General features: G+C 46.7%; 3 protein-coding genes across 5 annotated transcripts in view; all 3 read right to left on the reverse strand.

The window, feature by feature from the left end:
* The window catches only part of pex6 (peroxisomal biogenesis factor 6), a 21,530-nt gene extending 11,930 nt beyond the window's left edge, over positions 1-9,600 (reverse strand). Inside the window, exons 1-11 of the mRNA XM_085356674.1 lie at positions 9,071-9,600; positions 7,924-8,529; positions 6,670-6,839; positions 6,498-6,581; positions 4,416-4,521; positions 2,575-2,696; positions 2,315-2,420; positions 1,970-2,172; positions 1,504-1,690; positions 1,148-1,224; positions 337-454 (exon numbers count right to left, since the gene is read on the reverse strand). Of these exons, the coding sequence (XP_085212800.1) occupies positions 337-454; positions 1,148-1,224; positions 1,504-1,690; positions 1,970-2,172; positions 2,315-2,420; positions 2,575-2,696; positions 4,416-4,521; positions 6,498-6,581; positions 6,670-6,839; positions 7,924-8,529; positions 9,071-9,592 (2,301 nt within the window). The 5' untranslated portion in view covers positions 9,593-9,600. The remainder of the gene's footprint in view (positions 1-336; positions 455-1,147; positions 1,225-1,503; positions 1,691-1,969; positions 2,173-2,314; positions 2,421-2,574; positions 2,697-4,415; positions 4,522-6,497; positions 6,582-6,669; positions 6,840-7,923; positions 8,530-9,070) is intronic.
* Positions 9,601-12,067: 2,467 nt separating this feature from the next.
* galnt7 (UDP-N-acetyl-alpha-D-galactosamine: polypeptide N-acetylgalactosaminyltransferase 7) lies at positions 12,068-28,486 on the reverse strand. 2 transcript variants are annotated; one of them, XM_085356676.1, is made up of 15 exons: positions 28,045-28,486; positions 24,240-24,351; positions 23,449-23,767; positions 22,180-22,346; positions 20,771-20,901; positions 19,607-19,686; positions 18,035-18,217; positions 17,300-17,417; positions 17,093-17,215; positions 16,708-16,823; positions 16,168-16,270; positions 15,561-15,659; positions 15,191-15,319; positions 14,987-15,017; positions 12,068-13,255 (listed from the first exon to the last, which is right to left on the reverse strand). In XM_085356676.1, exons 1-15 carry the CDS (start codon positions 28,165-28,167, stop codon positions 13,149-13,151), a joined length of 1,941 nt encoding a protein of 646 aa, XP_085212802.1. In that variant the 5' UTR covers positions 28,168-28,486; the 3' UTR covers positions 12,068-13,148. The 2 variants fall into 2 exon arrangements, with proteins under 2 accessions (XP_085212802.1, XP_085212801.1); XM_085356675.1 differs by lacking the exon at positions 18,035-18,217 and adding an exon at positions 18,394-18,576.
* A 481-nt stretch (positions 28,487-28,967) lies between these two features.
* On the reverse strand, positions 28,968-39,925 carry LOC146629841 (ankyrin repeat and SOCS box protein 5-like). Of its 2 annotated transcripts, XM_085356678.1 has the most exons (8): positions 39,682-39,745; positions 34,283-34,377; positions 32,229-32,308; positions 32,032-32,139; positions 31,801-31,954; positions 31,594-31,728; positions 29,987-30,178; positions 28,968-29,886 (listed from the first exon to the last, which is right to left on the reverse strand). In XM_085356678.1, exons 2-8 carry the CDS (start codon positions 34,332-34,334, stop codon positions 29,747-29,749), a joined length of 861 nt encoding a protein of 286 aa, XP_085212804.1. In that variant the 5' UTR covers positions 34,335-34,377; positions 39,682-39,745; the 3' UTR covers positions 28,968-29,746. The 2 variants fall into 2 exon arrangements, with proteins under 2 accessions (XP_085212804.1, XP_085212803.1); XM_085356677.1 differs by lacking the exon at positions 34,283-34,377 and having other exon boundaries at positions 39,682-39,925.
* Between the last annotated feature and the right edge of the window lie 30,714 nt (positions 39,926-70,639).

The raw sequence follows: 70,639 nt of genomic DNA on the forward strand, positions 1-70,639 counted from the left end.
GGAGTGACTTAAACACAACTCTCCACTCTCACTGTAAACAAACAACCCGATGACACACAGAAGTCTTTACTGTTATATTCACTTTTTTGTAAATAATGAATATTATGTTTACACAAACAAAGATCACTGCCTGTTGTGTCAGTTCATTTTTCCAAACATGGACTTGAATTTCTAAAAACGGAGTAAAGGTTATTCCGCCGCTTTGGTCGGCTCCACCACAGTCTGCCACAGACAACCATTCATGCACAACAACTTGTGTGTGTGTGGCCTTATTAGGGGCACTAACAACAACGACAGCAAAAATGGAAATATAACGGTCTTTTAGTCTTTGGTCACCTTCGGGGCCCCGATGGCCTTGGACAGGATGTCCTGCAGGATCTCCAGAGCAGAGGTGAAGTCCTGGTTCAGGATGGTCACTCCGCTGGAGCACAGATCCTCCTGCTGCCGAGCACCACTGCACAAACAACAATAAAGACGGAACTACAGGCTGTTCAGTGAGACGATCAAGTATTCACACAACAACAGTGGGCGGTAACCTACAGCATAGAACAGCCGTATTTAAGACACAGACAACAGGATACGTAAGAGGCAAAAATTTACAAAGCAGCACTGTACCAACTGTTGTCTCCACAGTTCTTTAAGCACGAGGTATGCAGGGGTGAGGGAGATATGGTGCTGTGGAGAAGAAGCTCTCTGAGGGTTCTACACCAGGGGTGGGGAACTCCAGGCCTCGAGAGCCGGTGTCCTCAGCATGTCCTCAAGTTCTCCAGAGGCCTGGCAATGAACTAATCATGTGATTCAGGTGTGTTGACCCAGGGTGAGATCTAAAACCTGCGGCCCTCGACGCCTGGAGTCCCCCACCCCGGTCTACACCTTTTTCCAGGAGGCAGAAGGATGTTCAGTCGAGACCTGAGAGGGGAGCATTCAAGCTTTCCATACTGAATTAGAGCTTCAGACACAAAAACCAAGAAGCTGAGAGCACCGAGCTTCAGCGTTTAAAAACCCCACCACCTCGCTGTTTCCAGGACCACAACCTTCAAAACCAACATGTTTCAGAGACTCGGTTATAGACTACAGGTGATGAAGTATGACACATTTGATCTGGACTAGAAGGTAATCTTGTCCTGTAAGACATAGTTATTCTCACCAGCTGTGGATCAACCTCCTGTAGGCAGCTCTACCAGCCTCAACCAGCAAAGCACTGAGGTCCCCCAACACGAAACCCTGTGGAGCAGAGGAAGAACATGTGGACTGAAACAGGAACCACACTCGGGAAGGGCAACCAGCATCCAAATCCAGCCAGCTGTGGCAACTCCTGAACACGGGAGCAGCTAGAAGAAGCTTTTTGGCTTCATGGTTAGAAACAACCTGAAGCCTCCCCCAGAGTAGCTTTACAGATTTGGACCAACACAGCTGCCTAACATGTTGTCACCTGAACGCCTGAGCTTTAACAGTTCATTCTGCCCCAGTGGTGGTGTGAGTAGAGTCGATGTCATTACTCACTGTGGTGAGTCTGGAGAGGTTCTCCAAGTTGACGTCCTTCCCTAAGTGCAGGTCTCTGCTCAGGCTGGACAGCATGGCACGCCGCTGCTCTTCAGTTGGACTCTCTATTGCTACCTGATGGACAAACGCTGCCATGATGCCTGCAGGCAAATCTCGAACTTTGCAGACAGTTGCCACCATCACCACACTGAAAGATAACCAGAGACATTTGATTATATTCTGAGCCGTGGCTCACACAGGAGACTTCCAGTTTGACTAAAAACACTTCAAGTCTCTGCTGCTCGGAAGCAGAGCCGAGTGAAAGTGCAGCTGTTGGTGTGGCGCCGAGTCATACTCTGCGCTCCTGTAGTGGTGCGTGGTTTACAGGTAGGGGAGGTAATAAAAGGAAAGCTCATTTCATCAACATGATCACCTACTCGATGAGCTAGACCAGTGTATTGAATGAGGGTTAGAGGCAGTCACTGACCTGGTGGGGGCGCAGCTGAGCAGCTGGCAGAGCTTTGCCTGGACCCTGCAGTCGCTCTCGACAGCCCCTCGTGATCTGAGGACGAGCTGCAGGTTCCTGAGCAGCAGAACGCAGGGCTGCAGGGCCTCGGCCCTCTGAAACACTGACGCCAGCTTTACCTCAGAGGCTGCAGGACTGTCAGCGCACAGGCTCACACAGTCTACCTGCAAACGAGGAACAACAGCAGCCAAACAATACGTTGCCTTTTATTTAAAGACAAAATATTCTCCTGCAGAGAGGAATCATGAAGAATGTGCTGGTGTCTAATTATCTTATCACTCTAAACCTTGAGCACAGCTGTTGTACCTTCAGCAGGTGGAGGTTTAGTCTGCCACTTGCTGCCCTCACTGCTGCCATCTTTCCACTTCCTGCAGCACCGTGAAGGAGGACCGTGCAACCAGACAGAGAGCTGCTGCGAGCAGACATGCAGCCAACATCAGCAGTGTGCCATCATGCATCCCTCTGTTACTGAACTAGGTTTGTTTATGTGAACTTCAAGCTCAGGTCCTATTGAGTTGTATTTTTCACTGCCTGATGTTGTAAATCGGAGCAGACAGGTCGGTTACCTGTGCTGCAGGTGAGGCAGGATGGTGTCGATGAGGAGCTCCACAGTCTTGTTAAGGCCTGGAGGAGACAGAGCTGCTCCCTCCACGAGAGAACATGGGACGGGGCTGTTTATAGATGTTCCCTGAGGAGATGGGGGAAGCTGTCAGAGCAACAACGCTGACTAACAACAGCTTAGATTTAGAAAAGACTGCACTGTGAGCAGGATCCCTGCAAACAAACAGTCTCATTTACTCGCTGTGATAAATCAACAGTGCCTGCAACCCTGTTACCCCCGAGATAAGGCAGTGCAGGCACAGAGGACGTGAAAGACACACACACGAACGAGGGGCAAAAATAATAACAAAATGAGAAGGAAAGAAAAACTACAAAGACAGGAAACATGCCAACAAAACACTGAAGATGGAAATGAGATCAAATAAAGAAAAAGTGCATCTATTGTGAGTCAGGGCTCCCCTGAGCTAGCGCCCTCAGACACAGCTAAGCTGCTGTCTGACACTTTGGGAAAAGCCTTCATTGGACAGACAGGAAGGCAGGGACACAGGGAGGGAAGCGGGTCGGACTCCAACCCAGTGAGCTAAAAATGGGTTTATTCAACGGTTTAAGTAAAGCATTGAGATCAGCTGGCTGACATGGTCACTAAACCATATCAGAAGAAAGCTTTTACAGGATGTGTTACACTGAGGTATTCACCAGCTTCACAGCATTCAGCTGCATCTGAGCAGACAGTCCAACCCTGTGCACTTCAAAATGAATGGTACACAGACGGATTCTTATAGAGCGCTTTTCTACTCTCCCGGAGTCCTCAAATACAACACGCCGCATTCACACAATCACACCCATTCACTCTAAACTGAGTGCTTTCTAACTACATCCACACACATCCACACTCCAATCATCGGGGAGCAACTTGGGGTTAGTATCTTGCCCGAGGATACTTTGTGGAGCCAGGGATTGAACCACCAACTTTCCGATCAGTAGGCGACCTGCCCTACACCTCCTGAGCTACAGCCACCCATGAATGCTACTTGAACCAGTAGTCACACAATCATTCATGAACACCAGTAACCCAGTTTCACTGGCAGCGTATCCAAAATAAGTGTTGAACACATCACCAACTAAACGGATGTGTAGAAGTGCTGCTGCATGAAATTTTCAACAAATGTCGACAACTACTAATTAAATCCACACATGTAAAGAAATCAAACCATAGATGTCCATAAATGCCACAGGGACACAGTACTGAACACATGAAGAAAGGGAGCTGCAAACAGGCGCCAGCTGAACCCGATCAGTAATCAGAAAGCAACACTCAGTGCACATATCAGCGGGTTCAGTCCCAACTGATAGCCTATAAAAAGGTGTGTCATTACCAAAGTGTCACACAAGAAACGATCGTACTTCACAGCCTTATTGTTGCAAACATACTGATGGCATCGCTTACAGAAGAATTTCTAAACTGCTGGAGACCAGAACATCAGCTCCCCGTGAACTGGCCTCGACCAGCTGCTGCCCTCAGGATTTCAGACAGAGTGAAAAGAATTACTGAGAGTTGTCCGAGGGGCCGACATGTGCAGAGCTACAGAAAGGCTTAGGACCAGCAGGTGCATCAGTGCACTCAACCACCCTGACCTGCATGTGCGCTTACCACACAGGACTCCATAGCTGCAGACAAAGCGTGTTTTAAGTTTGCTGAAGAACATTTAGAAGAGCCTGTGAAACACTGGTCTGGTCAGATGAGGCCAAAATCAAAGTCTCTGGATCCAACAACATACCGCATGTTTGGAGCGCACAGAGGAAATGAAATAAAGAAGAATGACTGAGGTTAGCGGTCACTGTTCACCATATAGAGCGAGGTACGCTGTCTGCTGGCCAAGTAAGCTCCTCCTCCTTCTTCTCTTCCTGCAGATGAGCATACCTTCTGCACCCTGAAGAACAGCACCGGACACCTGAAGACGTTCAGAGGACACATTTTTCACTGAACAGTCAGACAGTGATGCAGTGCATTAGCTACGGCAGTAAACAGTTTCTAACTGCAGCGTCTCTGGAGCCCTCCAAAGAACACACAGCATCCTCCACTGCACCAAAGAATAAAACAGTTAAATGTGGATTTTTAAACATTAGTTTTCTCTCTTCTGAGCTTTGTTGATTTACTCTTACAGCAATCTGATGATTATGATGGCCTAAACGAATCCACACATTAACAGTCTGGGTCTTTGGTTGCTTAATAAGCTGTAGTAGGAGATTGCAGCCACTCCTGCTCCTCAGCCTGTGTGTCGACGAGAATTCAGAATTCAATTGAATTTATCTGATTTCTCAGGATTTTTCGGCCTATTGTTTAGAGCTCAGCTCAGACAAAATGATTATTGTGGATGATTCCAACATTAATTTAGAAACTTACAGCCTGAGAGTGGTTTTTGAGTGTAGAGTACGCTTGGGGAGTGTGATTGTGTGTACAGCGTCTCTTTATGTCTGTCTCCACGTTGGTTGAGTGTGGAGTGAGTGCACATGAGAGCATGAGGGTGGGAATGGATGTTTGTATCTGTGTGTGCCTGTATGTCTGTGTCTATATGTCAGGTTGGGTATCAGACGCCACCTCTCTGGGGACACCTCAGGCCCTCCAAGGTTTGGAGGCCTATCTCCACCCACCACCACTTCCCCTGCCGGTGGCGGACTCCCTCAGGTGTCGGTGCGTTGGTGGTTCTTTGTGTCTGGGGGTGGGCGTCCAGGTACACACCGGCTCACTCCTTGGCGGCCGCTTATCGGGGCCTGGAACCTGGGGCTCGCTCGGACCACTTCGGAGGTGGGGTGCCCCCGGCCTCTCGGCCTGGGGCTCGGTCACTCAGGCACAGCTGGCTGCCGGCGGAGCTCACGGGCGCGTCACTGCAACCCCCCCTGGCTTCTGCTCTGCGGCTGCTGAGTGAGCCCTCATCTGGGACTCTCCTCAGCTCTTACTGGGACAGTGGCGCGGCTGCCCCTCTGTTGGTCTTCCTTGGTCTCTTGTGTTCTGGGGGCCTCTGGATGTCTGGAGTTTTGATCTCCTCCATACCTGCTTCATACCCTGGAGGACGGGGCTGTGGCCCCCCCCCCCCACACTCCCTAGCAGATCGTTACATGGAGAAACCTTTGGAATACAAGCACGCTGATCCACACAGGTATGCACACAGGTGTACACACGGGTGTTCACTGCTCGTAGACTTAAATTACACCCTTCTTGGCTACTACTTCGAAGCACATCTGTCCTGCGTGCTGCACAACAACATTGAATATTTAGTATTTACTGCTGTTTACACTTAGCTAGATTAATGCGATGGTGTTGTGTTTAGTATGTTGCTCTGTTTTTTTTGCTTGTCTTCTATTCCTCTCTCAACAGGTGATCCAGGAGATTTTTATTTTTTTCTCCCCCCCTTTCTCACTGTCCCTCTCCCCTTCTGTTTTTCCTTTCCTTCCTCTTTCTTTCTCCCTTTCCTATCTCTCACTCATGTCTGTCCCGTCTGTAACATCTGAAAATAAAATATAATAAATAATAAAAACAAAGATCGACCAAATGGACCAATACGGCAATGCCACGAAGATCCATTTGGCAAAGTAAATCCATTGGGCATCCTTGTTGGTCTTCAGACAACAATTCTGATGGCTAAAGAACCAAATGGGACAGGCGAGAAAAAAAAGAAAAAAAGAGAGTGGTTTTTGATCTATTAGGCTCAATTTGCTTCTCTATAAATGTAAATGAACCCAACCACCAATGTTCTGACATTTAACAGTATTCTCTGAGAAACTTCGTCTGATATTTCATTTATTAAAATGTTTGAATTATTTTTTCAAAAGTTTTTATCTTGAACAAAACAAGTGCTCCTAAGAAACACTGATCTGATTTAGGTAATGAGCATAAAGACTTGTCTTATTAACCAGTAATAAGCGGCACCTGTGGATCCCTTCAGGGGGGGTCTCGAGCAGGTCTGGATGGTTTCCAGCTGGAACGGTCAGAACGTCTCCTGGTGACACCAGCCTGAAACGAGCCCAGACAAACTGCTGGAGTAAAACAGTGCTGCTTTCTTTCTACATGTTAAGGACACTGTTTGGATGCATCAGTCAACCTGGGCGTGCAGAAATGTTGAGCCAGCAGGTTGTCATAGCAGCCCAGGTTGTTGTAGGATGGAGAGGTGACCAGCTGGATGTGGAGCTCGCTGGCATACGGTGGAGAAGCCGAGCGGCAGAACGTGTCAGAGCGACAACCGCTGGGTTGTGGAGGAGGGGGGTCCCACCTCTGAGACCAGACGAGAGACAGAAACAAAAAAACCAAACACTGAAGGTTTGCTGATGGGATGAAACCTTTTTTTTTTGCTTCACAGCGAGAAGGTCCTGGGTTCAAATTCAGGATATTTATGGTGTGAAGTGCACAACACTGGATAACTTTAAGAAGAAGGATCAAAATCGTTTAACTGATCAAATATGAGTCTTCAACAAATATACAATGCCTGCTGGCGACAGTTTTTTCCTGTTGCACTGACACTTTATTTGAATGAATTTGGAATCCTGGAATAGAAGAAACTCTTCCAGATTAATGGATCATCAATCAGACCTGTACAAAAAGAGCAACTGGTGAACATTGGCACCAATGCAGTCCGTCAGACAGCTGATTCCTCTGTGAGCACCTGCTGAGCGTTAAAAATGTAAAGTCATTTAAAAACCTGATATTCGAATGTATGTGAAGAAACAGACTTGCTCACAGCTGTGCAGTAGTTTATTTATCCGACTCTGCTGGATCCAGCTGGTGGCTGTGCTTATAGTTTTCCAAACACGTTTCCAAGTCGAACATACTGTTTGTGGCCCATGTCTGGTAAGGGTGAGCAAAAGGTTAATGACAGGAAGCAAACCCTGATTGGTTCATACTCTTACCTACTTTTTTCTAAAGTGCGGACCAATTCGAGAACAACGGGCCCGTGGGCACAGACATGTGACGACGGGGCAACCAAGAATAAAACTGATTTACTGGGAGTTACCGTGCACTTACTCTGAAAGTCAGCCTGGCTCTCTCAGTCTTGGATTAGTGTATGGGCTTACTGTTTAGGTGTTGTGTTCCTGACATGATTTAACTACCTCCTCACAGCAATGCACTCCTTGGCTGCAGCTGGTGACATTTCTTCTGCTCTGAAGACTCGCTGTGAGCTGGTGAGCTTCTCTACATTCAACTAGTTTGCTCATCGAGGCTACAGAGCAGAGCAAGGACGACTGCCACCAGGTGCAGTCCACCCACAGCACAAAACGCCCACTGTGCAGATGGCTAGCTAATCTGTTATCTGGTTACAGTTGCTCGTTTACTGAAATGTTTGCAGAGTGTGTTGAAGCACCTTCATCCTGAGCATAAAGCTGTTTACAGGGATCACTTCTCCTCCAGTCATGTTGAACCACAGAGGAGGTGATATGAGGCCCAGGTCGTCATGGCTCTGTAGTTCTGGACTTGGTGGCAGATCCATCACCACCACAGAGACCAGCCTCTCTCTGCAGATGCCCCCCGTGACATCGCCCTCTCCTGTGGGTCCTCTGGATTCGCCGAGCTTCGACAGCCGTACCCACTCCTGGTTGAAAAGCCCCAGTCTGAGAAGCAGCTGTTTGGTCACAAACACACAGCTGTGCAGGTCCACGGCTACCCCATATTGTTCTTTGAGCTCGAGCCATCGCTGGGTGTCCATTACCCGAACTTCCACTCTGCATAGCAGTGGACACGGGACACCTGGGAACCCAGAATCCAGCACGCTCCTGTTATCAAGCAGACATGGGCCAGCACAAAGGCCGTCAGCGTAATGAGCAAAGTCTGACACACAGAGTCTGAGTGGCCTGCAGGGTGGGGGGGTGACTGAATCCCAGCAATCTGTCAGAACCAGAGAGGTATCAGCTGTGATCCTGCCCTGTTTTACAGGACTGCACTCCAGCACCAGCAGCTCCAACAGCTGATGCTGCACCATGAACAGAAAACAGAAGCAAATCAGTCTGTATTCTCATACCTCCATCATATATTTATTTCAGAGCTGTAACAAGAAGCTGCTCAGTGGAAAATGATTCACTGCGATTATTAGAATCAGTGAATCGCTGAATTTAGAGCTTTGAACAAAACAAATAACATGCGTCTTTGTCTTCAGCTGCCACATAAACATCAGACTATCAAAGATCCAGATGAGCGCATTGTGTTTAAAATATTAAAGGGCGGGCGAGAGGGCCTCAAAACGATTTCACCATAATTCTAACATTTACAAGTGTAAGTAAATAAAGGGCCTTTTCCATCCTCTTCTTACTAACATGACGTGTGAATCTAAAGCAACAAGCATCACAACACGAGTCAAACATAAAGCACGTTAGGCTAACATGCACTGTGGAAGTAACATAAACACGGGCACGTTTGTTGCTAGCTAAAACAAACATTATCAGTTGAAAACAGAAATGATGTTTACAGCTTTTCTTCACGGTGGGATTCTAAATCGATCTGACTCTGAACATCACCTGTCCTGGGTCTTCTCCCAGGATTGTATGTCGGGGGAGCAGCAGCGGGTCTCCTTGCCGAGCCAGCAGCCAATGTCCCGGGCGGCAGAGTTCCAGCAACCTGTTGGTGAACTGCTCCGATCCAGCCAGGCGGAGGCTCTGCCTGCTGCGGGCTCCAACTACGACTCTGTCCAGGCTGACGGGCTCCACAGCTCGGACGGTTCCGGTACCTCTGAACTGCTGGAGCCCGTGGTGCCGCAGGAAGAGCCGGCTGGCAAAGAGCCGAACCCGTGGCGCTGACTCCGTGTTGGCTGTAGGACAGGTCACTCCGTCGGCCGTCTCTTCTTCGGTAGTTTGCTGAACACGCAGTAAAATGCCCGTCCTGCCGGAGCTCTGAGGCCCCTGAGGAGTGAAGAGGACGGTCGGCGGATCCGTGTCATTTAGGAAGACACGGTCCAAGTGTGGTTTTAACATCAAAACATCCAGAGGACTGAGGTGAGACGGGAAAGTCTCCAAATAACTCAGCTCAACCTGAACCGCCATAACTAATCTTCTTCGGTCCCTCTGCTTCTTCTTCGTTCCTTCTTAATACTGCGACCCAGCGGACGAGTAGAGGAACTACAAGAGAACCTGAGGACGAGCTCGATGCTCGGGTTTTCGTTTCTTTTCATTACATCTAACGATGTACTGCCCAGTGTTGGGCAAGTTACTTTGAAAAAGTAATTAATTATAGTTACTAGTTACTTCTTCAAAAAAGTAACTGAGTTAGTAACTGAATTTACAGTTATGTTTTCATTTTGACATACTGTATTAACACAATTGATCTAAAATCAGACAAAAAACAAAAAAAATGAGTAGAAAAAGTTATATTTGTTACTGTAACAACCACAAACATGTTTTTCATAACTTTAAATGCAAATATAAATTGTCAGTTTTAAAATCATATGCACAAGTTTTGCAAACAACAAAGTGATTTGCAGCCATTTACCTTTTTTAACCATGTCAAACTATTTACAGAACCATCAGCTGTTCTGCATTAAATAAGACGCCACACAAATTATTTGTGCCACTCCAAATATTTCTGCCTGTGTCACTGCTGTTTCTACCTGGAGACAGCAGTCGCCTCATTGTTCTGACACACAACACAAAACTATCCACAACACCACACACTAACTACACAAGACAACACATTGACTACACACTCCAAACACGCTAAATGTCACAAATCTCTCACATCTCAAAACTCGCTCTCTCTCTCTCTCTCTCGCCGTCACTCCTAAATCTTCCTAAACAACCAAATGTCATGTTGCCATATCAACATGGTGCATTTTTGCACCAACATGAACGGGCTGATTTTGGTTTGATTTTTCTTTTTTGCTCATTAGCAGAGAGGTCTCGCTGCGCTGTCCTCAGACAGTAAACACACGTATATATTGTTTATCATGACTCTGGTTTTACGTGGCCTATCAGCACAATTTAAAAACTGGCACCTTGTTGCTTTGTCATCTTGAAGTGGTCATGTGATCGGCTTACCACGACTACTTTATTCTTCCTCAGTCAAACAGCAGCACTCATGCCATTGTTTTGCCCCCTGAGCTCCAGGTGTTGTGCCAAAAAGTGATCGTCGGGCAGAAAGTGATCGCTGTCCGCGGGAGCGCAGCTGCTTAAAGCTGCAGCGCCCAGATTACTTACAGCTACTTCTGTGCAGCTGATATAAGATGCTGTAAACTACAGACAGCTTCAACCGTCTGTTTGCTGTAAAATAGTAACGCGACCGCGCCGCAGTTTCTTGTTAGTAACGGAAACGGCGTTGTAACGATAGGAATAGTAATTAGATTACTCGTTACTAGACTTGTAGTCAAGACCGCCTAAACCGAGACCAAGACATCACCAAGACCGGAGGGTATCGAGACCAAGACAAAAAAGTCTTTAAACTGCAGCCAGATGCTGCTTTGTTTACGGGTGTCAGGCATATTTGTGTTTTTGCTTTCGCACAGCTGTCTACTGTCTCTCACTGAGAGGACAGACGCACGCTCCACTTGACTGTCGCGTCTCTCACTCTCTGTTTTTCACATAATGATATTATCCTATATCCTCGCATGTGATTGGCCAAAATATGGAGGGACTCGTTACTGAAAAAAGTAACGCCGTTACTTGTAACGCTGTTATTGCCATCACTGATATTGCCTACCACGAATTTACATTACACTGAAAAAATAATTGATTTCCTTTTTATGATTTTGATGATTATTTGTAAATTATGTGAAAATGTAAATACGTGTCAAACTGTAAGAAATTCTTGTGGGTAAATGTATATGAATGTTATCAGCACGATGTTCATGGAGGGGTACTGCAGAACACACCGTGACTGACTCACAATACAGCGCTGTGTGTGCGTCTCAAGGTTTTAAATACTTCATATAAAGATCGTTTCTCTCAGTGGTGTCACCAGACAAATCTGGCAAAATGGAGAAAACTCCAGCAGCCAACAATGGGAAGGACAAACTCCCTTTTATCAGGAAGAAACTGTGCAGCTAACTCAGCCAACTTAATATTGTTCAAAGTTTATCATCACGGTTTAATCTTAATGACCTTACACAGGAGCATCTACAATTGTCTGTTAGTGTATTTTGTTTGGAATTTTAGGTTTCTTTCTCTCAATCCTTTTTCTGTTTATAACTTTTTCACAAAAAGAAACGATTCTCATTCTTTAAACAGAAAGAAGAGCACAGAACAAAGTGAAGCCCACTGTGCAGCCTGTAACACCGGACACATCCACCTGCAGCTCCACCCCTCCGTCCTGACACCTCTCGCCTTTTCTGCTCGACCTGCTTTAGACTGCAGGCTGTCTCGCCGCTCGCGTCCATAACTCTGCACATCTTCGGCCTGTGGGAGGGGTCGTATCCATAGCAACTTTGTTGCTGTGAGGCGAGATTCTCGCACAGGCTGATGAAGTAGTTCCACTTCAGTCACACAGTTATAGTTGTAAAAATCAGGTCATTTATTTCCTCAGCCCACATTATGAAATCTCTGCTATAAGTTAGCTATTTACAAGATCATTCAAGCCCTCCACAAAATCCATCACGATCATCTTTAGAAATGATTATTTACACAGTACAAAACATCCAAACACCAAAGCCCCTCCCTGCTGCACACAAAACAAAAACATCTTCTTTTTTTAACCACAATAATTGTGCATTTTTTACATGTTAATAATCCTGCCTCCAACCCCACCCCGATTACTAATGAGTCACAGTACTGGTCAGCTACTAAACTCTATATTTCTCATCCAGACTGTCGGTAAGACGGCGACCCACACATCCTTTAGAGTATCCCAGTGTATGTCAGAGAGTAAATGAAGCCTGTGAGGAGCAAAGCGCTAAAGTTCAGGAGTTCATGCTGGTTTGAAAGCTCAGCACAGAGGAAGGAAACGCCGCCACAGCTTAGGGACGCGAATGGAAGGAAATCCTTTTTTTTTTTTTGCCTTTTCAACATTTTGGTAAATGAAAATAAAATCACCAATGAGCCAAACTGAGCCTGTGCAATCAAAATCACACTTAGGCCAGACGAGGGGTTTGTTTGTGAAGATCCAATAAAACCAAATCAAAGCAAACAGCAGCAGCGAGTCACCACGTCCAAATATTCTTCAAAATGTGCTGCTTGTCGCTCTTTTCCTCCGTTAAACTGAGGACCTTCTTCATCCTGGTCTTTTTCCAGCAGCAGACTAAAAACCACACCCATGATGATGATGATGATGATGTGACTGAAGTCTAAACTCTTTGGTAAGTCAGCTCATCAGTTTGGCCGAGGACTAAACAGACCTAATAATCTTAAGACTTGATGGGATTCATTTCACAAATGCAATGAGAAAATTAGAAAAGACCTGAGAGCCTGAAAGGACAGAGACAGTGTAAACAACCACCAGGGACAGTTCGTGTTCATCCAGCAGCTCTGGATCAAACTCTTCTGGAGTGTCAGAGCAACCTTCACATTTGGGCCGATGTCAACAGTTAAACCATTTGGGCTTCATTTTGTTGGAGGTACACCAACACCTAGGTGTCAGGTATTCTTCCTCTAAACAGATCTCTCCCAGATGTCTTCACACAGCCACGATGTTATTCATCTCCCATTTCTGAGTGGTTTTACTGGTGTCACAGTCTGATACGAACACTTTGTGAAGCAGATCGGAGCGGTCCAGACATTTTCCTATAAGGAGAATACAGCAGCGGGATTACTGACGGACGCTCACAGGCCACCTACAAAACACACACCAGGGTGGGGACCTCCAGGCCTCAAGGTCCTGCAGGTTTTAGACATGTGAACTAATCATGTGATTCATGGTGAGATCTGACACACACAGGCCCTCAAGGCCTGGAGGTCCCCACCCCTGGTCTACACACTAGTGCTGTCCACATGCACTGAGGGACAACTGTGGGAAGGCTGCCCTTTAACAATGATTGGTGTGGACACGATTATTACTGCTGTGAGCGTGCAGGGTGTCACACTGCAGGGTAATGAAAAACAAACCAGAACCTTCTGTGCTGGTCTGGTCTACATTCTGCCCAACACTCACTGCAGGATGTAGACCAGACCAGAGCACGGGCAAACCATGAATGGTGTGTGTGTTCCTGTCTAGCTATCTTTGTGAGGACCCAAAGCTGCATTCACTATACTTGTGAGAACCAACAGTCACTTGTGAGGACACACTCACCGGTCCTCACAAGTTTGAAGGCCTTTTTGAGGCTGTGGTTTTAGTGTCAGGGTTACAATTAGGTTATGGTCAGGTTTAGGATGAGCGTTTGGGCCCCTCCTCCAATTGGAGGCGGGCGGTGCACGGGCCATCCCTCGGTAGGGTGTCTGGGTCCTGGATTGTCCACGGCGTCTGCCATGGTGCACCAGGGTCCAGTCAGAAGTCCATCCAACCATGATGAGTTTTTTAATTGTTGTTTTTGTTTCACCAAATGAAAAGAAATTTTTAACTTTTTAAAAAGTTTTTAAAGAAAGAAAAGAAAGAAAATGAATTGGTTTTGAAAAGAACCTTTTAGTATTTTACAGAAAAAAGAAATCAAATTATAACAAATGAATGTGTGTGCCTATGTGGCGGCGATTCCACCCGTGAAGGTCTTCAGGTCTAGTTACGCACAGTGGAAAGAGGAAACCAGGCTTGCTCTCAGCGACCTGCTCTGTCCGATGGAGAGGAGTGAGCAGAGAGTGCTTCTATTTACACCCTCCCACTTGTACACGTCTGTTTTTCAGTTCGAATTTCGTTTTAGAAAGTTCTTAGTTTTTTGGGTAGAATTTCTCCAAATGTATTTTTTGATCACTCCTCACTATCAACAACATGTTTTTAGAAAGATTGTCATTTTTTAACCATGTAAATCATTTTTAATCATGTCTACAGTATTTTTTTAACCGTGTACTTAGTATGTTTAACCACAACTGTATATTTAATTTATGTTTTATTATTCTTAAATGTAATTAATCAATTGAGTTTGTAACTGTAATACTGTACCAATTAGGATTAAAGCCAAATGGAAATTGTAATTAATTGTTATGCAATGATTGGGTTTAGGGCCAAATTATTGGTCCAATTAATTAGGTTTAAGACCAGAATGGTTATGGTTTATCATGTGGGTTGGGGCTTAGTTAAAGAATAGTGTTAGGGCCAGATTAGGGTTAGGGTAAGGGGCTAGGGAAACCATTATGTCAATGACGGTCCTCACTAAGATAGCTGAACGGGCTTTTGTGTGTGTGTGTGTGTGTGTGTGTGTGTGTGTGTGTGTGTGTGTGTGTGTGTGTCTGTCTCTGTCTGGCACCAAAAGCACTTCTGAGGCTGAAGTAAATGATGCGAACAGCAGCTGACTCCATGTGTGATAAAGCCAAAAGTGCCTTTGATGATGAGAAAAGATGAGTTAAAATGCCAGTGCAGTCCTTTACCTGTTGGCACATGAGTGAATCGATGCAGATCCTGCAGACACAGACGGGAAAGGAGAGAAAAAAAGGCAGTAAATTCAGCTTGTGTCAGAGATTTTCTGCCTCCTACATGTTGGTGTGATCTCAGTGCTTCCAGCCTCCACACGCTGCTGAGCAAACATCTAAAGACCAACACTACATCCATCTTATGATCTGTGTGTGTCTCACCTTGAAGTACTTCCACTCCATGTGCTGGTTGGTTTCACAGTGTGTGATGATGATAGCAGACTTGTCGCCTCCTATGGTCAGGCACTGATCATACTGCATCAGCTGGTTGGCTTCATTGATGCGGAACAGCTACACAGAGTTCAGGGTGAAAAACCAGAGTCAGGATCTGGACACCTAACGTAAAGCCTGCCTCCATCCTTTCTGTGACACGAGGCAGGAGAGCACACTCATGGAGCGATAAGGAGCCCAAGCTTTCATCTACAGAAGCAGCCAGCTGTCCCTTTAACCCACTGATCACAGTAACACTGGCTCATGTCGTCACACCAGAGGAAAACAAAGAGCCACGTCACGTGTGACAGTGTTTAATTACCTGGTTTCCACCCATCCTGTGGCACGGGCCCAGCTCTACATTCCCTCCGTTAGTGTGTCCCATGCTGTCGATGCAGTAACTGGTGTCGAAGCCCCGGATCTGCAATCACAGGGACAGTGAAGCATGCTGTGTGTGAAACATGTTTATGCATCTTTGTGAGGACCAAATACTGGCAGGCTTGTGGGGACCAACAGCCCTTATGGCAGTGGTGTCCAAACTCCAGGCCTCAGGCCGGTGTCCTGCAGGTTTTAGATGTGTCCTTAATCCAACACAGCTGATTTAAAGGCTAAATGACGTCCTCAACGTGTCCTGAAGTTCTCCAGAGGCTGGTAATGGACTAATCCTGTGATTCAGGCGTGTTGACTGAGGGTGAGATCTAAAACCAGCAGGACACCGGCCCCCTCGGCCTGGAGTTGGCCAAGCCTGCCTTATGGGGACTAAACGCCCGTCCACACGAGTGGGAAGACAGTTTTGAAACTCAAAATGTGGTTTTAGGGCCACAGACAGGGTTATGCATTCATCTTTAATGGTTAGGGTGTGCGGCTAGGGAAAGCATTATGTCCTCACTATGATATCAAAACGAGAGTGTGTGTGTGAGCACGCCTACCTCCCCCCACTCTACATTTTTAGGAGGAAGTGGGTAGTGCTGTGGAATGTCGTATGCTATTTCCTCCATGAACCACTTGAAACTTTTGCATCGATGCTCCTCCCTGCAACAAGCAAACATGAGATCAGCTGTGTGCTTAGCAGCTAAAGATGAATTCAGACAGAAAAACGCTTCATCCTCAGGTCACATAGTCCTGCATGTTATTTACTGCACACCTGTAACACACCACTTTAAAACATTTACGCTACAGCATGATAGAGGGTGCATGCGTAGCCACATCTTTCTGAGCACAGTTGGAGGTCAGTGTTTAACGTTTCCACAGCGATGGAGTGAATTTGTGTCAAAAGCACAACAAACCTTTATATAATCGTACCCACATTAAACAGTTTTCCCTAAATGAAGACCAACTCGTCGACTGCAAATCATACAATCACACTGCACAGCTGAAGGAATACATCCTGGGGAAAGTCAGTCAGTGCTACACTATGTTCTGAGTGGGCGTTCACTCAGTAAAAAGGTAGAAGAGTGGTTTTTGTGCACCTGAATCGTTTAAGGTCACTGATGTCTCCGTAGGCCAGAGTCAGAGTTTCAGGGCGGCTGGCGTAGAAGTAGTCCTTATAGTCGTCCCACCAAACCTCCACCACACGAACATAGTTCTGCAAACACAAATACAACACATGTAGATGAAGTACCATCCCTTTCATGACAGAGTGATTGCATAGGTGTAGCGGTGACTGTGGGCAGAAGGGCAAAAGCATGCATCTGCTATTGGACCTGGCTCCATGCATGCAGGTGGAGGGCCAGATGGCAGCAACACCTCCTTTGTGTAGACAGAAACTTGGAAATGCAGGACTCTGTGGAAACTTGAAACAGAAGATGTGCACTATACAAGTTTCCATCCATTCACACGTTTGTCTGCTTTCACCTTGAGAGTAGGCGAGGATCCAACATGTGCTGGCGGAGGGTTGCCTTGCCATCCCTGAAGTCTGTAGATGTGGCCGACGCGAGAACAGGGCACAAAGAGCAGCTGGCCACCACACTGCCAGATCTGGACCAGCATACAGAGTCACAGTAACCATGATGTCTTTACAATGTGCAGGGATGAACATAAACTGGACAATTCAAAGTCTACCTTGTAAGATATTTCAAAATTCTCCCCTCCCCATATCTGCAGTCCAGGGTCGTACAGTCCCAGCTCAAAGAAAAAGTCTCTTTCTATAGCAAAGAGACCTCCTGCCATGGCTGGAGACCTGCAGGTATAAAGAAACAGTCCTCAGCCCGAAACAAGCTTCCATCTCTTTGTAATCATGTGACTCTACGCGGTCAGTCCCTCTGCTGACGTGATAATGAACAAGTGACACTGACAGAGACATGAGTGAAAGACAGCAGGAGGACGAATGAAAATGTGAAGACAGAAAGGAGTGATGGTGCCCCAGTCCGAGCCCAGTTCACACCAGAAGCTCACCCACAGACCCCACAAATATCCCAAAGTCCCACGGCCTTCAGCTCGGGACTCAATCCACCTTAGGCAACGCAGCCGCCAAGACCACTTAAAGGAAAGAAGGAGGCCTTTCAGACAGACTCAGGGTAAGAGACACCTGAGAGGAAGCTGTGCTACACTGAACAAAGAAGAGTCAACAACAAGCTCCTCCCCTCCAGTGGGTGGAAGATAGATGTGTGCAGCGATTCCCCAAAAGCAGACACCTAAACAATGACTCATACTCATGACGTTACCTCTACACAGGCACGGCTGACATGACCTTAAGATTAGCATTTTCTGTTAAGGTGAGGCTGCTCTACTCCTACTGTGAGCCCTGTGAGAAATGACCGGGACACGTCCACACGAGTTAGGAATGACTGTGTGTACCTATAAGGCTCAGTCTGAGTTTTTCTCAGCTTATGCTCCCTGGCTCCCAGAGGGATTCTCTTCCACAGCATGCTCCAATCCCAGGCGCCTCTAGCAAAACCGTTGCTGTCTCCTCCACCCTGGGGCTCAAAGGTGAACGTCTCGCCGTGGACGGAGTCGATCAGAGGCACCGTACACACCGTTCTGACACAGAGGGCCACGCATGCAGCATACGTGGAGAGGAGGGGTGTACATGAAGGGGATGACAGCAGTGCCAGGAAAAACACACAGACAGACACAGGGAAAGGTGCCACGCGGGGTGGGGGTGGAGACACAAACAGAACAGAGGTCAGTTTAACAAGCTGGTGCGTTGTGTGTACCGGTAAGGCTGGGTGGTGTGCGCTCTCTTGGCCTTCTCTCTCTGGCTAAGCGGCACTCTCTTCCAGAGCAGGCTCCAGTCCCACGCTCCTCTAGCCAGGCCGTCCTCGTCTCCGCCTTGCTGGGGCTCCATACTGTACTCATTACCATCTATATAGTCTATCAGCGGCACTGTGCATACTGTCCTACATACACATAAACACACACAAGCCTTTGGATGTGCCGCTTTTCAACAACAGCGCTGTAAAACCAGAGTAAAGGAGTGTGTGGCTCAGAGCGTAGAAGTGATGCAGCACAGCAGACGATCTAGAGGCGCGCAGACTGAGCAGCCACGGTGGGACGACGACGCGTCCTCGGAGCGCCGTCAGACCTTTCTGATACAGAAAACTGATTAAAAAGCATAAAATGTCAAAGGACTGGTGGAGGGGAGGCCCTAACTCACCGAGGCTCCATCAATACAGCTCCAGGCACTCAGCCACTGATCAGCCATAAGATTAAAACCATCTGTGCCACATTGTTGAGCCATTTTTAACATTCAACAGTTGGATCCATATTATTCTGGTGATGTGTTGGTTTTCAATCAGAGCCATCTCATATCCAGATTATATTATGTGTAGATGATATCGCAGAACTGAAAAAGCAACAGGACACCGACTCAGACGGCTTCGCGGTTAGCGAGGCCGGTTCGCTCATCTGTCCAAGACACACTACAGAGCTGCAGGTCATCACATTTCATATCTTTTTCTTAATTTAAAAATAAAATCTTAAATTTGACTTTATGATAGTTCAGTCCGTGACTTTTGAGCCTCTAAAATGCGTCTGTTTTGCGTCTTTGTGCGAATCTGCTGCTGCGATAACAAACTCACACAAACACAATTTGTGCAATTTCCCTTTGGGGGTCAATAAAGACAGCCGACTAAATTATTCAGCAGGTTGACTCAAAGCCCTCGAATTACAGCTGAAAGTCTGCACGTCGTGATTTGATTTCACATCGATCACACGGGAGCAACATTACAAATAATGTCGTAATAATAACGTCTGTATGTCTGAGTTCACGTCATTGAACAGGACGTGCAAACAGAAAAACTGAAACTGTCACAGCAGTGCTGAAAAACAACAAGCTGCAGGTTAACAGACAGCACAGCTTCACAACCACGACAGCTGTGATAACATGAGGCTACACTGTGTGTGTGTGTGTGTGTGTGTGCGCACTACCTGTCCTTTGAAATGGGAGCGATCAGTGGAGCGTACCAGTTGATCCCGACCTCACAGTGAGCATCCAGGTAGACCAGCACCTTTAAAAAGGAAACCCTTTGAAATGTGATGCTGCAAAGCTGAGCCTCTGTCTAAATGTTGCTCCACGCGTCCACTGACATCCTGAAATATGACAGCAGCTCCGACTCCTGGGTCACGAAATCTGCCGACTCGTGAGAATTCTTCCTTCTCTTGCTCAGAAACATAAGGACCAGTTCATTGTGGCTTGATGTCAGCAGCAAAAACACACAACGCCTTCAGAGCAGGTTTGCATCTGCAAATCTGGCGTCACATGACACAAACGAGGGTTTAACTGCAGGCATGTTTAAGGACAGATGAAGCGCCGTGTCTGTTGGTAAAATTGTCACAAACACGGTGTCCACTCTTGCTGGCTGTGACCTCCAGTCACACTGTGACAAACCTCAAAGTGTTTTTTCTCCAGCATGTTTAAACTTCACGTTACAAAGACGAGGCCTGCCTCCTGTTCTCTGCAGTTTGAAAATGAGAAACTAAAAGTTCTCACTCTGCTGATAGATTAGTCGTGTGTGGTTTCATCCCTGTTAGAGCCAGAACGACTGGCCCTCTGCAGCTGTTTGTGGACGCTCCTCTGCACTGTGTTCGTGTCCTCTCTACATGCTTTTCTCCCGCCTGTCAGCTGATCTCCCATCAGTTGTCTGAGTTCTTTTATTCGGCTTGTCGGACTGTCGGTGATGCAGAGGATCACTGACAGGACTGCTGGTGCCATTCGGCACTTTTACAAATCAGTTATTGACACTTATTTAAAGATGGGAGCCCAGTTTACTTTCTTACTATATGAAATTGTTTCTGCAGTAATAAAGTGTACATACAAAACAAAACAGTTACATCACATGGAACCAAAATCTCTGCGGAAAACTGCAGCAGTGCCAGAACGTAAGAACTGAGCTGGAACGGTTTCCTGTCTGCAGCGGCCGCACGTTGGGATCTCTTCAGAGGCGATGTTGTACATTTAACACAGAGTACTCTTACACACTACACACAGTACGTCACTGTGTTTATTTTAAATTCTGATCAGTTCGCTAATTAAAAGTCTAAGAGACATCGTCAGCATTAGAGAGGAAAAGCAACAGTGGCGTCACATGGTACCTGTCCTTTGGTGGCCTTCTTGGCTCCAATGCTCCTGGCCTGTATTAATCCTTCCCTCTTCTCATTCCTGAAGAGTTTGACGAGGCCGTTCCACTGCTTGATGTACTCCTCCAGGCGCTCCTTCAGATGGACTGCAAGTGCATTGGTTAGCCAGCATTAGTACACGCGTTTGGACCAATGAGCATTTGAGAAAACAGTTTTGGTTTGCTGACAGACGAATGCTGGAGTAAAGACACGAGCTGGTGATTGTTAGATTTGTATTGTTGATTGTCATTTATGCTTAGAAATATCTACTCATATATGCTTAGAGTTGTATAATCAATGTCATGTTGGTAGATTCTTAGGAGTCTGCAAAGGCATCGTGTGCACTGCAGAGTCCTCTGGCATCCACACCCTGGCAGCTGGGGAGAGGTCTACCTCGTTTTATTGTTTCATGGCAGGATAAACGTAGCTGTGTCAGTTTTAGTCTGAGTGCCTTTAGTTTAGATGGACCGCTGGACTTCCAGACCAGCAGGTTTAGGGAAGTCTTTATGGGGTCACACTCTGACCACACACACACACACACACACACACACACACACACACACACACACACAACTCTTTGTGTGTATGAATACTTCGTATGTTAATGAACCTATGTATATTCATGTGACCTCGATAAAAGAGCAGTGTTACGGGGGAGCGGACGAGAGCGACTGAGGTCAAGCGAAGGAACGGCGCTTGTCGTGGTTCTCTCCGTCATGCATGAGTAACACGAAGAACTTTGCCTACTTGTGTGTTGCTTTTGCTGTGTAGTTGAATTGTCTTGGACGTTCCAGCGAATGGGTTTAAGCTACACACCTATCAGTGATGTGTTCCCACATGCGTGCTGCACACAGCACCAGCTGATTGATATGTTCATGGCTGTTAGCAGCTGATCACACAGACGTTTCTATCATAGGTAGGTTTCCTTACATTCCACTAAGTTAGAGTTTAGCACTCCAGCCTAGTCAGACAGCATTAGCTAACTTAGCTAGCATGAGTCAGCTGTGCAGCTTGTCTGGTCCTCCTCTCACTTTCATGTCCCTCTCTGATGCTCCACAGCTGAGTGCAGCGTGCTGTAGCGAATACACTGACATGTGTCCGTGCTTTGTTTCTCTACAGTCAGGTTGTTAGCCTCTGTCTTCTCTGTGCTGCGTTCTGGCTCCACTGGGGGATTACAGCCGCCCACGTGGACGTCTGAGGAGCGTGCACAGACATGATGGTAACACCATGTGACACCTTGCCTCTGACCACAGACTGCAGCAGACAGCACCACGTGAACCAACAGGACGGCCTTTGCAGGTGATCATTAACAGCATGATGGAAAAAGGAGGCTGTTCACAGTGGAACCAACACGCATCTAAAATGATGTTTTTAAACAGACCCACCTTTGTTACTGAAGTCATCTATCAGGACAATCTCAGCCAGGTACCTGCGAGGAGTCCTCTTGATGACACTGTGGACAGTCCTCATCAGCGTTGACCAGCCTTCGTTATGGAAGACTATCACCACGCTGGATGTGAGCAGTCTGTCGTCGTAGTGCCAGTACTTACACCTGCACAGAGGACACGGTGTGCCATGAGAAACCTAGTTGCTGCACAGCGTAGTACAGTCTCGCTGCACCAACGCAACTCCTACACGGTAAAACTTGTTGAAACTGTGCATCGACACTGTGACACAGGCGCCGTCTAACAGTCCGACGCTTCAGCTCTGCATCCATCAGAGCGCGAGTGTGTGAGCGCCAGGTTAAAGTTCGAAGGCACAGAGAAAGCATGTGCACAATGTGTGTGAGAATGAGGCTAACGGTGCATTTCAGTCCACGGCAGCAGGACCCATAGCCTGAGTCTTGTGTTAATGTTCCTTTCACACTAGGGCTGCTCAATTAATCGAATTTTAATCTCGATTACGATCTGGGCTTTCAACGATCATTAAAAATGACCGAGCCGATTATTAGCCCCTCCCTCGTGCTTTACTCTCGCGCTGCTCCGTGTGGCAAATCGAGCGCACCTCTCTGCATTTCGAACACGTGTCACAACAATTAAGAGCAGCGGTCTCAACACATTGTTATTGTTAAATAAATATCGTCAAATAATCGAGATCTCAATTTCAGTGAAAACAATCATGATTATCATTTTTGCCACAATCGAGCAGCCCTAGTTCACACCGACTCGTACATGCAGAAACAAACACAAGAACATCATTCACCGAATTAGTTTGCAGCCTGTACGAGGATCTGAGTGGAAGCATTTATGTTCTCACTTCAACTGAGCGATAAAGTCAGCAGCGCCAATTGAAAAGGCTGTGAGGCAGCACCTGTGTCACGCTACACTCTGCCAAAGGTGTCGTGTTAGAAATTGGCCACAGTGATTTGGTCATCACGCCCATTTCTGCACTCAGAACACAGGATACGGCGTACTTAATGATGTGTCGCTTTTCTGTTTACGAGAAACACATTGTGAACACGTGTCTGCACACGCGGCATGATTCAGTATCATTTCCTGATTGATCCCTGAGTGAGGTTACAGGAGGACGATCGGTGTTAGGCTTACTGCCCGTTTCCTGTGGCTATTGAAGTTTATCTCCTGTAACATTAATCAGGTTGATGTGACTGCAGGACAAAAGATGGCAGACATGCATTCAGTGGAAGCAGTACTTACTCTTCGTGGCGTATGTCATTGATTGTTCTGTCCAGTGAAATCATGTCACTGGCAACCATGTTGAAGCCAAACTCTTTGATGGAGGCCTGAACCGAGTCTTTGTACTCTGGACCCAGGACAAACGGCTTAGCGCCCTCTCCGGGTCCACCGGGGACCCCTGGAGGTTCAGGCTCCTTAGGCTCAAAATTTCCCAGGATACCTTTCTTCAGGACGGGGCTAGTGTAGGCGTGTGTGTGAGGTCCGAATGTCACATACTGCTGTTGAATCACCTGCTTCTGGTTGGATTGCTCCTTTGAATCCTTGGGAAGGTCGGCCCCTCCTGAACACAAACCAAGAGATGACACAGGACCACAGCATACAAGTGCTAAGAAAGTTAGACTTTAAGTCTTTGGCAGGAGAAAACACCAAAACCACTGTCAGGACTGATGTTAATTAGCAGTGATTACAGACCAACAAACAATCACTAATGAGGATCATCTTCTGTCAGCTGCTCCACAGCAGACTATCTCCCTATCCCAGCATCCCCCTGCATCTCCTCCTTCACTACATCCATGAACTTCCTCTGAGGTCTTCCTCTTGCCCTCCTGCTCCGTCTTCATCACCCTGTGTCCAGAACATCCACCCTCCCTCCTCTGCACATGTACAAATCCTCCTAGCCTCTCTGATTGACTCATGTCTAATACAGGAGGTATACACCAGTATTGGTGATTTAAATACAGTAATACCGTGGGCTGTCACTTTGATAGTCACCCGCTTTGGCCACAGTCAGGAAAAAACAAGCCAGTCCTCACCGTGTTTCAGTCTGATGGAGTCGAGGTCGACCTCCACCCCCTCCACATGAGGCCAGGGCATCACAGGCTTAAACTGCTCTGCAAGGTCACCTTTGGGCAACAAGCTGTCATCCTGCATGATGAAACACAACAGACATGGATATTAAACACGTGTGTCCTACACTGAAATACAATGCAGCTCATTTTAAACATTCACAGAGTTAATGCAGCCAAGACACAGCGAGTCTGTCTGCGCGCCACGCTGGTCACAAACACGAGCGAATCAAAACCAAACACACCACAAACAAACAAACTCGAAAGGTTCTGCAGAGAAAAGCACATCAATATCATTACTGTCCTGTTCTAGATGTTAAATTCTGATAATCAAACGTGATTCAAACATATGGTTAGTGCACAAGATCCTAAATAAAGTTGCTCCACTGCAGTTACCAGGTCCACCACAAGGGGGGGCTGTGCTTCCAAGTGTGCGGAGACTTCAGCTCTTCTGTCATGATGTGAACTAATGGATTGTCGGCATTAATCATTAATCATTTTGTTTTGTGCTTTATGGGATTGTATTTATATGTTTAATATTCTGATATCTGGTAGTGTGTGTCTGTGTGTGTGTGTCTGTTAGTGTGTGTGTGTGTGTGTGTCTGTTAGTGTGTGAGTGTGTGTGTGTGTCTGTTAGTGTGTGAGTGTGTGAGTGTGTGTGTGTGTGTCTGTTAGTGTGTGAGTGTGTGTGTGTGTGTGTGTGTGTCTGTTAGTGTGTGAGTGTGTGTGTGTGTGTGTGTGTTAGTGTGTCTGTTAGTGTGTGTGTGTGTGTGTTAGTGTGTGTGTGTGTGTGTGTGTGTGTGTGTGTGTTAGTGTGTGTTAGTGTGTGTGTGTGTGTGTGTGTGTGTGTTAGTGTGTCTGTGTGTGTGTGTCTGTTAGTGTGTGTGTGTCTGTGTGTGTGTGTGTGTGTTAGTGTGTGTGTGTGTGTGTTAGGGTGTGTGTTAGTGTGTGTGTGTGTGTGTGTGTGTGTGTGTCTGTGTGTGTGTGTCTGTGTGTGTGTGTGTGTGTGTGTGTGTTAGTGTGTGTGTGTGTGTGTGTTAGTGTGTGTGTTAGTGTGTGTGTGTGTGTGTGTTAGTGTGTGTGTTAGTGTGTGTGTGTGTGTGTGTTAGTGTGTGTGTGTGTTAGTGTGTGTGTGTGTGTGTGTGTTAGTGTGTCTGTGTGTGTGTGTGTGTGTGTGTGTGTGTGTTAGTGTGTGTGTGTGTGGTGATTTAAACTGTAGCTTTTCCTTTTGTGTACAGTCCCTGAAACCAAATCCAAAGAAAAGAAACACAAACACAGACATCTATACAAACAATGAGGTGTGTGCGTTGACTGTGTGACAGCAGGGTCAGGCTCCAGCATCCCCGGGCCGACCTGGGTGACTGGATTACATACAGCTGCTCGCAGGCTCGGTGACCCACCTGCTTCAGCAGGGAACAAAGCTGCTCGTGTAGCACGTTAACCTAAGATGATGAGAGCCTGTTCCTACTTCTTCATGGACTCGCTCAGCCAGATCTGCAGCTCCGCACGTGTAAAACCGACTGAGTGTGAGCAGCTCTCAAACCTCAGCACGCCAACAAAGAAATAAACAAGTTGGTCATTAAAGTGTAAGAGCATGTGTTGGTCAGCTTGCTTCAGTCTTCCCTCATTCACAGAAGTCAGCGATGGATTTTTGCAGCGTCTGTCTAAATTGACAACGCAGAATAAACCCCGCCTCCCCCTTGTTTGATGATCTGGTCTGGTCCAGGTTCAGCCCTTCCGAGCTGATGTTAAACAGCCAAGCAGACGGCGAGGTGTGTTTCAGAAGAAGACACACCGGTGGAAACTAAACTCCTAGTGAAGGAAGCTGCTGGACTTCCTCAGCGTTAGCCAGTTTACCTTATTTCTATTAGAAAAATAATGTTTTTGTGTTTAGCCAACACTTAGTGGGTGCAGGCACACTCTTTGTGCATGTGTGTACTAAATCATGTATCTGCCTCACTGCTGCCAGGACACACAAATCAAACCTCAGACTGTCCCACACTCACTCCCGACACTGAAGGAGCCCCACTGATATCTGAAGGAGCACAGGAGCTCATTGTTCGTCTATGCACTGTTTATTTAGTAATAATAAGACCTTATGGTTATAGCCCACATAAACAGTTTTGCACGCTGCCTGTGACTGCTGCCTTCAGCAAGCTAAATCAGATGAAACCCTGTTAGAGTTGGCCATGAAGGTGAACCGCTCTGAGGGGTCACGGTTCATGGAGACAGAGGTTCTCTCACCCTCAGTACAAACCACCAGGTGGCGCATTACCCAGTGTTGAAGGTTGGTGGCAGGCCCAGACGGAGACGACACACCACAGCAGGTACATGACTACAGGTGGGTTTCATAAGCAGCCCGTGTTAAAAATTAAATATCACCAGTAGCTGCAAACAGCTGTGATCGCTCCGTTGATCCTTCACTAGCAAACTGTGACACAAGCTGGCAGAGAGGCAGCAGTCCTGCCTGAAGCTCACAGCACAGCCTCAGCGCAGCATACCGAAGACCATAGCAGGGAGTCTGTGATGGGTGCTGCCCGTTAGCTGTCTAACATCACACTGTTCAAGAGACTCGGTGTGATGTTGACACCAACAAGAAATGAGCAGAGTTGAATCCATGTTCAGAGAGAGGCACAGCACCCACACAGCCTCTCTGCACCAGGCTGGTGTCGGTCAGCCGTGGCAGGATTCATTTACTGCCCTAAAATTGCTAATACACTAATACTCCACTAGGCCAGCATTCAACAACACCCTACAGTAACTGTAAGTATGGATGAATTATCAGCAAAGTATCAAAAATAACTCCTTTTTAGTACTTTGAGCATTTGTGGGGAAAATTCCTGGAAATGGTCCAACCCCCCATCCATCCACCACCACAGCAACTGTCATCATGTGTATCAATATACACTCATGTGGCAAAAACAACTGGGATACGTCTTTTGTCCATATAGCCCAGCCCTGTAGAGGTGACACCATTTCTGTGGCAGCCGCCTTACACCAGATCCAATAACGGTGTGAAACCCTGCACCAGTCCCCTCTACCTACACCTGCCTCCAGCCAAAGAGGCAGACAATGTCCTGAAGACATGACAACAGATGGTGCAGCCTGTCTGTCTCCTGTGTTTGACAGCGCTGTAAGACTGGTCAGGGCTTCAGGACACCTGTTCTGGCACAAATAAAGAGGACGTACTGGACACTTGTCCTCTGACAACACCAGCGTGACTGTGCAGAGCCTACACCATTAAACAGCTGCAGACACGGGACACGACACGTAAAGGTGTCCCACTGTGGGCTGCGGCGTGCACACAGATCTGCCTCTGAGGTGTGACTGAGGCACCGGGAGCTGCTGAAGCCTCCATCAAAGCGCCAGAACACGTCCCCGGGACCGGGTCCACACAATCTCCACACGGGTGCCCTTTCTTACATAACCCAAAAAGGATCTGCGTTTCCGGCTGGAATTGAACCAACAACCTCCCGCCGGCCATGACCGTGTGGCTCAGTGGCACACTGGTCTTATGTCTACATGCAATCATTTGAATACCTTGCAGAAAAACCGCAATACCGGAACAACTTTTACAACCCACTTCCGCCTTTGACTCCAACATGGTGACATATGCGGATATGAATGCTGGGAGCCACGGTGCTGTCAGCAGCAGCGACTGTACAGCTAGAGTCCAGACCACAGCGTCCGCTGACTGCCCAACACACACACAGCGTGTCATAACTGCTCACACGCTAACACTGATGTGGCTCAGAGCCTGTTGTGTACTCACCCTTTTCTCAAACGGGCTGTCTCTGTTGGCGTTGGGGGTCAGGGTGGACCAGAGCACCAACAGGCCCAGAAACGTGCCGATGACCAGCAGGCTCCGCAGAATGAATCCCACTTTGAGCCTCATGTTAGCAGCAGCCGCTACGCTGCGTTAGCTTCAAGTTAGCACGGGAGCTAAGCAGCTAACAGGTCGCTAGCTTGTGCTGAATGTTGAACAGGCTCCTGCTGACGCAGCGACCTCCGCCTCCACTACACCGACACGCCGTGCCTCTCCATGCTAGGAACAGTTTCTTCTTCTTCGGTTGTTTCTCGGTCGTGTCCGGCTCTCTGAGGCGCCGTGTAGATGTAGACGCAGTACCACCACCTGTGGGGCTGTGCTGCTGCACGGACGACAATGCTGGTAGGCTGTGGTCTCCACTGCTGACAGGCTCACGCACGGGCTTAAAAGTAGGTATTACTGGGTGTGGAGACAAACAAGAGGTCGGTCCTGTCTGGTTTGTTCGTCATTAGGAGGGATGTGGCTCATTGTCCACGTCATATACAATTGTAAAAAGTGCATCCAAGGGAACAGTAGGCATTGGTAGCATTCACACGGAGTTAATATGAAAGCATTCAGAATAAAGGTACGGGGTGATAATAAGTCCAAATCATTAGAAGCAATGATTCGGTCTCACCTGGTACCAAGAGGATGCAGAGAGCTGAATCACAGGTGTGTACAGGTAACTGTACAACACCTCAGATGTGTCTGGCCTGATTTAAGCCACATAAAGACGTGGACATGCCAACACACTGAAAGGCACTCAACCAATTAAACGCCTGCATGTTTTGTACAACCACACACCTCGCTGAGGTATTTCCACACCCGACCTTCAAATAAATAACTTTACCAAGGAAATAAGAAATTGAAGAGGATTAGATATGACACACTTTATTCATCCCAAACGTTGGGAAATGATCACATTACAGCAGTCACAACATGAAAACAGCCTCACTCAATAAAATAAATATGACATCACAAAACGAGCAGCTCAGAAAGATTAAAAAATACACACGAAGCTGAAGTGAAATGAATAAATACAAGTGAAATCGCAAAGTAAGTCATGAAGGGTTATCCAGTGTTGTTCTGATCAGTGTTGGACTGAACTCAGACGGTAACAGCAATGATGGAGGACGGGTACCATCACACTGGGGTCCAGGACATTTCCATGAAATATATTCATCCAGTCACCAGGATGAGCCTGATGTCGGTCACCCTGGAGCCTTCACGTCATCAGATCTTTGTCTTCTCCGTGACCCTTGGAAGCAGGTGAAGTTGAACAATGAAACTACAATGATGGCTGAAACAGGCGCTCAGCTCAATCACGGTGAAGACTGTCCATCGCCAAGCTAAGGCGAGACCTACAGACTGAGACCTGATAAGACCAGCAGAGCAAACAGCAGTCGTTTCAGCACCTAAAGTTCATGAGGAGTCATTAGGCTAAACAAAAGGAATAAAAACAATCAAATTCTGTTTAGGACACAAAGACAAATTGTCCCCATTGTAACTAAAGTTCTAGTGAAAGAAACAGGTCGTCAGTTATGGCGATGAAAGTAATCTGCTGTGCAACAGAGCGAGTACAGCATGCAGCAGGTCTGCGTGTTCTCGTGTGAAATGTCGGCGGACTCGGTGTAACCACAGAGCGGTGATATCAGCGTGCACGGTGGCGTCACTGCTCGTTGCTTCTGTAGTCCAGGTAGTGAGTGAGCAGGCCGGGCAGAGGAAGCACAGGGAGCAAGTTCAGTCTGGATCGCCCAATCAGATTTCTGATCTGAAGACGACACAACTGGCAGAGACTCCTTGGAGAAGCTAGAAGGAGACAGAGACAGAGCTGCTGTGACTCAGACCGACTTCGTTTCATCTGGTTCTACACAATAACAGAGTCACCACAGCAGCACATGACCAGTACCTTCAAAGGCCAGCAGCAGCTGGTGTGTTTTCCCACCAGGGGGCGCCAGCTCCACCGGCCGCTGATTGTTGCCGTCTCGGAAGTAAGTATTCGCCCCGTAGTCGAGCAGCAGTGACACCTGATCTGCGCTGTCCTGTCTGACAGCCGCATGCAGAGGGCTGTCGCAGCCTCTGCCCACACTTACATCTGCTCCTAGATCAGACACACCCACAGAGCCATGAAACGTGACCATGGACGGTCGACACAGAGACATTTACCTGCTCTTGTCTGACAGACCACTCCAGCTGCTCCAGACCACAAGCACATTTGTTCACACATCATCCTACAACACTTTTTCCTGCAGCCTGAAGCACTTTCCAGAGCTTTTACTCACACACAAGGCCAATCCGGATTAATCAAAGAAACCCTTCATACATGTATTTGGACTGTGGGTGTGGAGACTCTCCACACACAAAGACCAGCCGACCAGAACAATCAAACCCAGATCCTTCCTGCTGTGAGAGCGCAGTGCTCACCACCATGCGGACTGTCCTCTATTATTTTTTTAGGACGTGGCCTGTTAAACAAATTTCCCAGGTGTGGGACTAACAAAGGTTTATTTTTCCTTATCTTTCCATACCTTATCTTATCTTATCTAACACGCCCGGGAGGAAGCCGCACTCTTGTGTGTTAACACTGACATGACCGTGACTCTGGTCTCTAACCCTGACCTAACACTCTCCTCTTTGCAGTGCATCTCCCCATAGTCTGTCCTCGGGGTTAATCATAATAATAATACGTTTTATTTGAGGGCGCCTTACAAAAAGAAAAAACATATCAATAAAAAATTGATTCAAATACATTTAAATAGAAAAACAACAAACAAGATTTGACAACAAGTAAGATCTGTATTAAAGTGAGTAAGCCAGTTTAAACAGGCTTTGAGCTGTGACTTAAATACGGGAATCTATATTTCCTATGAGTAGGGATGGGTATCAAACCCGGTTCTTGTTGAGAACCGGTTCCCACAGTTTCAGTTCCTTGGAGTTGTTTGCCATTTTTGCAAACGATTCCCTTATCGATTCCAGTCGCCCCGAATGACGTCACCACGTTGTGGAGCGTCATTTACCCGGCAGGAAACACGCTCAAGTTTGGTTATGCTTTACGAGAACGGATGACAACAGCTCTGCTCCCCACAGTGAGGAGACGAGCACAAGGAACAACAAGATGAGTGGCAGATCTGAGAGAGCGGGAAACAGTGGAGATATGAAGCAGATCACAGAGATGAGGAGGGCCAAGGTTATGGATGCACTTAAACGTGAGAACCAAGATTTTTACGTTTATCTTGGCTTCTGTGGGCAACCAGCTGTTGAAGAACTGGTAATATAGTCTCTTAAAGGAGTTATGACCCCAGCTGCTGGTTATGAGACGTTAGTGACTTCATATTTTCACTTTTTCCACCTTTAGATGTATTTCCACGGTTACGGGAGCTTTCATTTTAGCACGAGCGTCAGAGCTGTCAGGTGATTGTTCAGAGGACTCCAAAGCTTGAAACATCAGTCACAGCCCTGCAGACATGAGCCGCATCAGGTGAAGCTACTCAGCTTTGTAGTGAATGAGACTCACACCTCTGTGCAGCAGGACCTTTGAGCAGGCTGTGTGTCGGTGCAGACAGCTCACATACAGAGGAGAGCCCAGGTGGGAAACTTCATAATCTGGATCTACTCCATGAGACAGCAGGGCCTCCACACAGTGGCTGTTACCTGCACGTGTACACACATAGTTGCAGTTAACACGTGTTACCCATAGTCAAACAGTGCGCTGGCTATATTTACCTCTCTTGCAGGCTTCGTGCAAAGCTGAGGGAAAGTGTGTGTGATGCGCACGCGTGTGTGCGCCGCTCTGCAGGAGCAGTTCCACACAGCCGACGCTCCCCGACGTACAGCAGTTGTACAGAGGAGTGACACCATCAATGGTAGCAGCGTTCACCTGGACACACACAAACAGATGCTGGACACAAACACACGGTGCGTCCATGCAGATGTACAGATGGTGCTGATACTCACATTAGCTCCAGCATTTAGTAAAGCTCTGACACAGGCGACGTGTCCTGATAGACAGGCTTCGTGAAGAGGAGTCACATGATCGATGGTGACAATGTTGGCGTGATAGCCCTGAAAAACAGATGTAAATAACGGGACGTGTGTCGGCTTTATTCAAACTGATAAGCGATTACCGGAGCCTCACATCGATGTCCAGTTACCTGGGCCAGCAGAGTGCGCAGGGCAAGCAGCCGACCCTGAGAAGCTGCTTCATGGAGAGGAGAACGATCTGCCCAGGACCCTGAAAACACACAGAAAAAATGCAGACATGTAGTAGAAAGTGGAATACAAAGCACCAGCCTGAGCTCATTAATGACTGATGTGCTTTCAAACTCTGTCTCAGGCTTAGTTTGAAGATCAGGAATTTCACGATGAAACAGTAACATGTTTGTCCATGTGAGGACTTCTATGATGACACCCTGCCGTTGTGTTGCTGAACACTAAGCAGTAGAGCATCTCCCTTCTCTGCGACCCATGGACACACATCACACGTGCGGCCTGACACGCTCTCTAAACCACAACAGGAACGCTTTGAATCCCACACACTGGAGGCATGTGGCTCCATGCTCCACTGTATCTTACTGTGGAGCTGAAGGGCTCCGCAGTAAGATATAGCGTAAGGATCTTCTTGTGGCAGGGCTGCCACAAACTATTATTCTGATAGTCGACTAGTCACAGATTATTTTTGCCATTAGTCGACTAATCAGATCATCATCCATTGGACGTAAAACTGCGCACTTATTTAACTAGCTTACAGCTTGAGGTGTTTAAGGTATGTGCTAACTAAAAATAAAGACAAGATGATAGTTTATTAAACTTTTAACAAACTCAGCCGTCTGCTCCTTGCTATCTAAAATATAACAGGACACTGGAGTAAACTCTCGACCATCTCAGACTTCTGTCAGCTGTCTGTTTGACGTTTATTCAGCTGTGTCAAAACTAACTTTAATCTCAGCCAAACCGATTTACTCAGGGACAAATAAAACACAAAAAAAAGCCAAACAATAACAGTTTTAAGTTATCTAAGTGACTTATATATCATGTTTAACCCAAATAGCGAAAGTCCACGGTGGGTTTGAAAACGATTTGCCGGGAGTCTGCAATTCTCGTCGGCTCGAGTGACCATTGAACCCCCCGGCTCGCTATCGAGCTGGTGGGTAACAGACGTCTCCGAAAACGTCAGAGCGCTTTTGCAAATATGTGGTGTCTTGATAAACCGAGCAGATATTTGAAGTTTACAGCTACATTCTTGCCTGAAAATATGTTAGAAGTTTGTTTTGCGACCCAGAATGATTAAGAAGAGTAATATTAAAACTCAGTAGCTGCCGCCATTGTTGGAAACTGGAATTGGCTGAGCCGTGCTAAATCTGGGGAAAAGTAGGACGCATTTGTCGGCTGCATTTGGGAAGCCTTTGTCACATCGCTGTAACGTAATCGGCCTTCAAATGCGGCCTCCAAAGGATGCGGCCTGAATTTGGACATATCGACGATACCGGAGTTGCTTCTTCTTCTTCGGGGTTTAACGGCAGCTGGCATCCTTGTGCATGCAGTGCTGCCATCTTCTGTTTCAGTCCATTATTCCACTCTTAAATCCTGCTACTTATTCCTGCGTCTTTCAGGACAAATTTAATAGTCAACACTTCGTTTAAAGCCAGGCTTTAAACGAAGTGTTGACTATTAAATTTGTCGTTGGCGACTTTGATAGTCGACTAATCGTGGCTTATTTCGCTCTTATAGAACATTTCACTCGCTGGGCGCACGTCCTCATTTTATGTTTGACAGCATTTTAGTAGGTAAAGGTGAAGCTTGGACATGAGTTGAGCTGTGGTTTGGGGAAGGCGTCGAAGGGGATCGGCGACAGCTCCCGGGCCTGACAGATCCCCATGTACTTAATAGAAGAGAAGAAGCTAAAGCAGGGAGGGCGGGTGGGGCACGTAAACGAGAATGAACAGCTTGCAGAACTGGGGGAACCTATATAGATGAGAACCGGAAGGAGCGTGTTTGGAGGCGTGGCCCTGCTCCTGAAATTGCTGCTTAATCTGCAATTAAGGTAGAAAACAGGACGAATCACAAAGAATTGCACTTAATGAGAAACGTGATTTTTACTTGTTTTGTAGCAGGGCGTCAGCACCTGCATTTGGAGCTCGTCAGCACGTCCTCAGCTGTCACTGCAGCACACACCACAGACCCACACACAGTCTCACGTCCAACATACCCATATCTCCGTCTCCCCACGGCACATCCAGCCACTGGTAGATATAGGACATTTTGACTTAAGCAGAATCCCTCCACTCCTCCTGTTTGTCCTTCCTGTATGCGGGACACATCAGACTAAGAATCACCTCGCCATCGAAACACCAACAAAACACTGAGAATGATCAGATGAGACTATAATGAGCTGGATCACTGACAGGCTCCTCCTGTGGCAGAGCACTGAGCAGTGTCTCCAGATCATAACAACGAACCTCTCTGATCAAAAAGCTGAGCCCACTCTGTCAGTGAGTCACTAATTCAATGAATCTGCCTTCAGCCGCAAAGAAATGTGTAATGTTTCTGTTAAGAGTGCACAGTTAATGCTCAGTCATCCAGGTAAGGAAATCCCAAAAGGTTGGTTCTGTTCATCTGGATGTTTCAGTGGGAGAAACGTTTGGTCATCATCCAGGTGACAGTACACAGTTAAGTAGGAACGCAGCCTTGCTCCAGTGAGCTGCTGCTGGCGTCCTGTGGATGGTACGACACAGCTGCCGCGGGGTTTAACTGGGCTACATTTAAATAAGCTTTCTGCAGGTTTTACAGATGTGTCATTAAATCATTCTGTATCAAAAACATGTTCACAGGGCTGACTTTAGGTTAATGTTATCATAGTTTTCTATTTTCTAATTTGTTTTATTTCATCTGGACTTTTTGCTTTTGATTCGGTTTAGTTTGAGTCATTTTCCAGAATGAGCTTCCGTGTTCAGTTTAGTCGTTATTGTTTGAAAATGTTTAGTTTCATGTTATGAACTAAAAAGTCTTTTAGTTGTAGTTAACTGTAATAACCCTAACCCTGCATGGCCCACATTAACACTAACTAACCAAAACCAATTTAGAAGCATTCATTAACCAAAGGTTGAAACCTGAACCTTCAAACTGCACGTGTGTGACGTGTTCACAGCATTAACCACCTCCAGCCTCAGAAACTCCTGAAAACAGACGCGTGCTGCTGCACTGGGAGTCTTCCTCACTCTTACAATGAAGCGCTGCAGGAATCTTTCAGAACATAACAGGATACAATCACAAGTCCCTAAAATGTTTTACTTGAAACAGCCCACTTTCCCTCACCCTCCACCTTATGTAGGAACATTTCATTCACACATCTTTTGAAAATAACTTTTAGTAACATCTGCCAGCGTAGCTCTGTGCTAGCTGGGTCAGCTGGTTGGTAACGTTTGTCAGTGGTGCCAGACTTGGGTATCCTGACTATTTGAAACTGGCTTTCTAAAACAGGACACTGGAGGGTGTAGTAAGCAAGTCTGATATGGCCAGGCTATCTTTAGTTAGCGGGTTTGAAAAAAAAGCACAGTCAAGTCCGAGACAGAGACAGAGATCACGACAGACGTCTGTCAAAAATAGAAGAAAAATGAATGCAAAGCTCGTTTGCAAGCACAAAGAAACTTCCTATGAAGGTCGTAAACAGCTGGAGCCGCTCTCAGCTAGCTGGCTGTGAGGCAGGGTGCCTGCACAGTGCTGACACAGAGGGCAGTCCCACTCACATTCACGCCTGTGGCCAGTGTAGTGTGTCTGTGGACTGTGGGAGGACAAGAATATCCATTCTGTTCATCGCGTCATAGACCTTAGTGCTGCCTCCATTAGATCAGTATTTACTGACTGAACATGTAACAAACAGCTCACAAATACACTGAGCAGCTTTCTGTGTTTGGCTAATTATGACCCAGCATTAAAGCACATGTATGCATTTCTGTATCAATAACTGAATGCATGATGAATTCCGCTAACACAGAATTTTTACTTAACTTTGTTTACCGACATTATTCAAACATAGCATGTGCAGTATATGTACTGTACAGCTGAAAATGGAGGTGTATGCTGAGGTCTGTGAACCTCCATTGTTTCTAACAGCCAGCAGGGATGACATGTCCACTGATGATTAAAAAAAATCAGATTTCAAAGAAACCTAAGGGAAAAGACCCTTGAGCTGCCTTCATGACATTCTTTTCTCCCTAAACCTCCAACGCCCGAGGATAAATGGCCCTCCCTGAGCCTGGTTCTGTTGGAGGTCTCTTCCTGTTAAAGGGGAGTTCTTCCTCCATTCTCTTACCAGGTGCGTGGAGAACACAGGCGATGGGCACATTGTTGGGTTTTCTGTATAATGTGGTAAGATCTGTACTTCACGACACAAAGTGCCTGTTGTAAACACAGAAGCGAGTGCTCTGTGCTTGTGTAATAAAGAGATTATTGTGTTCTTCTCATTTAAATGTAGGCCTTACTGCAGTTTCACGTGATAAATTTCAAACACAGTTATTTTGGACAGGTATACTGATGCTGTGCCATTAATCGGGAGTTTTGCGTGGGTATTTTCACAAGTAGTGCTGCTGATTTAGCTTAAGGATCTTCAATCCAGCTGCTTCACAGAGCAGCAGCTCTTCAGTGCAAACCCCGTTTAAATGTACCACCTTAGTATAAAAGCACCCGGCCGGTGTTCCAGATCAACTGGCGTTTAGATCAACTGGCGTTGGTCGAACAGATGTGTGGCAGTCTTGCGTTTCAGGAGCTACTACCGACAAACCAGCAAAAAAACGCCAAATGTGTCATCTGTGACACTTGTGAGGTTGTCTCAAACACACTCCGTCAGTCTTGATGCTGTTGAACAACAAAATGTTTAAAAATGTGGCGAGTTTACCTGGTGATATCCTCATGCGCGACGCGATCGCGAAAACAGCAAACAAGTAACACCACGCCGTTGTTGTTCACAGGACAGCAAGAGTAAACGATCGGGAGACCCTTGTCGTCGTTATCGTTCCACTCGCACGGTTTATTTCACCGAATTCAGCGTTTTTGCTTCACAACTAAAGCGAGCAGTTTGCTCTGTGCACTAACATGGAGTCGAGTCAACCAGCGCCACCTCTGGCCAAGTGCCACAGCCTACAGCCAGATCAACTTGTGACACACATCTGCAACACGTTTGAATTCGTGTCATGCACATTTGTACCTTTCAATTGTGTCTTTTTGTGCGTCATGCAAATAAACCTTTGAAATGAATGAAATGATATCATGTATTTATTATCAGCCTACATTTGTACAAAATGCCAAATGACATACACATAAGAATCACCATCCTGATATCAATACTTTTGCCCACAAGAAAAATGTCGTGAACAAATATATGACACACTAATATTTCACCAGTGTTGTAACATCACATGTCGTTAGCATAGTCTGCCTGTGTCTTCCCTCTGCAAACGAACATTTCAGAGTTGGTTGTTATATACAGTCTGTATAAGTGTGGTCAATCTAATAAACATTTGTAAGGAGATGGCAGTTACTGTGAATGTACTGCAGGTGATTAGTAATAAACAGTCAGACAATGACCCTGACAATCTCATTCAATCTTGCAGATTGAATGCACCTTCTGTGGAAAGTGGTACCACACAGTGTGTGTGGACAAATGTTGTGGGTGCTAAATAAACAGAAAAAAGTGATCCCTGTTGTCTTTGCTTACTGATTGTTTTCAGTGTTGACAATCCACATTGCTGGCATTGCATCTTTCAACATGTTTGTGGGCAGATTTGGATGTACCAGGGGTAAGTGCAGCCACTCAGCCTCTACTCATCATAGCAGCAGGTGCAGATGTGTCACAAGTTAATCTAGTAGTAGGCTATGGTAGTAGTGGACTGACCTCCATTTGAAACTGCTCCAGCTGCTGTGTGATAGTGGATCTGCCACAAATTGAAGATCATAAGCAAGTTTTGGAAATTAACCCTTGAATTATGTTGAAGAACAAAAAAAATGACATTGATCTTGTTGCGGGTCATTTAGATCCGTACTGTGTAAATCCACTCAGAATTATCCAAAAACTGCAATGAAACAATAGCAACTTTATTTCCCATCAGATAAACATGTAGAACACAGACATACAACAGTTAGACTTTCCATAACTATTTTAGGAACAATTTGGTTCTTCGTTCTTACAAACACATTTCCGTTGAACTTGCCCAACGTTCTCAGTTTTTCAATGCTCAACATTTTCAATTTTGTCCACATGCTGGACAGAATGTAACTGTGTGCTTTCTGCAGATGTACTTCTTGCATTTCTCACAGAAAGTGCTTGTTTTCAAACAGGAACCTTCCTAACTAAGATTTAAAACAAAGGATTTCTACATCCCCTCCAGTCTCACAAACAGATGACAAACCAAGCGACACACCTGAGTCACTGACTTTCTTAAATCCACTCACTCTCACTGGCTGTTTATTACTAATCACTGTGTAACTGCTGTGAATTCACAGTAACTGCCGTCTCCTTACAAATGGTCATTAGATTAACCACACTTATACAGACTGTATATAACTCCAGCCATGTTGATGGATTGCCTATATTGGCTGGAAATATTAATTTCCAGGGAAAAGACACAGACAAACGATGCTTACAGGATGTGATGTGACAACACTAATGAAATATTGATGTGTCATATTTGTCCAAGGTGTATTTCATTGTTATGGAAAAAGAGAATATCAAAATCATGATGACCAATTGGAGTGATGATTTCTATGACTTTGTGTATATGATTTGGGATTTTGAACAAATGTAGGCCAATAAGGAATATATGATATCATTTCATTCATTTCAATGGTTTATTTGCATGACGCACAAACAGACACAATTGAAAGGTACAAATGTGCATGACACTTATTCAAACGTGGTGCAGATGTGTGTCACAGGTTGATCTGGCTGTAGGCTGTGGCACTTGGCCAGAGGTGGCGCTGGTTGACTCGACTCCATGTTAGTGCACAAAGTAAACTGCTCGCTGTAGTTGTGAAGCAAAAACGCTGAATTCGGAGAAATAAACCGTGCGAGTGGAACGATAACGACGACAAGAGTCTCCCGATCGTTTACTCTTGCTGTCCTGTGAACAACATCGGCGTGGTGTTACTTGTTTGCTGTTTTCGCGATCGCGTCGCGCATGAGGATATCACCAGGTAAACTCGCCACATTTTTAAACATTTTGTTGTTCAACAGCATCAAGACTGACGGAGTGTGTTTGAGACAACCTCACAAGTGTCACAGGTGACACATTTGGCGTTTTTTTTGCTGGTTTGTCGGTAGCAGCTCCTGAAACGCAAGACTGCCACACATCTGTTCGACCAACGCCAGTTGATCTAAACGCCAGTAGATCTGGAACACCGGCAGTGTTTCCATACGTCTGCTCAGCTCCAGTCAAACTGCTGGAGGCCCCGCTTGGCCCTGGAGCAGAGCTGTTCCAAACACGCTCAAATTCCACCTGACAGCCACACACTTGTAGAAAGTGTGTTATTTACACTGACACTCTGATAGGGACTATTTACAGAAATCCCCCCGCCACCAATGTGCTTCCACCCAAAACACATCAATGCGCCCACCTTGGCTGGTAAGAATTCCCCAGCAGGCCCGCTTCCTCTCCGAGACGTGCCTCGGCAGCAGGCCCGGCTCAGCACCTCTTTTCCGGGACACTTCGGTAGCTCCACACGGCCCCGGCAGCATGTTCCGACTACTCCGAACTCCGCTGCAATACTGCAGGCAGCAGCAGCTCGGAAAGGAGGAGGGCGAGCTGGGAGTCTTATGATTGGCTGAAGAGGTTTGTTTGCGTTCGGGGCACATGGCCATCTCACATGTGCGCCCACGTGTGGAGCATAGATACAGAGCGCTCCCCAGTCGGACCCACTCCAGACTAGTGATGGGATTTCCGGCTCTTTTTAGAGAACCGAATCTTTCGGCTCGACTCACTAAAAAGATTCGACTCTTTCGGATTCGAGCCGACTCTTCAGGTTGTTTTGTTGCTTTAATTAATTTATTATTAACAATAATATAAAATAATGCACAAAATGAATTACTAATGTAAAAAAAAGTGTTTTTATTTATATATGTTTATATATAAATATATGCGGTGGCCCCTAGAGACAAAACGCGTACAAACTCCAAAACACATTTCTAGCGTTAACTGAACGTCCAAAACAGAGCTACCTAGATCATTTAAATTACACAATTGAAAGCATATGTGTATTGTTTGTGTATTTATACACAAGCTGTATTTATACACAAGCACTCATATATATTCAAATAATTTAAAAACAAATGTTCATTTATTTGTTACTACCACACACCAAATCCGGTCGTTGGTACTTGCTGGCTTGTGTAGCCACTAAGTAACAAAAGCTCAACACTGCGCCCAGCATCCTGGAGCACTTCTGTTGTCTTTTGTACGTGTTTTTACGTGCTTCGGAGTTTGTACGTGCTTCAGAGTTCGTAACTGTTTTGAAGTTTGTACATGCTTTGTCTCTAGGTGCCACCGCAAATATACTTTTATTTATTCACTCCACATAAAATGTAATAAATAAATCATATAATACAAAAACAAACTATTCACATTTCAACTTTTAACTATTTAAATTTTCAGCTTTTACATTTTAAACAAATTTAAAGTGAAACAACACAAAACACTGCAAACCACAACACAAATAAATATAAATTAAAATATGAAAACAAAAAGAAGATGCACATTCTCTGTCATATGGGCCTGCATGAATAAACTTTCTGAATCCTTTATCACCTGCAACTGAAAATAGTTGTGGATGATTACTATACCTTTTTAATGTGACGTTGTTGTCCCTGGCTCTCTTTCTCTCTCTCTTCCGCTATGTTCCTGAGCTACTGCGAGTGTAACTATCGCCCCTCCCCCCTCTGCCCAGCGTAAAGCACAAGGCTCGCGTGCGGAGTGAAGCGGGGAAAAGTGCAAGAGAGAGAGAGAGCAAGAGAGTGAGAGAAAAAGAAAAAAAAAAAACGGCTCCCAATAAGTAGCCGGCTCGCGTCGTTCACGTCAAAGACCCGGCTCTAAGAGCCGTTTCGTTCGCGACCGACACATCACTACTCCAGACTGATCTGACTGAAAGGCCATAAGCTCCAGCCTTGGTGTCGTTTGTTTCTCTCTAATTCCACTTTCACAGTGTGCGCATTTTTTCACCCACTGTGTCATTACTCCTTGGTCACAGTCACAATACTGTATTAATCCCTAAAGAAATGATGTGGTAACAGTGGCTCCGAGACAATAAGAACAGTAACAGACTGAACTAAAGTAAACAATACAATATATTACAGTGTTACAACAAGTGTTGGGACGGTTACTTTTAGAATGTATTCCACTACAGATTACAGAATACATGCCCCAAAATGTATTTTGTAACGTATCCGGTTGTTCAGTCTGACGTCACTAGCCGTGTCTGGGTCTAAACTCCGCTGCAGGTCCATATATCAAACGATCACTATGGCATTACTGAGAGTTGAAAAACTGTCTAAAGTCTTTCATCTTTAATAAAATGATCAGCGTTCTGCTCTACCAGGTGTAACAATTGAGTTTAACATCCAGGCATCCATGAAAACGGAATTTATGACATTTAAAGGAGTTAGAAGTTAGCAGGGAGTTAGCTCGCTAGCTTCTATCTAAATACAAAATAGCATGTCCTGACTGCGGGGTTTTGGAAACAAATTAAAACGTACAGCTCTGTTATCACTTCCAGCATAAATGAAGACAGAAAACTAAACAGCAGTAACGTTTGTAGGGTTACTGAAGTTGGGCTAGCTGGTATATAATGATGTGCTGCGTGACCGCTAGCGACACAGCTACGTTAGCATAACATAAACAAGCTAACTTTTTTTCCACTCGATAAAAGTTACCGTGAGTGTTCTCGGTGGTCAGGAACAAATGTAATCGCATGGCAGGATGCTGTAAAAGGACCAAACTTCAGCCAGGAGAACAACTGAGATAATCCATCCACAATACGAGGTTAGTCATTCATATACTGCTGCATGGGCTGGGCTGTAGTTACATCCTAAGGTTTTAAAAACTGAGCTTAAATAAATGATTAGCGGTAATAAAAGCCGAGGGAGGTCAACAGTGATCACTGACTGTTTTAGGAGCTTTTTGAGATCAAATAGAAGAAAATACATAACATTAAACATGTTAACAACACAAAAGCCATATTAAACGCAGACTACTTTAGACCCGGAAGTAGGATTCGTCGCGTCATCACTGAACAACCGGATTCCGTTACGTTACTCAATGAGAGTAACGTATTCTGAATACTTTGGATTACTTAATATATTGTCATGCTTTTTACAACTTCATGAATGTACTATTGCTGTGTGATTTATTAGTATTACTGAAGGTCCGCGGCTCCGAACCATAGTAAAGGGACCTCTGGCTAATACGTCGGGTTCCGCGTCGGGTTCCGCGTCGGGCTCGTGGCCAAAAAATAGCTTTACTTTGTTGTCTGGGTCAACTTTGCTTGCGAGAGACAGAGAGAGGTGAAAGACAGAGAGAGGCGTTGAAAGGCTGCTCCAACGGAACTTATTGTTTCAGAGGAAAACACAAACACGGTGTACAGTCGAGTCTTAATAGCTTACTTACAACTGGGCTCCTCAATCACTCTTCTTGGCTGCAGTAGTTATTATTATATTTCCATGCTTCCATCTCCTGTTTCTCGGTGACAGCTCGTACTTTTCCACTCTCATTTTTCTCCCTCCTCGCACTCACAGACAAATAACTGGTATGGCAGTCCCTGCAGCACGGACTACACTGCCCATGAGGCTACATTTTTTAGGGTAGCGTTCTGCCTATTGCCTTCATATTAAATCATTTTTAAAAATATTTCTTCACGTCATTATGAGACGCGAGGTTGAGACACAGGCATTAGGGCCTCTTAATGCGTGTTTTTTGGGGGTTTCCACTGGCGTGGAATTACCAAAAATAGAGAGGGTATAGCCCAACACATGAAACAGGAAAATACCGCCGTGTATTATACATATCGTGGCTAGCTCAGACAAGGAGACAGAGGTGTCGTTTAGTCTTGCTTCCCCGAGTTGCCAGTGAGCACAGCCATTCATTTTCCAACAGAAACGCACCACTGGTAACCCAACTGCTCGGCATAGCTTAGCACAACAACAACAACAACAAAAAGGCGGTCTCTCACCCAGGAAACACACAGTCGCAGAGAGAGCGTTATCCTGTAACCATGGCAACCGTAACGCTGCCGCCTGGAACAACAGAACATAGCTGTCAAACAAAACCCAAACAGTCCTGACCCGCGACAATATGAAACAGGAAAATACCGCCGTGTAATCCATTTATTTCAACAAAGTAACTGTATTCTGAATACCACCTTTTTTTTTGTTGTTGTTGTCCCGTTTGGATCTTTAGCCGTCAGAATTGTTGTCTTAAGGCCAAGAAAGATGCCAAGCGGATTTATTTTACCAAGTGGATCATCATGGCCTTGCCATATTGGTCCATTTGATTGACCTTTATTATAATTATGTATTTATTTTATTTTCGGTTGCTACAAACGCGACAGACATGACTGGGGGATAGGACAGGGAGAAAGAATGAAAGAAAGAGAGAGAGAGAACGAAAACCAGAGGGGAGAAGAGATGGTGAGAAAGGGGGGAAGAAAGAAAGAAAAACAAACAAAACACCTGGATCACCTGTATGGAGAGAAAAAAAACAGAAGAGAAAGCAAACAAAAAAAGAGCAACATAATAAATACAGCACCATCACAATAAACTAGCTAGCAGTAGATAACAGTAGATACTAAATATTAAACGCTATTGTGCAGCACACAAGATACACAGCGCACAATGTGCTTTGAGGCAGCAGCCAAGAAAGGTGTAGTCCGCGTCTGTGAACACCCGTGTGTACACCTGTGTGCACACCTGTGTGTACACCTGTGTGGATCAGCATGCTTGCATTCCAAAGGTTTCTCCATTTAACGATCTGCTAGGGAGTGTGGGGAGTCATAGCCCCGTCTCCCAGGGCATGAAGCAGGTATGGAGGAGATCCAGGCCCCAGATATCCAGAGGACCCAAGGAGGACAACCAAAAAGGGGGGGAACCGTGCCACCCTCCTGGGAAGAGCTGAGTAGAGCCCCAAACGAGAGGTCACCCTGCAGCTACGGAGCAGAGGCCAGAGGGGGTTGCAGTGGCGTGCCCGCGGGCTCTGCGGGCAGCCAGCTGTGCCAGAGAGGACCGAGCTTCAGGCCCAGAGGCCAGAGGCCTGAGGGCACCCCACCCCCCGGAAGGGGCCCAGCCGGGCCACAGGCGCCAGGCCCCGCTAATCGGCCACCAGGAGTGAGCCGGTACATACATGAGCGCCCAGCCCCAGACGACAAGAACCACCAACACACCAACGTCTGAGGGCATCAGCCACCGGCAGGGAGTGTGGTGAGGGGAGATAGGCCTCCGTACTTTGGAAGGCCTGAGATGTACCCAGAGAGGTTGAGTCTAAGACCCAACCTGACATATAGACACAGACGAACAGGCACACGCGGACACAAATGTGCATTCCCACCCCATATGCACAACCAAATACTCAGCACTTACCCGACGTGTAGACAGACACAAATAGACACTGCACAGACAGTCACACTCCCCAAACATACTCTATATCCCAGGTCCAGGTACCCCCACCCCCAGAGGGGCAAGCTGCACCTAGACCCAGGAGATGTAACCCTTCTCTCTGGGGTGGAGGCAAGCGGACCACCTCCTTATCTGCAGTAGCAGGGAGGCCCCGCATCCCAGATCCCAATCTGACGGCCAGCACCTCCCCCCAGCCCCCCGCCCTGACGGCTAACAGAACCGGGGTGAGTGAAGACCCCAAACCTCCCTACGCCCGCTCATATGTAGTGTTGCTGTGTGCTGTTCTAAAGTGCATTTAAAACTCAGGAGAGCATGGTACTAGCTTCCTCTCAGAGAGCAGCATGGCTCTTCCCGAAAACCCTCAGTGTCTAAATGCATTTAAAATTGAGGGTAGGGCACCAGCGCCAGAGGTGGGTTGGAATACACCGACCATCCTCTGGATGCTGTAAAACGTGCCCACCCCCAAGGCCCTATATGTATGTGTTATGTGAGAGTGTGAGTAATGTGGATGTCTAGGTTGCAGAATAAAATTGAGGCACAGGCGGCCAGAAGGGGACAGAGGGGGCGTGCACCCTGGTGACATACCTGCACCCCAAGCCTTGCATGTGTGGGTGGGTGTGGTAGAGCGGGAATAGGGAGGCAGCTGAGGATGGGGAGGGAAGAAAGGGAGGGGCAAGCGGCCCCTCCCTGGGGCCAGCTCCCCCGCTGACCCCAGTAGGCACCCCCACACTCTGGAACCCACCAGGGCAAGGGGGCCCAGGCCCCTCCTGACCGGGGCCCGCAGCAGCAGCACCGCACAGCCCCACAGAGTCCGGGGCAGCCCACCCGACTCCACCCCAGAGAAAACTGCACCCACCCCATCATCCAATCATCTCCCAAACTACACAAGACAATAGACACCCAGGTTGAGTTCATTCTCCACCTCTCCTATATCTCTCCCCCCACCTGCAGAGTGAGCTCCTGTAGAGAGGAGACCACCTGCAAAGATATAACAACCTCCCCACCAGTTAGAGAGCCCCCTAGTTGGGCCGATGCACCAGAGGTCCCCTGCACTGGGGCTGAGCCCCCCTGCACCCACCCGCCCACAGCTCCGGCGACACAACAGCCAGGACCCAAGCCCCCAAGGCCCGGCCAGCACCCCAGACCGGGGGCGGAGCACCCCCAGACCCCCAAGCCTCCGCGCCCGTCCCGGACCCACCCAGGGGCAGCCAGGCTACCAGGCCAGTAACCAACGTCCGCCAGCACAGACCCTCCCCCATCTCTGCTGTACGCAGCCACAAGGAAAACACCATCTAAGAGCCCCCAGAGCCCCTAACCAGGTCATGGCCACATCCCCCTCCAGGGAAAACATCCCTAGGGACTCCCCAGACGCCCTAAAGCCGTCCCTACCCCCATATCAACCACAATAGCGAGGGCAGGACCAAACCATGACCCCCCACCCCCACTAGGTGATGACGCCGATCAAAGGAGCCCAAAGGGATTGATCAAATGTGATGGCAGAGGTTGTATCAAGACTAATGTGATCGATTAGATGGTTTTTATATTGGTTAGAATTAAGATTATTTTTATTTTTCCAGTTAATGAGGACCATTTTCTTGGCAATGCATAGGGCCGTAAAAACAACGTGAGCTGTGTTTATTTCTGCAGTGACCTCATCCAAGTTGCCCAGCATGCACACTAAAGGGGAGGCTGGAATGTTACATTTCAGACACTTTGATAAGTCTTCACATATCTCATGCCAAAACTTCTGATCTGGTGGACAGAACCAAAGAGCGTGGATGTAATTGTCCGGTGTATTTGCTGTGCAGTGTGAGCAGTTGTTGGAAGGCGTATAGCCCATCTTGAACATCCTATGACCAGTATAGTGCACTCTGTGTAATATTTTGTATTGGATTAATTGCAAACTGGGATTTCTGATCCATTGAAAGGTTTTTAAGCATATCTGAGACCAAAGGATTTGGTCTAAGCTGATCGATAAATCTGCTTCCCATTTTGCAATAGGAAGGGATATTGATTCATCTATTTTAGAAAGTGTTCTGTATATTTTAGACAGTAATTTGGGGGGTTTTAGACTAAAAAATTGTACCACACTTGGTGGTGTTCGTAATTCAGCTTCACTGGGATTAAATTTCTTTTTTACTATGGATTTAATTTGTTGATATTCCAAAAATCATTTCTTGTTGATCCCATTCTGTTCATCTGGACGTAGCATTTTGTGGGAGAAACGTTTCGTCACTCATCCGAGTGACGTCTTCAGTCTCAGCTGACTGCAGGTTTCCCCAATCTTATAAACAGTACATTTGCATAATGACTGAAACCAGCCCACTGAAGGAACAATGGGCTGGGAGGTCAGTTCCTTAATCTTAATTATGCAAATTCTCATGACCATTGATCAACAACCACTGATCAAAGACCACTGATCAATGACCATGAGTACCATTCACAGAGTTGGGGAATGGCTGCAATCACAGCATTGTAAGATGGAGACAGATGTACCCTTAGGCCCCTCCTCCATTCAGAGATGGTCTTTCCCTTTTCCCGTAAATGGCCTCCTTGACTCCGCCCTCAAACCAGCGTTCCTCCCTGTCCAGGATGTTACATCCTCATCATTGAAAGAGTGTCCACTGGCCTGTAGGTGTAAATAGACTGCAGAGTCCTGGCCTGACGAGGTAGCTCTTCTGTGTTGTGCCATCCGCTTCGCCAGAGGTTGTTTGGTTTCCCCGATGTATAAATCCTGGCAATCCTCCTGCACTTAACAGCGTACACTATGTTACTCTGTTTGTGTCGGGGGACCCGATCCTTGGGGTGGACCAGTTTTTGGCGCAGCGTGTTTTGGGGTTTAAAAGCCACAGAGACCCGGTGTTTAGAAAAAAATGCGTCTCAACTGCTCTGTCATGATCGGAGGCAATAAGACGCAGGGTTCTGTCACGAACCGCTTTTATTGAATTGTAGCAGCAGTGTACGTGGCTACATCAATTTCAGAAGAACACATATACACACCAGTATTATAGCGACCTCTAGTGGCTGCCCCCATGGTAGCCTTACTAGGACAACATAAACAGATTTCACAACATGCTCCGATACTCCTGACACATATGGGATCACTACAGGTTTTCGCTTGGGCAGCGGTTGTCCTTCTCTCCTGGATCAGCTGGAGCTTTCTTTAGGAGCCTTTCCAGCTTTGACAAAAGTCCAGCTGGGATAACCACATTTACTCAGGGCCTTCTTGATGTTCTTCTGCCTCCCTGGCTGCTGTGTCTGTGGGGATGGTGTTTGCTCTGTGTTGTAGCGTCCTGATGACGCCCAGTTTGTGCTCCAGTGGATGATGAGAGTCAAACCTTAAATACTGATCCGTATGTGAAGGTTTACAGTACACGTCAGCTTTTAGATGTCCCCCATTACTGTTTATAAGATTGAAACCTGCAGTCAGCTGAGACTGAAGATGAACAGAATCAACTTTTGGAGAGGTACAGAGATATTGATTTCCTGTCAATCAGTGGTGCATTATGGGAAATCTCAGTCTCTCACTGAGCGTGTCCTGTGGCCAGGACCTCATGGAGTGGGTGGGAGGTGTTGTCTAACATTGTCCTTATCTTGGACAACATCCCCACAACATTACTGGACTTGCAGATCACTTTACTGAGTCTGTTGGCGTCTGCGACCCTTAACCTGCTGCCCCAGAATGCAACAGCATAGAGGACCTTTTTAAAGATATGCAGCACTAAAATATTGTCTCAGTCCAAAATTCCTCAAGACAATACACTATATTACCAAAAGTATTTATTTAGCCAGCCACATCATTGAATTCAGGTGTTGCATCACTTCCATGACCACAGGTGTATAAAATCAGGCACCTATGCATGCAGACTGCTTCTACAAACATTTGTGAAAGAATGAGTCACTCTCAGGAGCTCAGTGAAGTTCCAGCGTGGTGCTGTGAGAGGACAAAGTGGACGTGAACGACAGCAACTCAGCCACAGAGTGGTAGGCATTGTAAAAAGGTAGATATCTTCAGCATCCTCGATCGACAGTCCCGCCAGGCACACGACCCTCCATTCCTGCCACCCGTCCATCGTGTATCCGGCAGGGAAAGTCCCTCCACGGCTTTCCCGAGCCCAGACTTCTCGTTGAGAAAAGGGTGTCAATAGCATTCAGAGACCAGTTGATCAAATCCATAATTCTCTTTAGGTTTTAGAAGCAGACTGTGAGAGAGTGTTCCAGGGAAAGTAATACAAAAAAACATGAGACTAGACAAGGACATAAGCAGGGAAGATAAGGGAGAGGAGAAAAAGTGCGTCCGCCTCCTCCGAGAGCCAAAAGTAGAAAACTGATATTGATACTGATAAGCACTCACTGACGCATCACCCTCCCTACCCCGGATCCAACGCAACCTCCAATGCTTACCTCCCCTCTGATGTGGACATCGGGTCAGCTGGAGGCGCAGTCGAAAGATTGCAGCGGTCCCAGATCAGATGTACACACTGGGACTCTTTCCCATGTTGCTGTCTGTGTTTATTGTGTTATGGTGTGTTGATATCTGTGCATTCCTGTATTATCCTTCTGTGTTACACATTTCGATGTTTTTTTCCTCGCTACCTAGCCTGACCTGTTGTCACGGCTGGCGGCGAGAGCCATGTGGTGTAGGAGGAAAAGGACCCAAAATGCAGGCAGTTGACTGGTGATGAGAATGAAGTTTTATTTGCAGAAGTGGAGCGACTGAACAGGTAGTGAGACAAGACGAATGACTGAAAAAACCTAGACTGGGAAAACTAAATAACAAACCTAAGCATGAAACGGGGAGCGGAGAATGCAGAGAGACGTAGTTACACCGAGAAACACAGACGATCCGACGATGAACAGAAGCCAACACACACTATAAATACACACTAGGTAATGAGGAGATGACATGCAGGGGTGGACACAGCTGACACTAATGGACATGATGAGAGGCAGACCTACAAAGTAAAACCGGAAACACCCAGACTGTTTTGCAACAAAAACACAGGGACCTGAACGGAGCACAGAGGGGAGACACAGGTAGGGATAATAAACACGACAACCAACCCAAAGAATTAATACAGAATCAGAATAAACACCAAACACAAGATGAACCCAAAAAGAAACACAAAACGCTGGGTCAACGACCCAGGATCACGACACCTGTCTCTCCAATGTGATGTTTGGCTTCTCAGTAGACCCGCTGCTCAGATGCCTTGATGATATACAGTGGGGCAAAAAAGTATTTAGTCAGCCACCGATTGTGCAAGTTCCCCCACTTAAAATGATGACAGAGGTCAGTAATTTGCACCAGAGGTACACTTCAACTGTGAGAGACAGAATGTGAAAAAAAAAATCCATGAATTCACATGGTAGGATTTGTAAAGAATTTATTTGTAAATCAGGGTGGAAAATAAGTATTTGGTCATCTCAAACAAGGAAAATCTCTGGCTCTCACAGACCTGTAACGTCTTCTGTAAGAAGCTTTTCTGTCCCCCACTCGTTACCTGTATGAATGGCACCTGTTTGAACTCATCATCTGTATAAAAGACACCTGTCCACAGCCTCAAACAATCAGACTCCAAACTCCGCCATGGCCAAGACCAAAGAGCTTTCGAAGGACACCAGGAAAAGTATTGTAGACCTGCACCAGACTGGGAAGAGTGAATCTACAATAGGCAAGCAGCTTGGTGTGAAAAAATCAACTGTGGGAGCAATCATCAGCAAATGGAAGACATACAAGACCACTGATAATCTCCCTCGATCTGGGGCTCCACGCAAGATCTCATCCCGTGGGGTCAAAATGATCATGAGAACGGTGAGCAAAGATCCCAGAACCACACGGGGGGACCTGGTGAATGACCTGCAGAGAGGTGGGACCAAAGTAACAAAGGTCACCATCAGTAACACACTACAACGGCAGGGAATCAAATCCCGCAGTGCCAGACGTGTTCCGCTGCTGAAGCCAGTGCATGTCCAGGCCCGTCTGAAGTTTGCCAGAGAGCACATGGATGATACAGCAGAGGATTGGGAGAATGTCATGTGGTCAGATGAAACCAAAGTAGAACTTTTTGGTATAAACTCAACTCGTCGTGTTTGGAGGAAGAAGAATACTGAGTTGCATCCCAAGAACACCATACCTACTGTGAAGCATGGGGGTGGAAACATCATGCTATGGGGCTGTTTTTCTGCCAAGGGGACAGGACGACTGATCCGTGTTAAGGACAGAATGAATGGGGCCATGTATCGTGAGATTTTGAGCCAAAACCTCCTTCCATCAGTGAGAACTTTGAAGATGAAACGAGGCGGGGTCTTCCAACATGACAATGATCCAAAACACACCGCCCGGGCAACAAAGGAGTGGCTCCGTAAGAAGCATTTGAAAGTCCTGGAGTGGCCTAGCCAGTCTCCAGACCTCAACCCCATAGAAAATCTGTGGCGGGAGTTGAAAGTCCGTGTTGCTCGGCGACAGCCCCAAAACATCACTGCTCTCGAGAAGATCTGCATGGAGGAATGGGCCAAAATACCAGCTACTGTGTGTGCAAACCTGGTAAAGACCTATAGTAAACGTTTGACCTCTGTTATTGCCAACAAAGGTTATGTTACAAAGTATTGAGTTGTATTTTTGTTATTGACCAAATACTTATTTTCCACCCTGGTTTACGAATAAATTCTTTACAAATCCTACCATGTGGATTCATGGATTTTTTTTTCACATTCTGTCTCTCACAGTTGAAGTGTACCTCTGGTGCAAATTACTGACCTCTGTCATCATTTTAGGTGGGGGAACTTGCACAATCGGTGGCTGACTAAATACTTTTTTGCCCCACTGTAAGGGCCTGGATGGCTTTGAACTTTTTACATTTTAATGAACAGAAAACAGAAGTGATGGTTTTTGGTGGCGCTTCTGAGGCCACTATTATAGATCTTGGTTCACTGGCACAGTATGTTAAACCAGTCATCACTAATCTGGGAGTTAAAATAGAGGCAAATCTTAAACTTGAAAGCCAGGTCAGAGCTGCTGTAAGATCTAGCTTTTTTCATTTGAGGGAATTAGCCAAAATAAAGCCTATCTTATCGAAACAGCATTTTGAGACAGTAATCCATGCCTTTGTTACTTCTAGGCTAGATTATTGTAACGCACTTTATTTTGGGGTTAGTGATGCGTCCATTAGGCGCCTGCAGGTTGTGCAAAATGCTGCAGCACGTCTTTTAACTGGAACAAAAAAGTTTGAGCACATTACCCCAATTTTAATTTCACTCCACTGGCTACCTGTACATTTTAGGATTGTTTTTAAAATTCTCTTATTTGCTTTTAAATCTCTTAATGGCCTGGCCCCCCACCCCCTACCTCTCGGAGCTACTACAACCATATACACCTCCCCGTTCCCTTAGGTCCGCCAATCAGCAGCTCCTTAAGGTACCGAAAACTAAGTATAAATCTAAAGGTGATCGTGCTTTTGCTGTAGTTGCTCCAAAGTTGTGGAATGATCTACCCTTGCATGTTAGGCAGGCCTCTTCTCTCTCTGAATTTAAAAGTCTTCTTAAAACATATTTATTCGCTGAAGCCTTTGGCATTGATTAGAGGGGTTGACTCAATTTGTTTTGACATGTTTCAATTTATTTTAGTTTTTTAGTTATTTATTTTATCTTATCTCATTTTAATTTTCTTTACTTATGCTTTTAGCATGTACAGCACTTTGTGAACTCTGGTTTTATGTTAAAGTGCTTTATAAATAAAGGTGGTATGGTATGGTATGTTTGTGTATTGTATGTACGGTCGGCAAGGTCTGTCATCTCGGTTGTGGGCAAAAGACCTGCAACTGACAAATAAAGGCTATCTCATCATCTCATCATCAAAATCACAGTGGAGTCAGTGGATGCTGAGGCGCACATTGTGCAAAGTTCATCAACTTTGTGCAGAGTCAATCACTACAGATCTCCACACCTCATCTTCAGATTACCTTAGGAACAGTGCACAGAGAGCTTCATGGAAACAGATTCCATGAAGCTGATCCAAGCCATGCATCACCAAGTAAAATCAAAATATCAGAGGCAGTGGTGTAAGCAACGCAGCTGCAGGCTGTGCAAAAGTGCCTTGGAGACTATCTAATACATAGCAGCAGGATGTAAGAGGCATGCTAGGACAGTGTACACTCAGAAGTGGCTGGGACAGTGTGCAGGAACATCTGTGCTCATGTGGACTTGAAGTCCCAGTGGGAGACACCTCAGAAGGAAGCATCTTTGACTCTTCTCTTGCTTACTCACTGAGCAGTGTACATTACTAGGAGCTGAGGGTGTGAAAGGCAAAAACAATATTTATTTGAGATTTTCCTTCATTGCACACAGATTTATTCTTGCATTGTAGGACTGGACTGTCTGATGGGGTAGATGGGAAAGACCAGACCTTACTATTGCCAAAAAGTTCACATTTTGATGTTGTAAATCAAAAACAAGTATAAATGAACCTTCTTATAGATCATAGGTCTGCAAAAAAATGTCTGCCTTCTTTCACATGCAAAAACCTGTGAATTTAACCACATCAGAAATGAGAATGATCGATGTCAGTGATTATAAACATCCACATCAATCAATCATTTCAATCATGGTTTAAGAATCAGAATCAGAATCAGAAAGGGTTTTATTGCCAAATGTTGAGCAGGTTTACAACATTAGGAAATTGCTGCGGTGCTTCAGTGCAAACATACTGTCATAAATTACGCTTAAATAGACATGAAAAATAAATAAATAAATAAAAAAAATAAGAATAAGAATTAAAAGTGCTAAGTAGATAGATAGATATATACATGATATATACATGAGTGCAGGTGGTGATCAGTGCCAAACATGGAATGATGCAGTGAACACAGCGTAGGGTCATGTGTTAGTGGTGGGAACAGTCATACGGTTATTGTTCGTGTGTCCGACGGCAGAGGGGAAGAAACTGTTCTTATGGCGAGAGGTTCTGGTGCGAATGGACCGGAGCCTCCTGCCTGAGGGGAGCAGGTCAAACAGACTGTGTCCAGGGTGAGAAGGGTCAGCTGAGATCCGAGCTGCACGCCCCAGTGTCCTGGAGGTGTACAGGTCCTGCAGAGATGGGAGTCTGCAGCCAATCACCTTCTCAGCAGAGCGCACAACACGCTGCAGTCTCTGTTTGTCCCTGATAGTGGCTCCAGCGTACCACACGGTGATGGAGGAGGTGAGGATGGACTCGAGGATGGACTCGATGATTGCAGTGTAGAATTGCATCATCGTCCGTGTTGGCAGGCTGAATTTCTTCAGCTGCCTCAGGAAGTGCATCCTCTGCTGGGCTTTCTTAATGACGGAGGTGATGGTGGGCTCCCACTTCAGGTCCTGAGTGATGGTGGTACCCAGGAAGCGGAATGAGTCCACAGAGGTGATGGGGGTGTCAGACAGGATGATGGGGGGGAGTGGGGCTGTGTGCTTCCTGAAGTCCACAATAATCTCCACTGTCTTCTGGGCATTCAGCACCAGGTTGTTGTGGCTGCACCAGGACACCAGACGTTCAACCTCCCTCCTGTAGGCAGACTCATCCCCGTCCGAGATGAGTCCAATAACGGTGGTGTCATCTGCAAACTTGATTAGCTTGACAGACTGGTGGGTGGAGGTGCAGCAGTTAGTATACAGGGAGAAGAGCAGAGGAGAAAGAACACAGCCCTGAGGGGAGCCGGTGCTGATGGTCCGGGAGTCCGAGACATTCTTTCCCAGCCTCACGTGCTGCTTCCTGTCCGTCAGGAAGTCAGTGATCCACCGGCAGATGGGATCAGGCACATTCATCTGGGAAAGCTTGTCTCGGAGATGGTCTGGAAGGATGGTGTTGAAGGCAGAGCTGAAGTCCACAAACAGGATCCTGGCGTAGGTTCCTGGGGAGTCCAGATGCTGCAGGATGAAGTGTAGGGCCATGTTGATGGCGTCATCTACAGACCTGTTGGCTCTGTATGCAAACTGCAGGGGGTCCAGGAGGGGGGGCGTGAGGGTCTTGAGATAGGAGAGAACCAGGCGCTCAAAAGACTTCATGACCACAGATGTCAGAGCCACGGGTCTGTAGTCATTTAGTCCAGTGATCCTAGGTTTCTTGGGGACAGGGATTATGGTAGAGGACTTGAAGCAGGCAGGCACATGACATGCCTGCAGTGAGGAGTTGAAAATGCCAGAAAACACTGGGGCCAGCTCGTTTGCACAGTGTCTGTGTCACGGTTCTGGGTCCGTTGGTCCCAGTATTTTGAGTTCATTATGTTTTGGTACTTTTGCATCATGGATTTTCCTTTATGTTTCTCTGGTACTTGGTGTTTCAGTTATCTTGGTGTTTTTCTATATTATGATTTATGATCTGATACTGTTGTGATTATGATTATCATTTAGTAGCCTTTGGTCAGTGTCAAGTCTGTCTCTGTCTAGTCTGTGTCTTAGTAAAGTGTGTTTTGTTTCCTGTTTTACTTTGAAGGTTCTTGTTCCTGTCTGATGTTAGTATGTGCAGCTTTGTTCCCCCTGTCTCGTTAGCCCTGATCTCTCCCAGCTGTGTCTCCCTCCTGTTGCCGATTCCCCCGTTACTACCCTGTGTATATAAGCCCTGTGTGTTTTCCTGCCTGCTGCCGGTTCGTCTGTGTTCCTCTGTGTCAGTCTGTGTTACTCGGTGTCCTGCTCGTCTCTCTGCCTCTCATCCCTTTTTGTATCATCTCAGGTTTGTCATTTAGCTTTCCCAGTTCAGGTCTTTAGTTTTGTCTTCCCTCTTGCCTGTTTGCCTTCTCACTCCTGTATAAATAAACTCACCGGCATCTTATCCACTGCCTGCATCTTGGGTCCTCCTTCTAAATCCACACGGCTCGCCTCGGCAGCCGTGACAGTCTGAGGGTGGCAGGAGACACACCGTCTGGGCCGGGAGCTTTCCGAGCATTCAGACTCTTAAACTGCTTCCTCACATCTGCTTCATGAATATGAAGAGTTGTGGTGGGAGGAGGTGGTGTGAAATCCTCTTTTGTGTGGGGTGAGGAGGGGGGTGTTGTAGGTGAAGTGTTTGAAGGTGGTGATGGCTCTATGGAGGGGGGAGAGGTGGGGGAATTAGTGTCCAAAGTGCCTCTATTGTTGGGGTCGTTGGAGGTGTGAAGGCTGCCTGATGGCTCGTCTAAACGGCAGTAAAAGTCGTTGAGGGTGTTGGCTAAGAGCAAGTCATCAGTGGAGTGGGGGGTTTTAGGCTTGTAGTTGGTGATATTCCTAAAACCTTTCCACACAGAGGCAGAGTCATTCTCTGAGATCTGCTGCTGCATCTTCTCAGAGTGCTGATGTTTAGCAACGTCCACTTCTTTAGTGAACCTGTACTTGGCCTCTCTGTAGCAGTCCCTGTCTCCGCTTCTGAACGCCTTTCTCTTTTCCAGCCACAGCTTTTTGAGTTTAGGAGTAAACCAGGGTTTGTCATTGTTATAACTCACCCTGGTGCGTGATGGCACAATGCTGTCCTCACAGAAGTGGATATAGGAGGTGACAGTGTCCGTAAACTCGTCCAAGCTGTTAGAAGCAGCCTTCAATGTGTCCCAGTCTGTGGTCTCCAAACACGTGCGAAGCTCCTCCACAGCCTCGTTGCTCCACAGTTTTTTGGTCCTCACGACAGGTTTGGAGAGCTTCAGCCTCTGTCTGTACGCGGGGATTAGGTGGATCATGAGTCTTCATAAGAGAATGGAAAAGAGGAAAAAAGTTATTTTCTTTGTTGAAAGTCTGTCTTTGTATTGTATGCGGTGTGTGTGTACATGTTTAGACATCTGTGTGAGGGGACAGAAAAAATTGGCATGCTACTATACTTGTGCGGACCAACAGCCCTTAAGGGGACAAAATGTCCATCCCCACGAGCCTGAAGACAGTTTTGAGGCTCAAAATGTGGTTTCATTATCAGGGTTAATGGAGCCCGGGCAAGATGGCGGACTGAGCAGTCGCATCCGTCTGAACTCCTCACTGAAGTCCCGATGTTTTAATCTTGAAGTTATAAAATCCACTCCTTTGAACTATATTGACGACGTTTCAGCTTGAACATGAAGAAAAACAACAACACGAAACCTCCGGCAGTGAAAAACCTCCCTTTTACAACCCAGAGAAACAGCGAGCATGACTACTCAGCTCCGATGGAAACGGCTAATTCCAGCAGCAACAAGAGGGACAGACTGTTAACAACCCCTGATAATACTCCTGAGAAACCACATATGGAGAAAAAAGCAAAAGGTACGGCTAGTGATAATGACTCCAACACATCCACTGACACTATACTGAAAGCTATTGAGAGCCTTGGAAAACATGTTGATGACCGCATGGACGAAGTTAGCAAACAAATTCAACAACATAGCACCATGCTGGCTTCCATCGCTAAATCGGTGCAGTTTAATTCAGAGGAGCTGCAAGAATGCAAAAAGAAAATAAAACACCTGGAAAAAGAGATGGAATCAATCAAAAAAGATAATGACGATATTAAAGATCGTGTATTGAGCCAGGAAAGATACAAAAGAAGATGGTGTCTCCGTATCAAAGGGAAAAAGGAGAAAACAAATGAAAATATCAGAGAAGAAGTGGTGGAACTTCTAGGAAGGACTGCTCCGGACCTAAAGATGAAGATGGAAGAAGCAGTTGATGTTGTCCACAGAGTGGGAAGAGCAGTGGAGAATAAGCATCGACAAATCATTATTCTGTTTGTGAGACGTGCCGTGAGAGATGACATCTGGAGGCGAACAAAGGCTTCTCCCGTGTGCAAAGAAGAAGGCATCCGCTTTGCTGAAGACCTGACCCCAGAGGACTGGAGATCCAGACAAGCATTGTGGCCAAAAATCGACCAGGCTCGGAAGGATGGCAAGGCTGCAGGCTTCAGCGGCCCTTTTGGTTTCATAGAAGGCAAACGCATCAGGATAGAGACTCCAGGTATGGGCTGACATCTGACTACGAAAGGAATATACAGTGGAACATTTCAGATGATGGGACTTTTACCTCAAGATTTTCCTACTCAACCTCCTAAACTTCCTCTTTAAAGCTGTTCATGTGTGTCACAATACGGCTGTGTGCAGGCAAAAGTAGGACCCAAACGCAAACTCACAGAGACAAAAGGTAAACTCAAAAAACACAGCTTTATTGCTGGCGTGGGACACGAAAAACAATACAAAATAAACTAAACTGGGAAAACTAAAGCACAAGGAGCCACAGGGAAAAATCACACAGCTATGAGGGTAATTAAGCAGGACGAGGCAAGGGAAGCAAAACTAGAAACATTAACATAGAACAGACTGTGAAAGTAAAACAGGAAACACACTGACGGAACTCAAGACATGTGAACTTAACAGACTGGGGGAGACAGAACATAGGGATCTGAAACATGGAACAGAAAGGCACAGTAGATCAACATGAACATAACAACGCCACAGGAGAAGAGTACCAAAACCAGAGCAAAAGTCCCACAAAAAGGGCGGAAAAAAGCCCATGAAAGGCACTAAAGCTCCGGAGACAGTTCTCAAAACTTTCTGGGGGCCGACCTGGAGGGTGACAGCACAAAAGTCCACAGTTAATTAGTTCAGGGGGCCGTCCTGGAGGTCGATAACATAACAGTTCATAGTTCAAAGGTTCAGGGGGCCGGCCATGAGGAAGGAGGCAGTGGCGAAGCAGGTATGGCTGGCCACACTTGGGCGGCTTGGCTGGCGGCCGGCGGCGACGTGGACAAGACCTGTCGGGTGGCTTGGCTGGCGGTCGACGGTAGTGTGGATGTGGACGTGACCCCTCGGGTGGTTTGGTGGGTGTCCGTGAACAGGCTGTTTTGACAGGCCCTGGAAACAGCCATGCTGGACGTGGCTTGGCAGGCGAGACGAGCAGAGGCGTGGCGTCGATTTCTGGCTGGGTCTTGGCAGGCGAGACGAGCAGAGGCGTGGCGTCGACCTCTGGCTGGGCCGTGGCAGGACCAGGCGAGGCAGGACCACGCCTCTGTTCGTCTCGCTTGCCACGACCCAGCCGGAGGACGACGCCTCGCCTGTGCCTGCCACGCCTCAGCCTGGTCTCCTTCCACCTGCCAAGCCACGTCCAGGTCCAGCACGGCTGTTTCCGGAGCCTGTCAGGACAGCCTGTCGACGGAAACCAACCAAACCATCCAAGGATTATCGTCCACGCCGTCGACCACCAGCCAATTCTTGTTCACGCCGTCGACCACCTGCCAAGCCGCCCGACGGTGTTCGTACCCGCCCACGTCGCCGCCGGCCACCCGCCAAGCCGCCCGACAGGTCTCGTCCACGTCACCGCCGGCCACGAGCCAAGCCACCCGACAGGTCTCGTCCATGTTGCCGCCGGCCACGAGCCAAGCCACCCGAGTGTGGCCAGCCATGCTTGCTTCGCCACTGCCACCTTCCACATGGCCGGCCCCCTGAACCCTTGAACTATGGACTACTGTGCCATCGGCCTCCAGGTCGGCCACCTGAACTACTCCGCCATGAACTCCTTTTCTGCCGAGATCATGGTCGACCTCCTGAGACAGGGTCTCGGACTCTTAAGCCCTTGTGTTTGGACTGAGTGCTTCAGATTCTTTGTTTTGTTTCTGGCCCTCCGTCCTGGACCGACCCCCACTGCCCGCCCTGGTGGGTTGTGTTGGTTTTGTTTCATGTTTGTTTTCTTGTTGCTTCTTTTCTTTGTTCATGGTTTTGGGCGTCTGGAATCCGCCCTTGAAGGGGGGGGCTCTGTCATGATCCTGGGTCTTTTGACCCAGCGTTTTAAGTTTGAGTTTATTTTGTTCATTAGGTTATCTAAGTTCATTTGGTTATTAGACTCCTTGTGTTTTCTTCCCCTGTATTTAAGTTTCCCCTCAACCTTCGTGTTTCATGCTGCGTGTCTTATGTTATCAAGTTTGTATTATCATGTCTGTCTCATGTTTCCTGTTTTATTTTGAAGGAGTCGTGTGTTCTTTGTTCATTGTATTTAGTTTCACTTCCCTTGTCCTGTCATTAGGCTCATGTCAGTCAGCTGTTACTCCATATGTTCCCACTTCCCCTAATCACCGGCTGTGTATTTAAGTCCTCTGTTTTCAGTGTGTGATTGTCAGGTCGGCTGTTGTCCACGCCATGTTTCCTATGCCATGCCATGCTTCCAAGTTTCTTGTCTAGGTTTTTCTTATTGTTTGTTTAGATTCCCCAGTTTAGGTTTGTGTTAATTTTGCTTCAGTTTGCCTTGCCCTTTGTTTGTACCTTTTCTACCAGCCATATTAAACGGCTCGCCTTTTGTTAACATTTCAAGTTCTGTTCCCTGTTCCTTGGAGTCTGCGTTTTGGGTCCTTTTCTCAATTCATACAGTCTGCCCTCGCCAGACTGTGACAATGTGTTCTGTGTTCCAATTAAAAACTAATATTTCTTTTTTTCCCTTTAACACAAGGAGACTTAAAGACTCAATTAAGCGCAAAGCTGTTTTTCTGTTCTGCAAGGGGCAACAGGCAAATTGTTTTTTTCTCCAGGAAACTCATTCTGAGGAATCTGATGTGAAATTTTGGTCACAACAATGGGGAGATAAATTTTTTAGTCATGGTACAAACAGGTTGGCTGGGGTTGCTATTTGTTTCAACAGATGTCCTGGTAGGCTTTTGTGCAACATGGCAGACAAAGATGGACATTGGGTTGCCTGTGTGTTAAATATTGATAATACTCTGATTATTTTGGTTAATGTTTATGGATAAGACCCTTATGAAAAGGACACCGAGGGAACAGTTTACCCTGCCCGGGATAGGGTTACCGGGGCCCCGCCCTGGAGCCAGGCCCGGGGAGGGTGCCCGAGGGCGAGCGTCTGGTGGCCGGGCCTTAGTCCATGGGGTCCGGCCGGGCACAGCCCGAAGAGGAGACATGGGCCCATCCTCCCGCAGGCCCACCACCCGCAGGAGGCGCCATAGGGGTCGGGTGCATTGTGTGCCGGGTGGCGCCCAGGAGCGGAGGCCCTGGCGGACTGACCCCCGGCTGCCAAGACTGGCAATAGGGACATGGAATGTCACCTCTCTGGTGGGGAAGGAGCCTGAGTTAGTGCGTGAGGTTGAGAGGTACCGGCTAGATATAGTCGGGCTCACCTCTACACATGGCTTGGGCTCTGGAACCAGCCTCCTGGAGAGGGGCTGGACTCTGTCTCAGTCTGGAGTTGCCCCTGGTGAGAGGCGGCGGGCTGGGGTGGGTATCCTAATATCCCCTCGGCTTGCTGCCGGTACGTTGGGGTTTTTCCCGGTGGACGAGAGGGTTTGTTCCCTGCGCCTTAGGGTCGGGGAACGGGTCCTGACTGTCATCTGCGCTTATGCGCCGAGTGGCAGTTCAGAGTACCCAGCCTTCTTAGAGTCCCTGGGGGGGGTGCTGGAGGGTGCTCCACCTGGAGACTCTGTTGTCCTGCTGGGAGACTTCAGTGCTCACGTGGGTAACGACAGCGAGACCTGGAGGGGCGTGATTGGGAGGAACGGCCTCCCTGATCTGAACCCGAGCGGTGCTCTGTTATTGGACTTCTGTGCTAACCACAGTTTGGCCATAACGAACACCCTGTTCGAACATAAGAGTGTCCATAAGTGCACGTGGCACCAGGACGCTCTAGGCCGTAGGTCGATGATCGATTTTGTAATCGTATCAGCAGACCTGCGACCATATGTTCTGGACACTCGGGTAAAGAGAGGGGCTGAGCTGTCAACTGATCACCACCTGGTGGTGAGTTGGATCAGGTGGCGGGGGAGGACGCTGGACAGACCTGGTGCACCTAAACGCGTAGTGAGGGTGTGCTGGGAACGTCTAGCAGAGGCCCCAGTCCGCGAGATCTTCAACGCACACCTCCGGCAGAGCTTCGACAGCATTCCGAGGGAGACTGGGGACATTGAGTCCGAATGGACCATGTTCAGAGTCTCCATTGCCGAAGCTGCTGCATTGAGCTGCGGCCGCAAGGTGGTGGGTGCCTGCCGTGGTGGTAATCCCCGAACCAAATGGTGGACACCAGAGGTGAAGGGAGCCACCAGGCTGAAGAAGGAGTCCTATCGGGCTTGGTTAGCCTGTGGGACTCCGGAGGCAGCCGACAGGTATCGACAGGCCAAGCGGAATGCGGCTCGGGCAGTGGCTGGAGCAAAAACTCGGGTGTGGGAGGAGTTCGGAGAGGCCATGGAAAAAGACTTTCGGACTGCCTCGAAGAGATTCTGGCAAACCGTCAGACGTCTCAGGAGGGGAAAGCGGTGCTCTACCTGCACTGTGTATAGTGCTGGCGGAGCGCTGCTGACGTCGACTGAGAAAATTGTCAGGCGGTGGAAGGAATACTTCGAGGACCTCCTTAATCCCACTGACACGTCTTCCGAGGAGGAAGCAGAGTCTGGGGATGAGGGGAATGACCCGCCAATTTCCGGGGGCGAGGTCACTGAGGCAGTTAAACAACTCCTTGGTGGCAGAGCCCCTGGTGTTGATGAGGTCCGCCCCGAGTTCCTGAAGGCTCTGGACGTTGTAGGGCTGTCCTGGTTGACACGCCTCTGCAATGTTGCGTGGAGATCAGGGGCAGTACCTGTGGACTGGCAGACCGGGGTGGTGGTCCCCATCTTTAAGAAAGGGGACCGGAGGGTGTGTTCCAACTACAGGGGGATCACACTCCTCAGCCTCCCTGGGAAAGTCTATGCCAGGGTGCTGGAAAGGAGAGTTCGTCCGTTAGTCGAACCTCGGATACAGGAGGAACAATGCGGTTTTCGTCCTGGTCGCGGAACACTGGACCAGCTCTTTATCCTCTCCAGGATACTTGAGGGTGCATGGGAGTTTGCCCAACCAGTCTACATGTGTTTTGTGGACTTGGAGAAGGCATTCGACCGTGTCCCTCGGGGTGTCCTGTGGGAGGTGTTGCGGGAATATGGGGTGTCTGGCCCATTGCTACGGGCCATTCGATCCCTATACAACCGTTGCAAGAGCTTGGTTCGCATTGCCGGCAATAAGTCGGACTCGTTCCCGGTGGGTGATGGGCTTCGCCAGGGCTGCCCTTTGTCTCCGGTTCTGTTCATAATTTTTATGGACAGGATTTCTAGGCGCAGCCAAGTGGCGGAGGGCTTTCGCTTTGGTGGCCTCAGAATCTCATCTCTGATTTTTGCAGATGATGTGGTTCTGTTGGCTTCATCGGGTGAGGGCCTCCAGCTCGCACTGGAACGGTTCGCAGCCGAGTGTGAAGCAGCGGGAATGAGGATCAGCACCTCCAAATCTGAGGCCATGGTTCTCAGCCGGAAAAGGGTGGAGTGCCCACTCCGGGTCGGGGATGAGTTCCTGCCACAAGTGGAGGAGTTCAAGTATCTCGGGGTCTTGTTCGCGAGTGATGGGAGAAGGGAGCCGGAGATCGACAGACGGATTGGGGCTGCAGCTGCAGTAATGCGGACGCTGCACCGGTCCGTCGTGGTGAAGAGGGAGCTGAGTGTAAAAGCGAAGCTCTCAATTTACCGGTCGATCTACGTCCCTACCCTCACCTATGGCCACGAGCTGTGGGTAGTGACCGAAAGAACGAGATCACGGATACAAGCGGCAGAAATGAGCTTCCTCCGAAGGGTGGCTGGCCTCTCACCTTAGAGATAGGGTGAGAAGTTCGGCCATCCGGGAGGGGCTCAGAGTAGAGCAGCTGCTGCTCCACATCGAAAGGAGCCAGCTGAGGTGGTTCGGGCATCTGACAAGGATGCCCCCTGGGCGCCTCCTGGGTGGGGTGTTCCAGGCATGTCCCACCGGGAGGAGGCCCCAGGGCAGACCCAGGACACGCTGGAGAGATTATATCTCTCGGCTGGCCTGGGAACGCCTTGGTATTCCCCCGGACAAGCTGGAGGAGGTGGCTGGGGAGAGGGAGGTCTGGGCCTCTTTGCTTAGGCTGCTGCCCCCGCGACCCGGCCCCGGACAAAGCGGATGAAGATGGATGGATGGATGGATGGTTTATGGATACAACAACGATCAAGAGAATAAGAACCTGCTGCATCAAATTTCTACAGTTATAAAGGAACTTTACACCAAATTCCCTACTGATTATATAGTAGTTGGAGGTGATTTCAATGTGACTCCTGATGAATGGTTGGATAGATGGCCTTCAAAATTTTCAAGAGAACATAAAAACCCAATATTTGAAAATTTCACTAATGATACTAAATTAATAGATGTGTGGAGATTGTTAAACAAAGATGTAAAACAATTCACCTGGCACAAACCTAATGGTCAAAGCAGGTCACGTATTGATTATTGGTTGGTATCCAACTCAATTTTAATTTTAATATGTTAAGGAAACAGTCATCTCTAACAGTCCCTTAAGTGACCATTGCGCCATTATTCTGAGACTACAAAGCAAAGACCAAAACAACACATTTAGGGATTATTGGAAATTTAATTGTCAGATGCTGAGAAATGAGGAGTATTGTAATTCTATTAAAAAATTAATTTTAGATATCCAGAATGATGAAGCCATCAATACACCGATACTCAAATGGGAATATCTTAAATTTAGAATCAGAAAAACCTCAATTGCATTCGGTAAAAAGTTAAACAGACAAAGGAAAGAAGAGGAATCAAATGTAGTAAAAGAACTTATGAATCTTTATGGCAAATTGAATTGGACTGAGGAAGAAAAAGGAAAAATTAATAACTTACAATCTAAATTGGACGAAATGTACCTTTATAGAGCCAAGGCTGCTTATTTGCGATCCAAAGCCAAGTGGATAGAAGAGGGTGAAAAGAGCACTGCCTATTTTTGCAATCTAGAAAAACGTAGACAAGAATATAATTCAATATGTAACCTAATAATCAACGGAGAGGAATGTACAGACACTAAACAGTAACCTTTATAAGTCTTCATACTCAGAACAAAATGTCACCTCCTGCTTTGACAAAATCAGTAATTGGATTCCAGTAATTGATGATAATTTTAGAGAAATTTGTGATGAAGACCTGACTATAGAAGAATTTGATTTTGCTATTAAGAGCATGGCATTTGATCGCTCACCAGATGGTATAACAACTAATTTCTATAAGCACTTTTGGGAAGACCTAAAATTACTATTATTCAGTGCAATAAATGAATGTATAAATCAAAAGAAGCTTATGACAACAATGAAACAGGGAGTTATAAAATTAATTCCAAAACCAGGGAAAGATAAGAAAAAAGTAATCGAAGCCCTAAAACACTTTGAAATACAGACTACAAATTTTTACAAAAGTTTTAGCAACAAGACTAAAAACAGGTATTTCTGAAATAATTAGCCCAACACAATCAGGATTTCTCAAAGGACGGTTGATCCAAAATAATATCCGCTTGGTTTTGGACCTCATCGATTACAATTACCTAATTACGGATGATGGTTTTATGTTAAGATAAGATAAGATAAGATAAGATAACCTTTATTAGTCCCACACTTGGGAAATTTGTTTTGTCACAGCAGGAAGTGGACAGTGCAAAAGTTATGAGGCAAAAATTAGAATACAATAAGAATAAATACAGTACACAACTGTACAGAATAGAATAAAATAAAATACTATATACAGTAGAATAAAATAAAATAAATATACAATAAGATAAAAATAGAATACAAATACAAATACTATATACAACTGAGTAAAAATACAACGATGACAGAAAGGATTATTGCACTTAGTATTATTGCATATGTATGGATGTGTGTGCTTGATCAGTTAAAGTCTTTATTATGGAGTCTGACAGCAGTGGGGAGGAAAGACCTGCGAAATCTCTCCGTCCCACACCGTGGGTGCCGCACTCTCCCACTGAAGGAGCTGCTCAGTGCTGTCACAGTCTGCTGCATGGGGTGGGAGATGTTGTCCATCAGGGATGACAGCTTAGCCGCCGTTCTCCTGTCAGTCACCACCTCCACTGGGTCCAGAGGGCATCCTAGAACAGAGCTGGCCCTTCGGATCACCCTGTTCAGTCTCTTCCTGTCCCCAGCAGAGATGCTGCCGCCCCAGCAGACCATGCCATAAAAGATAGCAGAAGCCACAACAGAGTCATAGAATTTCTTCAGGAGTGGGCCCTCCACTCCAAACGACCTGAGTCTCCGCAGCAGGTACAGCCTGCTCTGCCCTTTCCTGTAGAGGGCGTCTGAGTTATGAGTCCAGTCCAGTCTATTGTTCAGATGAACACCAAGGTACCTGTAGCTGTCCACAGCCTCAATGTCCATACCTTGGATGTTCAGTGGTTGCAGTGGAGAATGCTTGTGCCTGCGGAAGTCTACCACCAGTTCCTTGGTTTTACTGGCGTTGATCTGGAGGTAGTTCAGCTGGCACCAGTCCACAAAGTCTTGGGTCAGACCTCTGTACTCCTTGTCGTCCCCATCAGTGATGAGGCCGACTATTGCAGAGTCATCAGAGAACTTCTGCAGGAAGCACTGGGTGGAATTGTGGGAGAAGTCTGCAGTGTAGATGGTGAAGAGGAACAGAGCCAGAACCGTTCCCTGTGGGGCCCCCGTACTGCAGACGACCCTGTCCGACACACAGCCCTGAGTCCTCACATACTGTGGTCGGTCGGTGAGGTAGTCCAGGATCCAGGTAGTGAGGTGATGGTCCACTCCAGAGTTCACCAGCTTGTCCTTTAGAACCGAGGGAAGAATGGTGTTGAAGGCACTGGAGAAATCAAAGAACATGATTCTCACAGTGCTTCCAGCGGTCTCCAGGTGAGCGAGGGAACGATGTAGGAGGTGAATGACGGCATCATCCGCTCCAATGCCAGGCTGGTAGGCAAACTGAAGTGGGTCCAGTGATGAGCTTATTAGGCGCCGAAGCTGAGCCAGGACCAACCGCTCCAGGGTCTTCATCAGGTGGGATGTCAGAGTTGTTCTTGTTGTTCTTGGACTTCCATAAAGCATTTGATTCTATCGAACACACTTTTATTATTAAGACATTTAAACATTTTGGGTTTGGAGATGCATTTCTGGATATGATCACTATGTTATACACTGATATTAATAGTTGTGTTTCTCTTTCAGAAGGCACGTGTCCCAGGTTCAGGGTGGAGAGAGGTATCAGGCAGGGCTGCAGCATCTCACCTCTTTTATTCATTGTAGCCACTGAATTACTTGCTATTACTGTCATGAATTCAAACATCAAAGGATTAGACATAAATAATCACAAATTAATAATAAGTCAGCCTGCCGATGATACAACAATCTTTCTAAAATATAAAGAACAAATTCCATTGGCCTTAGATACAATAAAGATCTTTTCTGATGCTTCTGGACTACGGCTGAACCTGGACAAATGTGAACTCATGAGTATCCACAATTGTTCTCATCCTTCTTTGTACAATATACCTGTCAAAAATGAAATCAGATATCTTGGAATCTGGATAACTAAATGCATGGCTGATAGTGAAGAAAAGAATATTCAGAATACAACTGACAAATGCAAAAAAACTCTGAACCCTTGGCTACAGAGAGATTTAACGTTGTTCGGCAGGATAATGTTGACCAAGGTTGAATCTTTGTCCAGATGAATCTGTCCAGCTTGTTCCCTAGCCATCCCACCAAGAATTATAAAAGACATCAATAAGGTGAATTTTAATTTCATATGGAAAATAAACATCATTATGTTAGTAACAGGGACTTGATAAAAGACTATGAAGAGGGGGGTTTAAAAGCAATCGATTTTGAAATAATGAATGGCATTTTAAAGATTAATTGGCTCCGATCTTTCTTAAAAAATGATAATGAGATCTGGTTCTTGATACCATCTCTTATTTTCAACAAAGTTGGGGGGATCCGATTCCTTTTAGTGTGTGATTTTGACATTTCTAAACTGCCCATAAAACTTTCCAAATTTCATCAAAGAGTTTTGTTAAATTAGAAATTAATGTTTAAACATAACTTTAGTCCCCACAACGTTCCACTGTGGAACAATAGGGTGATATTGAATCGGGGGAAATCTATGTTTGTGGAAGAATGGATGACAAAACAAATTTGGTCTGTGACACATATAATGGATGAAAATGGAGATATACTTGAATTAAACAGGCTTAATGAGAAATATGACATGAGTTGCTCGTCTGAGCTCTATAAAAAGGTTTCACAGAATATCCCAACAGTCCTTGTAAATACGATAAAGAACAGTTTTTCAAATATACCGACTCCAAATTTACATAAAATGAAATTAGATGGTCTTGACTTGGTTAATGGAAAATGCAATAATCAATTTTTGAGGAGGTATTTGGTTAACACCTTATATCCAGGTAGGACAAAACATTCACTCGTCTTTAAAGATTATAACAAATCTGAGATCTCGTTGATCAGAACCAAATATTTAACATTTCCAATTCCCCCCAAATTTAAAGAAGTCCATTTTAGAACTACAAAAAATATTTACCCCTCCAATGAATTTATGAGAGACAGATATAAATTTGTGTTAGACAACTGTTATATTTGTAAAACAACTTTGGAAACAACAGAGCACATGTTCTATGGATGTGTGACAATCCAGAACTTATGGAAATCTCTCCATGTCCTAATATTGTCCCAGTATGGAAATATTGATTTTTGGTCTTTTCAAAATATTCAAATTGGAGTAATCCTTAAGGACAAAAATGGTGAGTTTTTAGTTAACAATCTCATATAATATAATAAACAAAGTATTACACACATAAATGCCGATATGCTAAATCCCCCCCTTCATGGCCTGCTCTTAAAAACGAACTCTCCCTGTTCCGTAAATCTCTTAAGCTAATAAATAAGCCCCAAGCAATCAAATTGCATAGATTTTTAGAAGAGTTAGATTTTTCTTAGCCCCTTATTTAAGTTATGTGTCTTGTTTATGGAACCTCACTTTTAGAGATTTTATGATCCCCCTTGTCTCCTTTATTTCTGTTCCTTGTTTTTCATTCTTTTTAAATTGTTATTTATTTATTTTTGTATTGGTTATTCATCTTTTTATATTATTATTATGTAGATGTGTGTGTGTGTGTGTGTGTGTGTATGTATGTATATATATATATATATATATATATATATATATATATATATATATATATATATATATAAACACCCAGCACGCCCCTGCGGGCGGTTTATCCTTCAAGCTCGGGTCCTCTACCAGAGGCCTGGGAGCTTGAGGGTCCTGCGCAGTATCTTAGCTGTTCCCAGGATTGCGCTCTTCTGGACAGAGATCTCCGATGTTGTTCCCGGGATCTGCTGGAGCCACTCGCCTAGCTTGGGAGTCACCGCACCTAGTGCTCCGATTACCACGGGGACCACCGTTACCTTCACCCTCCACATCCTCTCGAGCTCTTCTCTGAGCCCTTGGTATTTCTCCAGCTTCTCGTGTTCCTTCTTCCTGATATTGCTGTCATTCGGAACCGCTACATCGATCACTACGGCCGTCTTCTTCTGTTTGTCTACCACCACTATGTCCGGTTGGTTAGCCACCACCATTTTGTCCGTCTGTATCTGGAAGTCCCACAGGATCTTAGCTCGGTCATTCTCCACCACCCTTGGGGGCATCTCCCATTTTGACCTCGGGACTTCCAGGTTATACTCGGCACAGATGTTCCTGTACACTATGCCGGCCACTTGGTTATGGCGTTCCATGTATGCCTTGCCTGCTAGCATCTTGCACCCTGCTGTTATGTGCTGGATTGTCTCTGGGGCATCTTTACACAGCCTGCACCTGGGGTCTTGCCTGGTGTGATAGACCCCAGCCTCTATGGATCTTGTGCTCAGAGCTTGTTCTTGTGCTGCCATGATTAGTGCCTCTGTGCTGTCTTTCAGTCCAGCTTTGTCCAGCCACTGGTAGGATTTCTGGATATCAGCCACCTCCTCTATCTGCCGGTGGTACATACCGTGCAGGGGCCTGTCCTTCCATGATGGTTCCTCGTCTCCCTCCTCTTTCTTGGGTTTCTGCTGCCTGAGGTATTCACTGAGCACTCGGTCAGTTGGGGCCATCTTCCCAATGTATTCTTGGATGTTCGTTGTCTCATCCTGGACTGTGGTGCTGACACTCACCAGTCCCCGGCCCCCTTCCTTCCGCTTAGCGTACAGCCTCAGGGTGCTGGACTTGGGGTGAAACCCTCCATGCATGGTAAGGAGCTTTCTTGTCTTTATGTCAGTGGCTTCTATCTCCTCCTTTGGCCAGCCTATTACTCCAGCAGGGTACCTGATCACGGGCAGGGCGTACGTGTTGATGGCCCGGATCTTGTTCTTACCATTCAGCTGACTCCTCAGGACTTGCCTGACCCTCTGCAGGTACTTGGTGGTTGCAGCTTTTCTAGCGGCCTCTTCATGGTTCCCATTCGCCTGCGGGATCCCCAAGTAGTTCTGACTACCTTCCCTCTCTTTGTTACCATCCGACTACACTTCTCCAGTCCGAACGACATTCCAATGTCATTGCTGCATAGCCTGGTAGTGTGGATCAGTGAATCGATGTCTCGTTCACTCTTGGCATACAGCTTGATGTCATCCATGTACAGGAGGTGGCTGACAACTGCTCCGTTCCGTAGTCGGTATCCGTAGCCAGTCTTGTTAATGATCTCACTGAGGGGGTTCAGGCCTATGCAGAACAGCAGTGGGGACAGAGCATCTCTCCTTGGTAGATCCCGCACTTGATGGTGACTTGTGCTATGGGCTTGGAGTTGGCCTCTAGTGTTGTACGCCACATCCCCATTGAGTTCCTGATGAAGGCTCTTAGGGTCCCATTGATCTTGTACAATTCTAGGCATTCCAGTATCCAGCTGTGGGGCATTGAGTCATAGGCCTTCTTGTAATCAATCCACAGGTTGGTCAGTCTGGTCTTGCAGTCTCGGCTGATTGTTCTGTCTACCAGTAGCTGGTGTTTTGCGCCTCTGGTATTCTTGCCAATTCCTTTCTGTGTCCCGCTCATGTATTGACCCATGTGCCTGTTCATCTTAGCCGATATGATGCCTGACAGGAGCTTCCATGTAGTACTGAGGCAGGTTATTGGTCGGTAG

The sequence above is a fragment of the Diplotaxodon limnothrissa genome, linkage group LG6, assembly GCF_057381915.1.
Source record: "Diplotaxodon limnothrissa isolate DT_005_m linkage group LG6, D_limnothrissa_male_GT1.1, whole genome shotgun sequence".
NCBI lineage: Eukaryota > Metazoa > Chordata > Actinopteri > Cichliformes > Cichlidae > Diplotaxodon > Diplotaxodon limnothrissa.

What these genes read in the sequence shown, in the direction of transcription:
- galnt7 (XM_085356676.1), bottom strand. Translation starts at nt 28,167, where the DNA reads ATGAGGCTCAAAGTGGGATTCATTCTGCGGAGCCTGCTGGTCATCGGC. An exon ending in AGAAGGCCACCAAAGGACAG is followed by an intron (nt 19,687 to 20,770) that starts GTACCATGTGAC and finishes TCCTTTTTAAAG; the next exon opens with GTGCTGGTCTACCTGGATGC. An exon ending in ATTCACTCATGTGCCAACAG is followed by an intron (nt 13,256 to 14,986) that starts GTAAAGGACTGC and finishes TTCTCCTTATAG; the next exon opens with GAAAATGTCTGGACCGCTCC.
- LOC146629841 (XM_085356677.1), bottom strand. Translation starts at nt 39,925, where the DNA reads ATGGCCATGTGCCCCGAACGCAAACAAACCTCTTCAGCCAATCATAAG. An exon ending in GGGAATTCTTACCAGCCAAG is followed by an intron (nt 32,309 to 39,681) that starts GTGGGCGCATTG and finishes GTGTGTTTTCAG; the next exon opens with GGTCCTGGGCAGATCGTTCT. An exon ending in GCTGCTGCTGGCCTTTGAAG is followed by an intron (nt 29,887 to 29,986) that starts GTACTGGTCATG and finishes GTCTCCTTCTAG; the next exon opens with CTTCTCCAAGGAGTCTCTGC.